This window comes from Hesperophylax consimilis, chromosome 26, assembly GCF_061612785.1.
Source record: "Hesperophylax consimilis isolate HC1 chromosome 26, BYU_Hcon_1.0, whole genome shotgun sequence".
Classification (NCBI taxonomy): domain Eukaryota; kingdom Metazoa; phylum Arthropoda; class Insecta; order Trichoptera; family Limnephilidae; genus Hesperophylax; species Hesperophylax consimilis.
In genome coordinates, this window is record NC_142861.1 from 7,875,922 (window position 1) to 7,948,010 (window position 72,089).

At 36.4% G+C, this 72,089-nt stretch overlaps 5 protein-coding genes across 9 annotated transcripts; 2 read left to right on the plus strand and 3 right to left on the minus strand.

Moving 5' to 3' along the window:
* Nucleotides 1-3,801: 3,801 nt before the first annotated feature.
* On the minus strand, nt 3,802-6,511 carry RpL30 (ribosomal protein L30). The gene is made up of 4 exons (XM_089647447.1): nt 6,447-6,511; nt 6,310-6,355; nt 5,587-5,732; nt 3,802-4,043 (listed from the first exon to the last, which is right to left on the minus strand). Exons 2-4 carry the CDS (start codon nt 6,328-6,330, stop codon nt 3,851-3,853), a joined length of 360 nt encoding a protein of 119 aa, XP_089503573.1. The 5' UTR covers nt 6,331-6,355; nt 6,447-6,511; the 3' UTR covers nt 3,802-3,850.
* A 576-nt stretch (nt 6,512-7,087) lies between these two features.
* On the plus strand, nt 7,088-8,726 carry mRpS14 (mitochondrial ribosomal protein S14). Its single transcript, XM_089647043.1, has 3 exons — nt 7,088-7,191; nt 7,318-7,541; nt 8,523-8,726. Exons 1-3 carry the CDS (start codon nt 7,126-7,128, stop codon nt 8,641-8,643), a joined length of 411 nt encoding a protein of 136 aa, XP_089503169.1. The 5' UTR covers nt 7,088-7,125; the 3' UTR covers nt 8,644-8,726.
* Nucleotides 8,727-20,421: 11,695 nt separating this feature from the next.
* Nucleotides 20,422-22,210, minus strand: RpLP1 (Ribosomal protein LP1). Of its 2 annotated transcripts, XM_089647464.1 has the most exons (3): nt 22,044-22,210; nt 21,584-21,833; nt 20,422-20,519 (listed from the first exon to the last, which is right to left on the minus strand). In XM_089647464.1, exons 1-3 carry the CDS (start codon nt 22,113-22,115, stop codon nt 20,506-20,508), a joined length of 336 nt encoding a protein of 111 aa, XP_089503590.1. In that variant the 5' UTR covers nt 22,116-22,210; the 3' UTR covers nt 20,422-20,505. The 2 variants fall into 2 exon arrangements, with proteins under 2 accessions (XP_089503590.1, XP_089503591.1); XM_089647465.1 differs by lacking the exon at nt 20,422-20,519 and having other exon boundaries at nt 21,579-21,833.
* A 316-nt stretch (nt 22,211-22,526) lies between these two features.
* MBD-R2 (PHD finger protein MBD-R2) lies at nt 22,527-55,233 on the plus strand. 4 transcript variants are annotated; one of them, XM_089647050.1, is made up of 16 exons: nt 22,527-22,644; nt 22,827-23,062; nt 23,301-24,329; nt 25,212-25,341; nt 27,930-28,108; nt 28,590-28,994; nt 29,797-30,142; nt 31,178-31,688; nt 31,899-32,007; nt 32,405-33,448; nt 35,211-35,271; nt 39,956-40,046; nt 41,372-41,616; nt 48,751-49,193; nt 50,846-50,971; nt 51,141-55,233. In XM_089647050.1, the coding sequence occupies exons 2-16, from the start codon at nt 22,828-22,830 to the stop codon at nt 51,269-51,271; spliced, it is 5,085 nt and encodes a 1,694-aa protein (XP_089503176.1). In that variant the 5' UTR covers nt 22,527-22,644; nt 22,827; the 3' UTR covers nt 51,272-55,233. The 4 variants fall into 4 exon arrangements, with proteins under 4 accessions (XP_089503176.1, XP_089503178.1, XP_089503180.1 ...); XM_089647052.1 differs by having other exon boundaries at nt 27,936-28,108; XM_089647054.1 differs by having other exon boundaries at nt 27,948-28,108.
* A 1,600-nt stretch (nt 55,234-56,833) lies between these two features.
* Nucleotides 56,834-63,154, minus strand: Prosbeta1 (proteasome beta1 subunit). The gene is made up of 4 exons (XM_089647507.1): nt 63,040-63,154; nt 60,603-60,845; nt 59,238-59,378; nt 56,834-58,033 (listed from the first exon to the last, which is right to left on the minus strand). The coding sequence occupies exons 2-4, from the start codon at nt 60,838-60,840 to the stop codon at nt 57,756-57,758; spliced, it is 657 nt and encodes a 218-aa protein (XP_089503633.1). The 5' UTR covers nt 60,841-60,845; nt 63,040-63,154; the 3' UTR covers nt 56,834-57,755.
* Between the last annotated feature and the right edge of the window lie 8,935 nt (nt 63,155-72,089).

Consider the following 72,089-nt stretch of genomic DNA (forward strand, 5'->3'; position numbering starts at 1 on the left):
CTATATCCAGAAAGAGTAAGCGTAGAAATTAAGTAATTTTAATTTATTTCAAGATGCGTTCATTTGAAGATATATCTAATTCATTTGTAACTGGAAATGCCGAGTAAGTTTGTTTTGTATTGACCATTGAATAATGATACACAGGAGCCCCTGAAAAAAATAATTTCCCTAAGAGCCTGTGCCATCTGTGAGGATGCTGTGTGGATGGTCCTTTGAGGAAAGGGGGGGAGTTAAATCGTGTCTCGAAGAGTTCCGTGTTGTAGAAGGGAGGAAATACAGAGACCAGCAAAAAATTCCACAATCGAATCGTTGAACTCGAGAACGAGTCGTAGAATCGACCCGTTCTCTTGGGGCAAATGTCGACCGTACATGTCGTCGTTATAGCGTACAATTCGATATCAATAATAGTTAGAATCACAATTGATATTTTCATGTGGGTGGTGTAGTTCAGCAATAATCTCTATTTAATAAATTCGTTTTTTGGTAAATAACAAAAATCAAGAAATATTAAAAATTATTAAAATATATATAATTTCACACACTATTATTTTGAATATTAAAAAAATTGTTCTCTTTTCAGGTCCAAAGTCAACTTGATGTTACCAAAAGAGATTTTTGGAATATGGTCCGGTGAGAATAACCATCTCAAAGTAGAAATGATTCAACGAGAGGTTGAATTGGAAGAAAACTATGGTTTACAAACTCAAAGTTTTTATATGGAATATGTATTGCCTGAGTTTGTAGACCCTCGCCACAAAGAATTTACAAATCATAAAACACAAAACATTTGAACTGTCATCAACAGTTAAATCTGAAAGTTCAAATAAAAAGAGTAAACCTACGAAATCAATTTCCAAGCGACTGATTGTATTATAACATTTGAAAAGATGTAAAGCTAATGTATTTAAATAAACAAATGTTCCTAAAACAGTCACACTAATAGGTACAACTAAAGAATTGAAAAAAAAATCATAATTTTAACTCACTCCAAACACGACGTCTAATTTTTGATCAAATCTTATTGTTTAAAATCCTAAATAATGGTCTGGACTCACCAGAACTTACCAATTTAATAAATCTTCATATTCCGTCTAGATCAACCCGACAATCTGATTTATTTTATCTACCCTCGTGTAGAACAAACATTCGAAGAAATTCCCCAATTCCTCGTATATGTGCACAATATAATACAAAATTTTACAGCATTGACATTTTTGGTAATAACCTAAAGAAATATCGATATGAAGTAATGCGTACGATCGATTATTAATATGAGAGTATGGAATGTATCGGGAGCATCTCCTATCCTCTTCCTATTTTTCTCTTCCTCTCCCCTTCCTTTAACACCAAATTAATTTTAAGATATTAAAACTTCATTTCCAATGAACTTTAGAATAAGAAACTTCTGTGGCTTGACTTCAGTTAACTTGTATATTTTTTTTTTTTTTTTTTTTTTATTAAGGAGAAAAAACAGATACAGATATCAATTGACAAAAATATATACGAAACATCAACTAGAGAATTCACCTGCATCCAAACTATTTCTCACGAATTAACAAATATCTATCATCGTATATTATGTAAAAGCTGTTTGTTTCTTACAAATAAATAAATAAAACTAAAACTCCATTCTATCAATATCAGTAACAATGATGTATTGGGTATGTGCGTGTGCTGGGAGATACTGGTGATAAATCTTGCCGCAGCGATGAAAACGGATTGCAATTTTCTTAATTTGGTATCTGAGGAGACTTAAATTGCATTGCAATAATCGCATGGGAAGACCGTGGACGAGAATTTGTAGTATATAGCGCGATGTATACGCATTACGCGACGTTAAATGAGCTGCACAAGATATGTATATTCTTGGTATGCCTTATTTCGTGACGAATACAGGCAAGAAAAAAAAAAAAAAAAAAAAAACAAACAAACAAACAAACCAACGAAACAAAACAAAAAACGAATACAGGTAATAGGCAATTAAATCGCTTGGCAAACAGAGTCAAGAAACGCTCGATTTCATGCGCAAAAGTAGTTTTTATTTATTTTGTAAACAATGTTATAAGATTAAAATAGAAAATAAAACATTTTTTAACTTATTTCCACTTGTTAAATAAGTTAAACAAGTGGAAATAAGTTAAAAAATGTTTTATTTTCTATTTTAATACTATATAAATCCACCACGTATAACAGTGTAATAAATAAACTCATAATGTTATAAGAACGCAAAAAAGTTAATCAAGGGAAACTGTCACAGATAATCATTTTTTTTAAAGTTGTTTCATTTATGTGTTCATACATTTTTATTCAATAAATACATTTTTTTAAAGTTTACATTTTTATTTTATATTTGTAAATAAAATTTTATTTGAATTCTACTCAAGGGAAACGATAGGAAAAGCATCAATTTATATAAAGCATATTTTTTGGTATTCACAATGTAAACCTAATTCGTTGTAAAGATTAATGGAAAATCACTATTTAGCATTAAGCTTCGCCTTAAGTCCGAGTTCTGTTGATTTTATTTCCGAGTAGAGCCGATTTTCCGTCAGCACATATACGTCGTGATGGGTTAAAGATATGGTATATTGTAGTTCACAATGTTATAATGCAAACAAATTAGATAACTCTTTTTTAATTATTGTATTGTTTAAATGAATAAATAAATAATTACAAAAGTCTTCTGTTTTACAAGTCCTTAGGAGGTTAAACCCTGTTGATATAAAAAAACATAAAACAATATAAATTATGTTTATAATAGGTATTTATTATAAGTACACATCGCACCCGGGGAATAACAATAGCACAACTCAAAATTCAACTTTTTTCTTTTTTCAGTTTGAATATTTCGGTTCAGGACGGGTTGTTACGGAGAATATGAACAATTATTCAAATTTCAAAGTTAATTTTCAAGTTCTGTGAAAGATTTTTCAAGTTCTGTTTTTATTTCAGTTCTATCAAGCAACTAGCCTATAATGATATAATAACAGAACTTAAATAGGACTTTCACAGAACCCGAAAATGAACGTTGAAATTTGATGAATTCTTCAAATTATCCGAAACATAAGGACGGGTTGTTTCGGAGAATTTGAACAATTCATCAAATTTCAACGTTCATTTTCGGGTTCTGTGAAAGACTTATTCAAGTTCTGTTTTTATATCATTGTAGGCTAGTTGCTTGACAAAACTGAAATAAAAACAGAACTTGAAAAAGTCTTTCACAGAACCCGAAAATGAACGTTGAAATTTGATGAATTGTTCAGATTCTCCGAAACAACCCGTCCTTAGTGTATTAAATCAGTTTATCAACAAATCAAAAAACATTCTATGAAATTTGGAAAATCATTATGCAAGTTCATTACATATTTGAGTTTTTAAAATTTCTCCCATTTAGAAAGTATTAGAGACAAATTTAAATTTTGTGCCATTATTATCCCGGAAATCTTTTTAAATTTTCGACTTGTGCCCCAAAGAATTATTATGAATCAGTCATAATCCTGTTTGGACGAAAGTAATTTTTAAACTTTAAACTGTGTTTTAATAGGTACTTTCAACAAATAAAACATAAAAAACAAAAAAATATTTCTTCTGCCTCTTAGACTGCCGCGGAATATCATTTCTTTGTATGGGATCTGTCACTTTGACAGATGACAGCCGTGTGTTAACAGCACTCCGTAAATCGTTCTGACCCCCTGGCCTGGCTAGCAGATCACGGCGCATATCATCGCCACACCCACACTTTAACAAATCATCTTTTTATAAAAAACTTGGCGGTAACAAGGTATTAAATAAAAACAGGTATTGGTCTTTAATTTTTTATTTCCTTATAAAATACACAATCTGGTGCTCCTCACTTCTCTCCGGCGGGCAGGGCCTGCTTGTCGGGCAGCGTCCTGGTGATGTCAGAGTCTCCGGGGTCGGTGATGGACATGGTGCACACGCGGTAGTACTTTCCGCAGGCTGTTCCCAGCTCAATGTTGTTGCCTGTGTAGTGGTGGACTCCGGTACGGGCAAGCATGGCGTAGTACTCAATCTCCGACTTCCTAGAATGTTAAGAGATCATTGGTGTTGGTACTGTTGCATCACGGAAAGTCTATCTATGCTTCATGATCTGCAGTACAATAAACATCAGAAACATGCCAGGGTTTCTCTATTGGAAACAAAACACATTTAAAATTTTTTATGTATTTGGTGAGAATCAAAAGGGAATTTAATAAAAGGAGTGCAACCATTGGGTGCCTGTTTTTTAACGTTTATGGATAAAGTAAAGATATTTCTTCATGGATACATAATGCATTCAACTACAAGTCAACGTAATAATGAATAAGTTACATTTTAAGCCCGGATTGAGTACCATTTGACCTATACATTCTGCAAAATGTTTATTGAATCTTGGGTGCCATTGGATCACACATATGCGAGCCAAGCTATGGGCTTGACTTACCAAATGAAATTGCGAGCGTCAGCCGCGGGTAATAAATTAAAATAATTTTCCCGTAGACATATTCCAGAATAATTTTTTCAATGGTATGAAAATAATCAAATCTACATTAATAAAATAGAAAGTTAAACATAAAAACTTACTCATTTTGTTTGCACACGGCACAAAGTCACACACGGTCGAAGCGACTACTCCATAGATTTCCCATTTAAAAAATAAATAAGTAACCTTTACAAAGCGTAAGGTTCAGAAATCATACTTCTTAGTCGAGCGACTCCATATGGTTCCATTGCGTACTCAGTACTTATCATACCAGTTACTTTACGACATCGCGCATTGTGTCCGGGCAGGTGTGGGAAGGAGATTGGGAAAAGAAATTTTATAATGCAGACAAATAACTATATATGCGTTAAACTAATTGACATAAGTTAGTTCCTAACGTACGCAACTCGCACATTAGCCTTTACAACGCTGACCATTTCAATGAAATCCATTCCATCATGCACCAAATGTTGACATAATGTGTTTTAATGAAACTTTTATCACATATGCGACATCCGCATATGGGGATAACCGCTGATTGATCACCACATGTGGCAGAGGCACGACAAGGTTAAGATGTTACTTTAACTTTTTATGTGAAACTAATAAAATGCATCTCGCAAAAAGGACTTAATTTAAAAAAAATTGAATCAAACTCCATTAATCCTTAACATTTGAACAGCTAGCAATGTTTAATAATGCAAAGTATTATTTAAAGGTGAGACGGGGAGAGTGTACAGCTTGACAAACTTAGCTTTGCAGGCAGTGGTGTACCAGTCTACATTTTGCAAATAAGAAATTCAATGGCTTTTAAAAACAGTTTTTTGGTTACTTTGTGGAACACGTAAGTAACCTAGAACAACTGAATTCCCATAGATTTTTAACTACTGCTTTTGCTATACATATATTGAGTTCTTGATTAAGGCAAAAACAGATCATTAATTTACATTAAAAAGTATATACTAAATAAGAAATACTTTAAGACTTTGTTGATTGATTATTAAGGATTGGAAAGGATAAAGGACAGCCATTTTGGACGCAGTGCGACAATGCCACGAATTGATTAAACCATTGTTGGGAATTCTACTTCTCGGTAGTCTCACCTTAGTGGGGGAGTGTTGTTGGCGATGATGACCAGCTTAGCCTTGCCCTGGCGGAGGGTCTTCAGGGTCTGCTTGTAGCCCAGGAAGTACTTGCCGGATTTGATGACCATAGCAAGACGGGAGTTGATGGACTCCTTATCCTTTTTCTGGAAATAAAAAATAAAATGCGTTTAGAACAATTTTGAAATACAAAACATTGTCAAGATTTAAATAGGGGGTTAGGTTGCAATAAGCATTAATCAATGACAAAGTGTTTTTTTTGACTTATAGAAATACAGCAATCACAAGGTGATAATGACAATAGAGACACCTGTTTACAACGTACTTTGAGGTTATTTACCATATTTTTTTACAAGTGACAGCTAAATAGTCTCCAGATAGGCCGTCTCGCGTAGATTTAACAATGATATCATCACAAGTAAAATATTGAGAATCTGTTCTATATTTACATCCAAAATGAATGATAAAAAACCTTGGACGCAAGGATCAATCCTTGAAAAATTGCTATTATTAGTAGGGCATGTGCCGAATTTCCCTGAAGGAGAACATTACTCGATTACTAGATGTCAATCTTACATTTGACAGCATACTTTGTTCATAATTGCACAAATTATATATTCTACGTTATTTGTGGCAGGTGGGAAATAATTATTCTAACATAACCTAAGTTGACAACCGTGAACACGTGGAAACGTTGGAAGGATTATTAAAGCATTTTATTACCTCTTTCTTGGGGGCAACCATTGTGGCGAAGGTTTGTTGTCTTCTTCTGAAATAAAATAAATAAAAAAGTAAGTACTTTTATCCTTTAAAACACTAGAATTTTAATAATTCAACGGAGAAAAGCGATCAGGACTCACGGTCAGAAAGGCGGAAATACAAAAGAAAGATGGTCGGCGGAATTCCACCGGAGATTGCCAGCTTCTGAAAAAACGTTTAAAAATATATATTCCCCATATTTATTTTAAAGTAAGGTAGGTACCTAAATAAATACGAATTTGTGAAAACTGAGATAATAGAAAAATGTAATACTTTTGGTGAAAATACAGAAAAAAATTAAAATACTGTGTGTTAGATCATAATGCGAAATAAGTGTTTCAGTTTCCGAAAATTAAAAAAGATTTATACCTGTGACAAACTACGCTGTAAACACGCTATATTATCGTAGCTTGGCCTATTTCAAAATATTACTCGCCATACATTCCCATTTGTAGTGCATGGCAAGCGAAATACTAAAATAGGCAAAGCTATGATGCGTATACCGTAATGTGTAGCATATTTTATAATTATTACTATACACGCCAAACAGTTTCGATGCTTATCGTTCTTTCGTGCGAGTAAAAATAAAATTACTAATTCTGAAAATAATTCATTGATCACAACAGCTCATAATCAGTTTTGTTGGAATATTACAAACGTTGTAAATAAATACTGTTTCCTTTTCATATTAGGGAAATACATTTTAATTCAGCGGCTACACTAATTTATTATTAGCGACTGGCAACACTAAATTCACCTGTCAAACTGTCAACCATAAAAATGGCGAGCCTAGCGACCGGAATTACAAAATTAATTTTGGGCTCTACGCAGCTCCCTAGTTATGGTGTAAGTCTTCCTTTCAAACTGCTACATGTTTTTTCACTATTTTATTTTCGTTGTATACCGTTTTTATTTTCACTCAAAATTATGACTTTTCGAATAGTTTTATTTATAACCTGTTCAACCATTTAGTTTCAGCAAGTCCGCAACAAATGGGTAGGATGGATGATGATTCGAGACGTTAAACGGAGAAGACTGAATGCAGAATTCTACAATGATAGATTAAGAGTGAATTCATTAAGGAAGAATACCATTTTACCCATCGAATTGAGAGAGATCGCTGATAAACAAATTGCAGAATTTCCTCTGAACTCTACACCTCTTAGGATCAACAGAAGATGTGTCTTAACATCAAGGTACTGCCAAAACTGATCCCTAATATGTATCTTATTATAATATTGAATCTGCGACCAGCCGATGCAAATAAGTGATAAAATATTTGTCCAATTAAATAAATAGGAGTTATAGCAAAATATCAAAGAACACTTAATATCTTGAAAAACAGTTGGGGGGGTAAACTTCGGTTTATGGGCGAAATTCCTAAAAAATAAAACTAGTTATTTTTATACTAACTTTGGGCCGGGGAATCCGAATCTGGAAGAATTAGGTTGCGGCAAGCAATATTAACTGAATTACACGACTTTAAAATTTCGACGCACAAACAATTTAACTGGCCATTTTGAACGCTTTCTGACAATAAAACTAGTTATCTTTATACATCTTTATACTAACTTTGGGCCGGGGAATCCGAATCCGAAAGAATTAGGTTGGGGCAAGCAATATAAGCTGAAATACACGACTTAAAAATTTTAGATGCAAACAATATACAACGCCATTTTCGATGCGCATTTGACAATAAATCCCTACTATTCTACGACACTATTATTGTCTAGTGTAAGCCCGGAAATGGGAACAATAGGATTCTAATAAAAATGGATATTACCGCTTACATATTGCGCTTCATTGACCATGGTTTTAAAAATCGTGTAAATAAAGGCCGTCTAAAAACAGAATTGTTGTCAGAAATGATCTGAGATTTTCACTGCCAAAAGTATGATCATAATTGATTTTTGGAATATTATGCCATGTTGCTCTTTCATTTAGCCAACTTTTTAGACCCTTCACCACAATTTACACATCTACCCTGACGATGGACACTGCAAGGCTGTCTAAAACGATGGCTAAAGGAGGAGGCAGCACAACACGGCGTAATACTTAAAAATCAATCACCATAAGAAGTGACTATTTTATTCTGTCCGTTTATGCAATGGTAATAAAGGGAAGAAAATTATAATTGTATTCTATTGTAATGTATTCTTTTTTTTATTTAATTTCAGACCCCGCGGTATAATCCAGCCCTGGAGGATGAGTCGCATCGCTTGGAGGCACCTCGCAGACTATAACAAACTCAGCGGGGTGCAGAGGGCCATGTGGGGCTTCACCGTTCACAACAAATAACCATATATAGTATACAGCACTTTCAACCAACCAACCCATTGTTACTTCATTAGATAAGTTAATAAATATTACATATTTATAATATTGTAAAAAAGTTTTTATTTTAACGTTTCATCTTCCATAATGCATTCACTTATTTTTATTTTAACGTTTCATCTTCCATAATGCATTCATTTATTTTTATTTTAACGTTACATCTTCCATAATGCATTCACTTATTTTTATTTTAACGTTTCATCTTCCGTAATGCATTCACTTATTTTTATTTTAACGTTTCATCTTCCATAATGCATTTACTCATTTTTATTTTAACGTTTCATCTTTCATAATGCATTCACTTATTTTTATTTTAACGTTTCATCTTCCGTAATGAATTCACTTATTTTTATTTTAACGTTTCATCTTCCATAATGCATTTACTCATTTTTATTTTAACGTTTCATCTTCCATAATGCATTCACTTATTTTTTAAAGAGGTAAAAAACACTCCCAGGGTATCTAGCATGGTTGCTGTGGCTCAGTCTGCCTGTGCAGATATAGAAACATTAGCGCAAGTTGCTTTTACGTCTAACAGATGGCGATGTTTTAAAAAAAAATCATGTTTTCACCTGTCACAGATGCAGAGGCGGCTCTAGGGATCCAGGCATGGTAAGTCATTTAAAAAAAAAAAGTGTGACTAATCTTTATTTGATACTGTGAAAAATGCCCATACATTATTATCTGTATCAATCTGTCTGTGACTCTAAATACATTATGGAAATAACTACACAATCCATGTACTTTCGGCAAATTATTTTTATTATGTTTAAATTTTTTGCTGCATTCAGTCCTCCATTAACGGAGTTACCTGCATTTACCCTTCTTTCAATATCTCTATCAGCCTTCCCATCTCTTGTAAACATACTTCCTAAATACACAAACTCATCCACCTTGTATCAGACGCAAGTCCTTTACATTGACTGCAAATAGGGAGGTGCTGGGTCTTCTAGTCGGGGAGCTGCTTTATGTTCAGGGCCAGTTCCGGTTGCTGTGATGTCGTATATCCAAGTAGAGAGCAGTCGGTAGTCCAAGGAAGCGCAAGGACAGAAGTCAAAGGCGGTTGTAATGGTTCCAGCGGGAGAAGCAGTCCAGAGTGAAGCGGTCAGAGTAGATGTCGGAAGAGAGAGACTTGAGATCGCTTTTCGCGCGGTATATAAAGGAATCGCGGGAGCGCACTCAGACCGGTGTGCGCGCGTCAGGGCCGCCCCATATTAACGAGGTCCATTTTGTGCAGCTTCGTGTGTTTTCACATGACTTTAATAGTCAATATTAAAATAATTTATTCAATACTTTACGCCGCTTCATCTCATGAAAACTGCTTTTCCCTAGCATTTTTAATGTTTTTATAATAAATTGTACAATATGAATCAGTGGGTCCTCAGACCGACATTGGTGTGAGGAAATCCTTATAACTACTTAATATTAATGTTTACATATTTCAATCTTACTTTACAACATAGACGTGAGTCCAGCCTTTCAACCTGTATATTTTTGTTTAGCATTACTGTGGCGAGACTCAAGCAAATCTAACATTAATTTGCGCAATTATATATAAACAGAAAAATATTTCTAGTTGTTTCGTGCTTTGCGGTGATTGGCTGACGGTCGCCGCTCAGTGTTTGGCCTGGCTTCGCCTGGGCAAAGGAGAGGGGATGCGACGTAAATACTGTGTCCGCGGCGTGCCTCGTGCTCAGTGCCCGCCGGCCGGGGAGGGGATACCATGTAAATACTGTGTCCAGGCGCGGGTTGTGCTCAGTACTCGCCTGCTGGGGAGGGGATATGTAAATACTAGCTTTCTTATCCTTCCATGGTCAGAAAGCTGCCTTGCGGCCTTTGGGTAGCATTGCGTAATGCGTTCGATACACACCTGCTCCAAGTATTCTTCATTCACAATTATATTGCACACTGTTTTCCTACTCTCTCTTTCAAACACCATTACTTTAGACTTACTTACATTTATCATTATTAATAATAACCACAGACATATGAATATACAGGGTGTATCGGCACTAACCCGACAAACTTTAACCAGCTATTCCTTAGCACATTTGGAGTAAAAAATGTTATGGGCACTTTGCTGTCCGGTAGCATTTTTTTTTCAATTAAAAACAAAAAAAATTAAAATTTCCACACTACATCACTGTCATTGGCATTGCGTTTCGTGTTAAACAGCTGTTATAAGCAAGTATGTCAAAAAGCGTCTTCGCTCATTCGCACACACTAAATAATAATAGTTAAAAATGAGACGAATGGTGCCGTGCTATTTCGTTGTGACTGTAAACGTGCGCCAATATAGGTACACACGTGCATTATTCAACGGAATTCGAATAAAATATTTGCCAGATGGGTTTTCAAACTTTGTCAAAGGATAAAACAGTGGTGACATGTGGTGAAAATATGAATAATAAAATTTTTATTAAAAAAAAACGTTACCGGACAGCAAAGTGCACATAAGATTTTTTACTCCAAATATGCTAAGGAATAGCTGGTTAAAGTTTGTCGGGTACGTGCCGATACACCCTGTATAGAGTAGAAATTAAAGGTGAGGGGTAAAATCAACTGTTGAAGAACGAAGGGGGTAAAGCTGACTGTGATTCGTCAATAAATCAATCTGACAGTATATAGGCATCTCGCATTATAATATCACCATTTAGTTCTTAAAAGTAAAATCTGCTTTTGAATGAATAGACATTTTTACATGGGAGCGCGAATTACTCTCCACGTTATGAACAAAACGTCAGTTGCGAAATAGTACTAAACGCCCGGCACTATCTACCTACAACCATCAGTTCCAGTACAAACGAGCAAACATGCCGTTAATAAATGACATACTCTCAGAATTCAACTGGAACTACCTATACACGATATCGGATGCAAATGACGCAGTCAAGTACTTAAACAATGTTTTATTCAGTGTTTTTGAAATTTGTATCCCTACTAGAAAATATGTATGTAAAAATGTTAATTATCCAGCGTGGTTCTCTAAAACAATTATAGATAAATTAAAAAGCAAAGAATCGCATCGAAGAAGGTACAAACTGCGTGGGGATCACTCAGATTACTTGTTATTTTCTGCGATGCGATCCGAGCTTAAAAAAGATATTGCAATTGCAAAACGCCAATATTTAGAAAAAGTTCAGTTTGGGATCAAAGATGATGTTAAATATTTTTGGGATTTTATTAAATCTCAAAAAGCAAATCCTCATACCCAAATAAACTTAAGCGACGGAACGGCGACTATTTCCGATCCCGAAATAGTTAGCCAAAAATTTGCTGACTATTTCAAATCAGTGTACAGCCAGACAGCCCCTCTACTAAATCTAGACTTTACTCGAACAGAGGAGCCCTGGAATATCGGAAAAATCAGTCTTGGGCTAACCTGTGCAGAGGAAGTAGATGCCTGTACTCGGACTTTAAAGCTCGATAAGGCGGCAGGCCCAGACGGAATACCCCCTAATACAATTGCTTATATCTCAAATCATAAGTCATCCACTGAGTTATATATATAATCTAAGCATTTCTACTGGTTGTTTCCCCCATTCCTGGAAACTCACGCGTGTGAGCCCAATTTTCAAAGCTGGAGACAAGGCTGATATTAAGAATTACAGACCTGTTGCCATTCTGTCAACTATACCCAAAATATTTGAAAAGATTATTTATAAGAAATTGCATCACCAAATTATGCCGTTTCTAGGAGAAAACCAACACGGTTTCACGCCGAGAAAATCCACGGTATCAAATTTGTTAACATTTTCGCGATTGGTGGCCGTCGGACTGGACTCGAGACACCAAACCGATGTAGTGTATACGGATTTTGCCAAGGCTTTTGATCGAGTTGATCATGATATTTTATTACTTAAAATGTTTAAACTTGGCTTCGATCAACTGACACTTATCTTCTTCGCGTCATATCTAAAATCCAGAAGACAATATGTATCAATAAATGGACAGGAATCTAAACAATTCCCCGCCTTGTCAGGTATTCCCCAAGGGTCAAACCTTGGTCCTCTGTTGTTCCTAATACTTATAGACGACATCCAGGTTTGTGTAAAATATAGCAGATGTCTTTTATTTGCGGATGATCTCAAACTTTTGATGGAAATAATATTTTACGAAGACTGCTTAAAAATGCAATCTGACCTTGATGCTATAGCAGAATGGTCAGATAAAAACAAACTAGAATTTAATATAAAAAAATGCGTTTCAATGACATATACCCGCTCTCAGAAGCCCGTAGTTTTTAATTACACCATTAAAGAGAAAAAATTATGCCGAGTCAATAGCTATAAAGATCTCGGTATCGTCTTTGATCCCAAACTAACATTCTCGGACCACATATCACGACTTACTACAGCATGCTACAAACTCCTGGGATTTATCACCAGAACATGTAAACAATTTCACGACCCAGATGCAATGATAGCCATGTTTGATGGCATCATACGAAGTAAGCTGGAGTATGCTAGTGGTGTGTGGACTCCGCACCAAACTAAGTATATTAATATGCTGGAACAAATCCAGAAAAAAATTCCTCAGGTATGTCTATATGCGGATGCGTGGAACTTATCCAAGGTTCATGCACCATGTGGACTTACTTGAGGCAACAAATAGATTTAGCTTGGAAACTAGACGTCATGCAAATCTTGCAATACTTAGTTTTAATATAATCCATAGCTATATTGATAGCCCGTTCCTCTTGGAATGCTATGGTTTATACGTGCCCGAAAACTTCAGCCGTAGTCGTCGACACGACTTATTCAAAATACCATACGGTAGAACAGATATTCTAGCACAACATAGCATGACAAGAGGAATGGTGCTATTGAATGAAATCTCAGAAGCACTAGATATATATAATTCTTCTTTAAATAGCCTAAAGTTTTTTTTGTATAATAATTATCTTCATAGGTGTTAAGATTGTCAAATTGAGAATTGTACAGTAATTGGATAATCTATCTGTTGTGCAATAAATAAAAAAATAAAAAAATTGCGAAGTCCAAATTCGGCAAAAAAAAAATTCTTCTATTTTCAGAGTCGAATATTTTGTTTACGTATTTAGTTTTATAAGTGTTCATAATTTACTTCCCAGTAACAACGATGCGCACACTTGGGAATCGCTACATTCGACCAATGTTGGAGGGTTGTCACAACCGCTATGTTCGTATTAATAATAAAATATTGAAATCTTTAAGAAAGAAAAGTAAAACAACTAAAAAAACAAATGAAATTATATACACAGTTTTTACCAGCGATTCCTAAGAGTATTTGGAGTAAAAATTTGGACATCATTTTGCCTTCCGATGACATTTTTTCAATTAAAAACAAAAAACATGATTTTCTATCACACATCGCCACTCTGTATAACCTAGCGCATTTGGATCGAATCACCGATGCAATGTTGTATACAAATGCCCTTCTTGAATGAACCGAGTTTTTATACGGACATAACTATTTATTCATATTGAGTATATACAATAAGGAAGTTGAGTCCATTTTTTTTATTTTTTTTTATCAATGTTCGCATTCAAACTTAAATACTGGTATTTTTTTTTTTTTTTAAAGTTTGTTTTCATAGTTAAATTAATTCTCAAAGTTTAAATTTTATTAAGCCCGCCAAAACGAGCGGAATCCGAGCGGTAACAGGCGGGGTGTAGTGTGACGTCATTAGAACTGTGAAAACCACGTCGCTTAAGCATTATGTATGGAAAAAATTTTAATTCTTCAACAAGGAATTCCAGTAATTTTTTTACCAATGTTAACCGTCTATTATAATTGATGTTATTAAAAAAAAAAGAAAATTGATTAAGATTTCATAGTTAAATTAATATTTTAAGTTAGAATATTTGCTTTTCACGCCCGGTACGATACTTGTACGGTATTGCCGTCGCTACTTGTTGACGTTCCCCGCGCGAATTCAGGACCACCGCGCAGAAAAGTAGAGACCAAAAGTAAAATAACGGTTTACAGCCCAGTTCACTGTGAGACTTTTCTGAGCGGCCGGCGGCCTGAAGTGTATCACATGCTATGTGACATGTATAATAATAAAAACATCTAAGTTATGCAATAAACAACATATTATTATAAAGCACTATACGAATATGTATCTTTAGAAATCCATTTCATATAATAATAATAACAAATACGTACATATATTTGACAAACCCAAATAAACCTTTGGCCTATACACCTCTCTCATCTAAACCGACCATCTCTCATGTAATAGAAAGAGATGCACCATAGGTGTTCCGTTGTACGTACAAGTCACGACACATGTGACGACAGAATTCTTTCGACCAATCGTGGAGCGTATACAGTCTATTGCTATTGAATGCTTTTTCAAGAACGTTTAACTAATTCTAAGAATAATAATATAGAAATATATTTATATATTTAGAATCGATATTTTTTGATCTACATGCAACATATTTTTTATAAGTCAAAATATTTTTCACTCAACTTCCTTATTGCAAACAAAAAATTCATCTTAATATTGTAAAGAATACCTTGCAAAAAGCGTATTTTAATAAAATACGCATTTAACCTTAAGGGCCTTCCTTACTAGCGATCTCAATCGTTGTATGAAGAATCATGAATTGTCAGATTCAAACGACAATCTAAGTTATTAATCGTCAAAATATCGATAATGTAGCCACGCTAGGCTATCATAAATACATTTTTCTGTCGAGATATATGTTTTTACTAACAATTTATTTTCGTTAAATACTATATAATGAACATCGAAGAATTCTCCTACTCATTCGGCTCTATGAGGTGGCCGTGAATGCACGCTTTCTACGGTCCGTCGTGTCAATATTTTTTCAAAGTTCGAAATTCCGCGTAATTATTACACTTCCATGAGACGTTTCAACAATATTCCACTCTATGCGTTGCGCGTAGGGACTATAATAGTGTGTCGCCTTTTTTTATGTTTCATCTGTGCGTTTCCGTCGAAGCTGTGTAGTGTCAAATAGTATTATTAAGAATCAATTTATTGTTAACATTTTTTTGGGTTTCTAGGTAATAAACAATTTAATATTATTAAGAATTAATATATTGTTAACATTTTTTCGGGTTTCTAGGTAATAAACAATTTCATATTATTAAGAATTAATTTATTGTTAACTTTTTTTCGGGTTTCTAATAAATATAGTAATAAACAATTTGATGTTTTTAAAATATAAAAGTATATAAAATATTCCAGCACTTACAATAAAATAAAAGAAGCACATCGTATAAAAATGTTTCAGTCGAAAAGATCGAATGCCGAAATCACTTACTTCGAAATTATTGCAAAAAACTTAAATCACTGTTAGAAGTATCCCTTAGCATTGAGGAAGATTGTGTCAAGCCGTATTTTACGCCTGAGAACGGCTGTACGTTGTGCAATAACGTACCGGAAGACTTTGAATTAGGAAAAATAAAACAGTTTATTTGGATATATTGAATGGTCCAAAACATGTATTTGGAGACCACTCACTATGCAAGGAACGGGCATACTTTTGCAAACGGGATACTGGCGACACTAATTACGTACCCAATATGACTTCGAGCTTGATAATGTCAAGAAACGCTTTTACAATTTTTGCATGCTACCCGAATTAATTGATCCTCGACACAATCGCTGCATGCCTATTAGAAATCCTGAGTATTTAGAAAAGTGCATAATAGCGAAAAGAAACAAAGTAAAATTGGTTTCAGCTAAAACCAAAACATGTAAAAAGGAATTGTTTCGAAGAAATCAATAACATTTTATTTCATTGAAGTGTCTTCAGAAGAAATTTCATTTATATTCCCAATGTATGTAGTCCACATTTTTAGAAATAGGGAAAAGGAGGGTTGGAAAGTTTCTGGCTATTCAGATCTAGTCACTAAACAACTAAAGAAACAAACTACCTTAAAAAAATGAAAATTAATAGTATTATTACTTCAATAGAAGAGAGTCTAAATATAATTACTAATCATATAAATTACTTCTTCAGTGACATTGGTCCAAGCTTCGCTAGTAATTTGTGCAGTGCTAATAAAACTATTGAGATGTGTCTGGTGAATGATTTTAAATCTGAACTTCACGTTACAGGGGACAATTTTTATTTTAAACCAACTAGCATTTCTGAAGTCACAAATGTGATAAATGATTTAAAAATGTCTTTCTCGTGCGGTATTGATTCTTTAAGTGTTATGGTGTATAAAATGCATGTATCCGAATTAGCTTGTCTCATATCTCACCTTGTAAATACAGGAGTTTTCCAATAAGAGGTGTAATTTTGATATTTAATCGTAAAATATCAATGGTTTCGTTGCTTGTGTGGCACGTAGCGCCGTCTTGTTGAAAGTAAACGTTGTCCAGATTAATACCATCCGATTCCGGCCATAAAACATCATTAATTTTTTTTCAGTAGCGCAGTCCATTCACTGTTGTCCATTCTGTTGCTACAGCCACATTTTCAAAAAATTAAGGTCCAATGACTCCGCCGGACCATAAACCGCACCAAACAGTCACACGTTGAGTGTAAAGAGGCTTTTTAACAATAACTCTTGGGTTTTTCGAGCCTCAGATGCGACGATTTTGCGTGTTGACGAAGCCACCGAGGTGGAAATGGGCCTCATCACTCAAAATGATTTGCATTTGATTCACTCAAGTGAATTTTAATAAGTTCAATGCGTTGTTGAAGCGTGTATCGTTCCATTTTATTAATGGCGTTGTTTCTACTTGTCAAATGTCAAAAAATGACAGCTTCAAAAGTAACATCTACCGAAATAGCGGGCTATTCAAAATAACACCTCTTATTGGAAAACACTGTATTAGCTTCGAGGATAAAATATGGGATGTGCAAGGTGCTTTCATGAGTGGAAGGGGGTGCATGGACCAGATCTTCTCATTGCGTATGCTCACTGAGAAGTTTCTGGCAAAAAACCAGAAACTTTTCTGTGCCTTTGTAGATTTACAAAAAGCATACGACCGAGTCGACAGGAAAAAGCTATGGAAGGTGTTGTCCAAGTATGGAGTGAATACGAATCTGATTCAGGCAATTGCGTCTCTGTATGAGGGAAGCGTTGCATGTGTTAGGGTAAACGGTGGTTTTACGGGGTGGTTTGATATCACAAAAGGTGTTAAACAAGGCTGCGTAATGTCACCGTGGTTATTCAATCTATACATGGATAATTGTATGCAAGAATTGAAAGAGGTGGGATTGGGCGCGAATTTGAATAATTTTAAAGTATGTTGCCTGTTGTATGCTGATGATGCGGTGCTGATTGCTAATAGTATAGATGATCTACAGTCTCTCGTGTCTAGGATGAACGAAGTATGCATGAAGAATGAGTTAATGATGAATGTAAGTAAGTCTAAAGTAATGGTGTTTGAAAGAGAGAGTACGAAAACAGTGTGCAATATAATTGTGAATGGGGAATACTTGGAGCAGGTGGATGAGTTTGTGTATTTAGGAAGTATGTTTACGAGAGATGGGAAGGCTGACAGAGATATCGAAAGAAGGGTAAATGCAGGTAATTCCGTTAATGGAGGACTAAACGCCGTAGGCGCTAACAAAAAATTGTCCAAAGAAGCGAAGTTAGCAGTCCACAACGGAGTGCTGGTACCTACCTTGATGTATGGAAGTGAGGCATGGAACTGGCAAAGAAAGGATGAAAGTAGATTAAATGCTGTTGAAATGAGATCCCTGAGGCGTATGTGTGGTAAAACCATGTTTGATCGTGTGAGGAATGTGGAGATCCGCAAAGAGTGCAAGGCTGATGTAAGCGTAATGAGTAAGATTAAGAAAGGGACGCTTAGATGGTTTGGGCATGTAGAGCGAATGAGCGAAGATAGGAGTGTAAGGAGGATATATGATGCAAATGTGAATGGTAGCAGAAGTCGGGGACGCCCGAGGAAGACATGGCACGATCAAGTGAATCAGATACTCGAGTCGGGCCATGTCAAGAGTCAGAATAATAGAAGAGTATGTATGAGACGATGTATGAATGTGAATGAGGCAAGGAGTGTGTGCCAAGACCGAGTTGTTTGGCGGTCCGTCCTCTCTGCCTACCCCTGCGGGGAAACGGCGTGATGGTTAGTTAGTTAGTTAGTTAGTTAGCTTCGAGAGTGGGATGTTCCCTTCTCATTGTAAGAAAGCTAAAGTAATTCCCCTTTTTAAATATGGAGATCGTCTAGATGTTAATAATTACAGACCTATATTCTTACTCAATACTCTTTCAAAAGTAATAGAGAGATTAGCTATGTCGAGATTGGTATCATTCTTAGAAACATATAATATACTCTCTAGCAATCAGTTTGGTTTCAGAGAGAATACAGGAACAAGTGATGTAGTGTTGAGGGTATTGTCCAAAGTCAAAGTCAAACATGAATACAATGTCCTGAAGGAGCTTGCAGAACTAGAAAGCATTACCATAGAAAAGTGTGGTCTTTTCATACATGAAGAGTATCCGTATATGGGTGCGACACCAGATGGAATTTCTTCTGAATACACCATGATTGAAATTAAATGTCCTTTCGCAGCACGCAGCATGCTCATATAAGAAGCAGTAAAATCCAAAAAAATTATGTTAGCAAAAATGGAGAAATTCTGGTAAATACATCTCACGATTGGTTTTACCAGGTTCAGGGCCAATTACATGTAACAAAAAAAGCTATTTGTATGTTTGTTGTATGGACTGAACTCGGATAAAAATCGAAAAAATTTTACGGGATGACGAATTTCGGCAGACTAATATGGTTGAACAGCTGAATCGCTTTTACAATTTTTGCATGCTACCCGAATTAATTGATCCTGGACATAATCGCTGCATGCCTATTATAAATCCTGAGTAATTCAAAGTGCATAATACCGAAAAGAAGTAAAGTAAAATTGGTTTCAGTTAAAACCAAAACATGTAAGAATTTTTAAGAAGATCAATAACATTTTCATTGAAGTGTCCTGAAAAGAAATTTCATTTATATTCCTTATGTATGTGGTCTACATTTTTAGAGATAGGGAAGATGGGGGGTTGGAAAGTTCCAGGCTATTCAGATCTAGTCACTAAACATATCTACGCCGTTCTCAAGCAACTTTCAATCCTGAATTATGGTCTCTCACCAGGGTGATACTGAACGTATCTTCCACTTTTGAACGAGGTACAGATTCATTATATGTAACTATATAAAATTTATTTTAATTCTATAATATGACATACTTATATAAATTAAATTAAATTTGTTTTGTCCTCGCCGGCTTTTGAACCCGTGACCTCAAATTAAACTATACAATTTAGTATTAACAGTGCCCCGCCGCACTGCGAAACCAGGCTGGAACAAAGGGAAGCCTTTTGTAACTCTTTATAATTGTATTTATCAAAAAAAAAATCCAAATAAAAAGTTATATTAAATGTTGTTACTGAGAACCTCCTCCATGAATCAAGCTATTGTAATATTGCATTACATTCTAAAATATATTTTAACATAATTTTCATAATCACAATATCTTTAATTAATAATAATTTGTTTTGCTCTGTGCGTGTCTTGTGTTGAATGGAACGCACCGGCCAGCTGCCAGGTGCAGCGAGTTAGATATTCGAATTCGCGCTAGAAACATTTAGTAGCGAGGGCCGTTAAAGATTTACTCAAAACCATTTCAATCATATCTGAAACAGCGTGCATTTAATAAGGATGGCTGAGCAAGCAGGCCGCAGAGCCAAACCCATTTCTAGGTACTGTGGATAAGTGAATATAATGCAGAATAAAAGAGGTTTGCTGTGTTTGGAATTTTTTGTATTTAGTACATTATAACTGTACAAAAATGTATAAAAATTTCAAGCAGTTTCAGTACTTGTTTAGTCGAAGAGACCTGAAACAAAGGAAAAGAAAAAATTAGTACAATCATAATAAATAAAACAACACTGGATAATGGAGTCAATAAATGGTAAAAACATGTCTTTCAATCCCCGAGGTGGGTAAAAATAACAAAACCATCAAAAAATTAATATTGAAAATTTTATTTGAAATAACACTACACTCTTCTACAAAATTAACTTTTATTCCTTGGAATTTTCATGGGCAAGTAACATTCTAAAACTGGAAAATTTGAACCGAAATATTGTGATGTCATGTTTGCCTAACTATATCCACCAATGAGAAACTCTGAAAATCTAAGGAAAGTTTTTCATTGGTGTATAGTATAATAATAAGTAGGCTCCGGATGAGAATTTTAGTGTCTATATATTGGCATATCTATGGTTTTTTAGGACAAATTTGTTTCATAAAAAAAAGTCAGAAGTTATCAATCTATGAAAGTTGATTTAAGTTCCAGGCGCCAACTTGCTAAGGAGCTGATAATATCTAATACAGCGCCCTTTAAGTTTTTACTAGAGCCAAGCACCATTTGACTCAGGGACGGCCCTGTAAACCGTTATGTATTTTTAGGCCAGCAACCTGTTGACGGCCGGAGCGTAAAACGGAAAAATAATAGTGGAACCTAAAGTTTTATTAGCCCAAACGATGGTGATTTTGTTTTTCATTCATTTTTCGAAGCATTAAGGTCAAAATTGCATCACAATTTGTTCTAATAAGGATCATATTAGAATGCTCGCATGTTCTCCAGTCTTCTACTGTGTCTCTCGTCTGCGGGCGCTCTGTGATTGGTAGTAGTAGGTAAAAGTTTACCTATAATTCTATACACTAACATTTTAAATGAACTTATACTTTTACATTTTAGACACTTGTAACGACAAAACAGACATTTTTACAAAAAGTAATCAGTTGTTTTTAATTGAAACCGAAAAGTGGTTGGTTTTTAGACAAGAAAATGTGAAGTGACAGTAAGTTGTCGATTGAATTGTGAAATTGGTACGAAGTCTGTTTATAAATTTGCAATGTAGCAGAATTAGAGTTAATTAAGGAACTGGTACTAACCGAAGCCCATGTCGTCGTCAGACTCCTCAGCTTCGGATTCCTTCTTCTCCTCCTTGGCGGCTGCCGCAGCGGGGGCGGCAGCGGCGGCGGGTCCGGCAGCTGCGGCAGGCCCGGCGGCTCCAACTCCTGAACCGATGTTGGTGATCAGATCCTTAACGTTCACTCCTTCGAGGGCCTTGGCGAAGAGACCTGGCCAGTATGGCTCGATGGTGACGTTAGCCGCCTTCAGGATGGTTGAGATTTTTTCACCCTAAAAAAATTACACAACTATAAGTAAAAACGTAAAAATAAGAAGCAATATAAGTGCGATAATAGTTTCTCGATGTATTTGGATAGGTTTCAAATGAGATGGTAACAGGATGCATGAAGTTTTTCACGATTTTGCATCTTCATTAGGTTATGTTTTGACGCTCCTGTCATGTCACATTTTTAAAATAAGTGTAAATTAATAAATACTTACAGTGACGGCGACGTCATCATCAACCAAGATGAGTGCGGAGTACACGCAAGCTAATTCGGCCTTGTTAGTCATTTTGAATGAGTTTTTGATTAAATTTGTGCAAGTTGCCGCACGGCCTTAGCTCTGAGAGAACAAGCACACGCAAATGGTGAACCGGAAAGAGTCGAAATTCACTTTGGCCAGTTTGACGTTTCGTTTGTATCCGGCAAATGGTGGATGAGTGATTTTTTTATGCGGACTGTAGCAGTATTTATTAAAATATTCTATTTCCTTTGTCAGAAAATTACATTTATAAGTTTATAGATAGATTTAAATGATTAATATATTTCTGTGTATTCATTTTAAAGAATAAATGTATTAGTTTCGTCATATAAACATTTTTATTTTATAAATTGAGTAGGTACTTTGAAAAAGATTTCCAATTTATTTATTTTTGTCGTTGAATATTTAGAAAAACAAATTATCTTATTTATGAAATAATCTATGGACGTCGTAAAAGCTTGTTATTGAATTTTACCAGAAAATCGCTTTTTCGGTTAAAAAATGTTTTGAATACTGTATTTCAACACGAAACACATTAAGTGTATAAATAAAACATCAAGTAATATATGAATTTACAATTTTCTTGCTATTTCATCGTTTTTCGTCAAGCTTAACCTATTGTCATCGTTCAGACGATCGTTTGTATCCTGTGGATTATCATAATATATATAGCCATAAATGTACCTATTCTTGTTTTGATTTGATTCATCAGATTTTATTTTCATAATGTATTTATTCTAGAATGAACACAAAGAACTGCTGTGTTGACAGCTGTACTTCATCGAGCATCAGGGAACAAGATAAGGGAGTCACATTCCATAGATTGCCCAAGAACTCCGCACTAAAGAGCAAATGGATAAGGCAGGCAAGAGTTAACCTCGAAGATAACAAAAACAAATGGAATTATATTTGTTCCAGGCATTTTAGAAAGATCGACTTTGAGGCCTACAAAGCCTCTAAGTTTGCCCTCAAATTAGGTAAGTTTGGGGCTAATGCAACATAATATTAGAGTTCTTTGTTATGCAATCGAAAATATGATGTATTAAAAAGAATCATTGTTTACTTTATGAATGTTTTACCATGTCAAACATGTTCCAGTATTCAGTTTTGATACTAGATAATGAAAAAACAACTATATAGCTAATACTAAAATATTGTAAAATTGTCTCATTCCTACCTACCTTTAGTGTAAATGCTTTTATTTATATTTTGTAGATGCAATTCCTACCATATTTCCATGGGGGATCACGCCTCTCGAAGATTTGATAAAAATATTTCCCGCAGAAGATTCATGCCACCTTCCTCCAATCCGCCATTCTTCGGATATGGAAATTAAGAGCGACGGGGAAACCAAAAGCTGCTCATCAAAAGATTCCGAGGAAGATAATAAATCGGAATCAGAAATTCCCACAGGGTCTTCAATGGAGAAGAGCGAGGATATAGGTGACAGTGCAGATGTAGAGTATGAGGGCGAAGACGAGGAAGATAAACAAGATGAATTTGTCGTATCTCCTGACAAAGATGAAAACACCATTGACGATATTGAAACAAACGCAATGGAAGATCAATCTGCATGTAGCGTGTCGACTGAATCTGCTTCAGAGATCATCGAGGAAGAAATTGTTCCAGTGATAGTACCAGTGAAAAAGAAACGTGGAAGACGTAGTAACCGAGAGATTCTTCTGGCTAAGCTCGCCGCAGATCAAGAGAAAGTTTTACTTGACAAAGAGCGGGGAGTTGAAGAAGTTCCAGCATTGCCAGAGAAGAGAATCAAGTTCCCCGGTAGAAAGAGCTTGATTGAGGTTGAAACTGAACCCAGAGTCATCCCGGGAGCTAAGAGAGGACCCAAACCCAAAGGAAGAAGAACCCTAACACCTAAAAGTGCTAAGAAACAACTCAATGCCGTGAAACAAGAGTCGTTTGAAGTCGCCAACGACCCTGATTTGTTCCCAGATCTTACGATAGATGAATCTGGTGGGAATTTAAAAGTGAAGCCGTCGGCAGTTTCAGATGTAAGGTCAAATGGTGGTTTGATTTCTGACGCAGCTAGAGAGCTGGTTCCTTTAAAGGTGGACAAGTTGAACTCTTCACCGATGTTGAAGGCACTTATAGAGAAGAAGACTCCGATGACCAAGTTAAAGCCGAGTTTCATGCAAGCTAGTGGCAGTGATGGGGAGACTAAACCGTATGAAAGTCCCAAGTATTCAATGACGGAGAAAAGTGCTTCTGGAGGGACTGAGAAAGGTAAATTTGCCCTGTATTTATTGAAATATTTTAGTGGTTAATGTTTATTATTTTGACACTCCAAAACAGAGTGGTACGCTTCTTGGCTCTGACCCCAGAGTTCCCGGTTTTAATTCCTGGTATGATCAATCAAAATTATTGACTAGATCTAAATTACCATGTACTTCCCAACCTTATACCGACTCTTGAAATGTCCCGATGAAGTATTGTCAAGTGTCTACGGCTTCGACCATTCATCTGCGTGATATATTATGACCAAATCTTCTAAACTTCCTTTTCTTTTCACAATTAATTCTTTTCATATCCTCTTTCCTCCCATAATTTTTATTTATATATTTTTTTTAATTAATTCGATACACGAGGACCTGCGGAAAATAATTTCCCCCAGAGCCTAGGTCATTCATCTTTGGGGATACTGTGTGTAGGGTCTTTTTGAAGAGAGTAAGGAGAGAAGTGTACATGTTGTAATAAGAGATCCATGTTGTAGGAGGGATGAAACACGGAGGCCGGCAAATAATTCCACAGCCTAGCTGTTGAACTCATGAATGAATCGTAGAAAATACCTGTTAATAATAATATTTGGCTGATTTATGTTATGCCATTTTGTGAAAAATCGCCTCAATAGTACTGTTCTCATGTGACAAATGTCAACTGTGTAAAATGTTAACCACGCTTTTGACGTATTTGCCGATTGGGCATCAGTGCCGAGGGAATCAATGACGCCAGTTCCTCGGAGCGTCTTACATTGAAATTGTTGTATTTTTTCCCTTCCACATGACAAAAGCAGATACCGGCAGTTATACGGGCTCTTTTACCTCTGTTCGTGTTTGAGCAATTTGTAAGATTTACTTAACATAATACTTTTGTTTTCATTATTTAAAGTAGGAGTGATGGTCCCCGGGGCTCGAGTGGAAGCCAAAGACTTCAGCGAGCAGTGGTATGCTGCCAGGATCATGGAAGTCGACCACGAGGAGTTGGAGGTTCTTATCCACTATGATAACTGGTCACAGAGGTAATTATATAAAAAAAAATAAAGTTTTAATAGGTTAGTTAATATTATTCACAGAGCAAAAAAGACAAGGTATGCCCTAATGCAAAATCCGGATATTATCATTCCAACAACTGGAGGCAAACCACACCATGTCTTAAATGAACCATAATATGATTTGTACTTTGACCTCCAAATAATGCACATTGAAAAAACAAGACACTGCGCAGAAAAGTCAAGTTCGCTCAAGTAAGGTAACGGTTTGCAGGGCAGTTCATTGTGGGACGCGACGCGCTAGGCGTTCTCTCATATTTCACCTGCTCGTTTTTACTGCAGTGAGTAAATTATAAAAGTGTCGTAACTAAATACTGTATCAAAATATTCAATTTTGGACACAAACCCAACCTTTGTTTGTCCGATTTGGGATTCTCAATTACGTGTATTACACAGTGAGCAATTTGCGCGCCATTAGATTTAAAAAGTAAACAATCAAAGCAAAAGTACCTATACATTCATTTTTATGCACCCGCAAAACCACTGACAAAAATTTTTCATTTTAAAATATCGTTTTTAACCTCTTTATTTTTCTCTCTTGTAACATAATCTAATTGTCACTTTATTTGAATACGTTTGTCATGATTCCATGAATTGTTTATGATTTCTTTCAATACAATATCCACAGAATTTGACATTTTAAATTATTCTATGCAAATTACATCAACAATGACATAATTTTGCAAACTAATATTCAAGTTCTAGATGGTTATCGTTTATCACACAAAAAACTTTCGACTGACATTTTTTCACATCCGCCTCTAATACATTAATAATCCTAGGTTGTAGATATCTCTATCTCATTGTGGTCATGTCCGAAAACACCAGATACTAAGCATATGTCAGACATGATAGTGTTTACCTCCTTTGTCTCTAAAGAGAAAGAAAGGAGATTGGTTTGGGACAAAATTTAAAGTGACCCACGGTAGGACATGCAATAGTTTGTCATTTGGATGCTAGATGGCACTAGAACGAATCGAAAAAACATATGAATCTGCACGAATAAAAACTAAATTAATAATCGGGTAGTTCGTTAAATCCTTTTTTTTTATATTAATACTATTGCAGCATATTATTGGGAGATCATTGCCCAAATGACCTTCTAAGAAGAGCCGCCACTGGTTTCATTAATTGACCAATCACCGAAAGGGACGCCCACTCCACCTTCGCGCTCTGCGCCCTTGGTTTGTTCCCCTCGCCCTTTTGGGCCGGTCTATCTTTTCTCTGGCCTGTGATATTATTGCAGTAAACACATTTAGATATAGATTTTTAACCACTCAGAACATTAGAACGTCAAAAGACGTAAATATGATAATAGCGGTCAAGACATTAGAACGTCTTTTCACGTAAACGTGCGAGATTTTACAAAAATCGATTTATTTCCATCACTAGTATACGGATTGCAATGATTTAAAAAACAGAGTATCGATAATGAATAACGCTACGCGTCTGTATTCAAGAATATCTATGGAACGTAGAGGTGCATTATCTAAGCCGATTGGATCTGTCATCTTGTTCGTTCATAATTTATTGCGTTTCTAAATAATTTATTAAAAATATTTTAGTTTGGACGGTTAATATTTTGAGGTGACTAATAGTTTTTAATTATATTTCTTCAATATATAAAGTGTTATTTCTTTATGATATTCAGAAAAAAGTACATTTTTCACGGCTTCCAAATAATGGCAAGCGATTTTTACATATTTTTACATATTCCAACCTGGAACCGCTGTAACATTCCATTTCAAACTAACCATCTCTATTTCTGTGCTGCGAGAACGAGACTCGAGATGTCTGTCTACACAATTTGTACATCTATGGTCTGTCAACAAGGCGACTGCACAACAATCTACCTATAGCATTTTTTCTATGTTTAAAAGTACCCATTGAAATATCAGGTATTTTTGACCCAATCACTTCGCCAGTGGGTCGTGTAAAGTGATGGATCAACCCTACTACATTACCAAGGACCATCATACCCCCTTACCTAACTATCATGACAATATTCAATGGCCTCCTGTTTATATTATAACTTGCACCATCAACCAGTAGCAACTCCTGACTTTTTGGTGTGCTAGAGTGCCAAGATTGAAAAAAAAAACGGCATTATTGATGTTGTAGTGAATTATCTTAAAATCCATTTTCTGTGTGAAAAAATCATGCAAAAAGGCAGGTGTCCTGCGCACAAAATGTTTTTTTTTTTTTTAATTTACACAAAACTTTTTTTTTCATCGGCCATGGAAAAACTTCAATGTTATGTGTAAATTTTTCGAAAAAAAACATTTTGTGCGCAAGAAACCCGCCTGTATTCAATCATAGCACTCTAAAAATTCACGAGTTGCCACTGCCAGCCTTTGTTATCATTTAGTCGCATCCCTATTCAGTGACAGCCTCTGCTCCAAAACCATATTATATTAAAGTAGGTGGTCAGCCACTTAGCAGTACTCATTACCAAGTAACATTATGCCTCCTAAACTAACTCATGACCCTAGCTAGATAATGCACCCCCCCCACCCGTGTTATATTGTATCTTGTCATTCAGTCACGCCCCTATTCAGTGACAGCCTCTGCTCCAGATATGACGAGTGGATCAGCATGTCGAGCCCGCGGCTGCGGGTGCTAGACCCCCCTTGCGGGCCCCCGGCCGCCCCGTCCTACGGGGAGGGTGAGCGCTGCCTCGCACGCTGGTCGGACAACAGGCGCTTCGCTGCCACGGTGCAGAAGGTTCTGCCAGACGGTAACTTAAAACTACCTTGTTATATACTAGAAGGGAAGCTAACAGAATGATACCAACTGTGATATATGAACTGGTAGAGAAAGGATGAAAGTAGACTGAATGCTGTAGAAATGAGATACCTGAGACCATCTTAAAAATATAGAGATTCGGAAAGATGCAAAGCTGATATAAATGTTGTGGATAAAGAAAGAAATGCTTAGATGATTCGGGCATGTAGAGCAGATGAAGGAAGAAAGGAATGTGTGAAGAATATATGACGCAACAGCGAATGGTAGAAGTCAGGGATCCCCGAAAAAGACCATCAAGTAAATCAAATACTTGAGTCTGAATAACCAAAGAATATGTAAGATTGTGAATGAAGCAATTAGTGGGTGCTAAGACATCCTCCGATGGTTTAAAATTTTGGCATATAAGTTTTTCTTTGTATGTTTTAAAACCTGCTTTGTTTACTTGCTCAATTACAATTCGAATATTATTCCAGGGAAATACCAAGTGAAATTCGACGATGGCTTTATCCGCACCCTGAAATGGGCCAACCTCGCCAAGGCCGACACTGTCTCTCCCCTCTCCTCGGCCAGCATCACCAGCACACCATCCAGTAGCCAGGCCGTCCCCTTAACCCCCCTCACACCCATCCCCTACCGCGCCAAGATGCCAGCGCCCACCCTGCCCGCGGCACCCACCTCCCTCCCCCCGCCTGTTCACAACCACCTATTCGACCCTAGTCGGGATCACCTGGGAAGTAAGGAGGAGAGGAGGGATATGAAACGGAAGCTGGTGGTTAAGGACTTGTTTCAAAAGGATAGCAGGCACACGGGAAGGAGCAAAGTGGAATCTGATAAGAGATTCAAAAAGTTCAGAAGACGAGCTCCGGGTAAAGTTAAATGTAAGTTGCTTGTTAATTTACCTTTAAAATTTAAAAACTAACCTCTACTGTATATGTACCATGTTGTTACTGTTGTAAAACTATATTTTTTGATTTTTTCGACTCCGTGTCTCATTTCATGCCTTATGCTATGATAATAAACATACATCGTTACAAACAAACATCGAGAAATATATATACATAATATGTATCTACCTATATAACATAGTACAGGGTTTTCCAATAAGAGGTGTTATTTTGAATAGCCCGCTATTTCGGTAGATGTTACTTTTGAAGCTGTCATTTTTTGACATTTGACAAGTAGAAACTACGCCATTAATAAAAATGGAACGACACACGCTTCAACAACGCATTGAAATTATTAAAATTCACTTGAGTGAATCAAATGCAAATCATCTTGAGTGATGAGGCCCATTTCCACCTCGGTGGTTTCGTCAACAAGCAAAATTGTCACATCTGGGGCTCGGAAAACCCAAGAGTTATTGTTGAAAAGCCTCTCTATCCTCAACATGTGACTGTTTGGTGCGGTTTATGGTCCGGCGGAGTCGTTGGACCTTACTTTTTCGAAAATGAGGTTGGAGCAACGGTTACGGTGAATGGATTGCGCTATCGAGAGATGATTAATGATTTTTTATGGCCGGAATTGGATGGTATTGATCTGGACAACGTTTACTTTCAACAAGACGGCGCTACGTGCCACACAAGCAATGAAACCATTGATCTTTTACGATTGAATATCAAAATAACACCTCTTATTGGAAAACCCTGTCTATTCTATATAATATTAATAAATTTTTTTCAGCCGAACCCGTTCCAGCCCCGGCCACCGTTCTCGCACCTTCGCACACCGCCCCGCCCGAAAAGCTGGACTCATTCAGCACCGACCTGTCGCAGCTCATGGCTGACGAATGGTCCTGCCACTGGATGGATGGCCGGCCCATCGGCACCACGGCCCCGCTGCCCGCCGAGAGGGGCGATCGCGGAGGTCGACCCTCATTGGCGGGGACCAATGAGGAAGCCAAGGGCCTCCGCCTCGAGAGAATGAGCGTGCAGGTGCAGGATCACAGACTACCCGAGGGGTGGAGCAAATTCCTCACCAGGCGGTGCGTGGGCAACTCGAGGGGGAAGTGGGACGTCGTGCTGGTGTGGTGAGTTCAGATTTATAATATATGTAAAGAAAATATTGTAACATATAACTATATGTTAATACATTACTAGTTATGTTAGAGGGATATGCATAGTTGCGAACAGAAATGCTTTCAGAATGAGTTTGTATATTTGGGAAGTGTATATACGAGAGATGGAGAGTCTGATAGGGATATTGAAAGAGCGATAGATTCAGGAAACTAATGGAGGACTGAACACAATTGGCACTACAAATATTTTTCTCAAAGGAACGAAGCCAGCAGTTCACAACCCTGATATATTGAATTAAATGATGGAAGTTTGGAGGATTGTGATTATCGCCAATTTAAATGGGCTCTTGGCTGAATGATTCTGTGGTTCTCCAATCCGCAGAATCCAAGGTTGCGTGATTACTCTCGGTGTGCAAAAATGAGAATTCGAATATCTTTATAATACGTTGAAATTTGATGAATTGTTCAAATACTCCGAAACAACCCGTCCTTACACTGCATGCTTCATTATGATTAATTAATAGAGATTGCTGGTGTGTTATCCTCTCTGCCTACCCCCGCGTAGAAACGTTAATGATAAGTTATTTTTTAGTTTCTTATAAAGAAAATATTACAACAGAAGCGGTTTCACAATGTCAAATCGTATTATAGATGTGGAGATCCTAAATGATAGAAAGAAATAGATCTTTTGGTAGTTTAAATGCGTAGAGAGGGCACACAAGAATGTGTGACGTGCATGAGTTATGTGAAGAAGATGGCACATTCAAGTGAATCAAATACTTGATGAGTTGGGTCATGCCAAGAATCGGAACAAGTATGTATGAATGTGGATGATGTTGTATGGTGTTCCGTCCGCTCTGACTACCCTCACAGGGATTTGCGAAGATTATGAAACGCATTTTAAAGATTACACTTTGGTGGGTATGTATGTAGAGTGTGCATAGTATGATGCATGATTTGAAAGAAGCAAACAGTGCGTATTAAGAAAGAGGTGAAATCCTGCACAAAAACTGCAGACAATTCATTTTTCAATGTCTTCTTTTCTAGTCCAACTGGGCGACGATACCGCAGCCGCATCGAAGTCCGCGCCCATTTAGCGGAGCCCGAAGGCGCCGGCCTCGAGGCGTACGCCCACTGCCTCCAAGACTTCAGCGTTCATCGCAAGTTGGCACGCCGCCTCGGCTGGGACCACACCTCCCTTAAAACAGACAATTCCGTCATAGCCACCACTGGCGTTACCACTGCCGCACCCAAACGAACCAACTCCCCCGCAAACCGCATCAAAAAACGAATCGCTTCGCCGGCGTTGAAGTCAGAACCGGGTTCGCCGAGACTCAAAATCAAAATTAAAAAAGATTTGGATTCGCCACTGGGCTCGCCGAAGCACAAGGCGGAATTGATAACTTCGCCAGTTGTGAAGTTGAATAAGGAGCAGGAGAGGGTGGCTTCGCCAGTCACGAAGGTCAGCAGGATGGCTTCGCCAGCTTTGAAGACCAATGAGCAAGCCAGGGTCAGTTCACCAGCTTTTAAGATCAAGATGGATGGTGATCCTATCAAGGTATTAACTCATTCTTATATCAATTTTTATAAAAGCGGAATTGAAAACCTCTTCAATACCTTTATTTTCTTGATATGTCTTGAATATCATCATTGGCGCTACAAGTATAATAAGAGAAAAATAAATTCTTTCATTCTTGCAATGTGCCAGCAAAACTATCCCAGTTTGATTAATTTGCTATTGACTGATCATAATGTTTTATTGCTTAAGGTGGAATCTCCTGAACCTAAGATAGAAGTCCCAATTCCGACAGTGGTACCTCCTGCAGATCCTGAAGTTCCATCACCACCAACTCATCCACCTCTCGAAGATGGCTTCAGTAAGTACAAATCAAAATATGTTCATTATCTAATAATTTCAATGCAAAATCTTAACATAATGTTATCTCTTTTGATTGCACTGCAGATGAAGATGGCCGGCATAGCCCCTCTTAGCACTCAGGCCGTAGGTTCACTGCGCTGTGTCTCATGTTTCACCTTATTCTTTTGACAGCAGTCCAGTCTCTTTATTGATGCCCTTCAATAAAGGTTTTCATTCACCACAATATGGTATTCAAGTCCCCAGGTATCTGAGCCTGCTTCTCACTGAAACATGAATTGATGTTTCCACATCCTCTTCACGTTTCCCACGGCTATTCCTCAGTATGCATCTAACTTGATACCAACTGCAGGCAATTTACCAATAGTTCAAATCAAATATATCTTTTCGTATTCCAGTTTACGTTGGATCATTGAAAGTCCAAGTGATTGACAACCTGCTCCGCTGTCCCAAAGAGGGCTGCTTTAAAAACTTCCGAAAGGACAACTTCCTCCAGATGCACATCAAGCACTATCACAGCGATCTGCTCAGCTTCCTCGGGGAGACGATCAAAGTGGCCGATCTCGCCTATGCCAGAACCATCGCGGAAGACGTAGTCCCTGTTAAACCTGCCGCAGACAAACCTCACAAGCCCAAAGAAAGGAAATCCTTACCTGTGGCAAACGTTACACCTAAGACTGAGCCTATTCCTATCATCAAGGAAGAAGTTGTGCATTTACCTGCAGAGTGTCTAAGTCCTGAGCCTCCGCCAGCTTTGAAGCCATTTTCTTCTTTAGAAGTGTTGGATAAGAGCCCCAAATTGAGAACCTTGCTGGAGAGTAAGCCTGAAATCAAAACTGAAGCTAAACAAGATCAACAGGACCTCGAAGACTACATGACCACCTTCAAAATAAAAAATGATAATACTATCATCAAGCCGGATATCACAACACCGCGACCGGTGAAATCTGAAACCCTGAAACGCCTGCTCAAACGACAACCGGAAAAAGAATTAACCAAGTGCCGTGTTAAGAGCATCATCTCGCAGATTGCTGCGGAGCAGGGCCAACGATCGAGAAGCCAATCACCTAATTCAGCGAAGGCGCCGCCGAGTGTTGAATTCAAAACGGAACATGCGGAACCGATTGTTCCAAAGTTGGAGACGGACATCTTCCCGACGCCTCACAAGTCCAAGAAGAAGAGTAAAAAGCGCCACTCCGAAAGTGCCGACTTTCAACTCATCAAGAAGAAGAAGAAGAAGCCAGCGCAGAATTTGGACATTTGGACGGCTTTCACGGATGAGATGGACGAGACAAGGTCCAGCTTTGGGAGCCCCTCAGCTGCTGCTGCTCAGGCCGCAGTTGCCCCTCCGGCACCCGTCGTCGTGAGTGACCCCGCCGGCATCAGTGATCCTATTGTAGAGGTCAAGGAGGAAATTAATTCAAACACATTTGTCACTGACAGTAAGTAAATCATTTTAAATATTAAATAGGTCAGTTGGTAGTCCCTTGGTGCGCGTTCAACTTGAATAGAGAAATAGTCTCTTAAAAACTTCTCGAATTAAAGTCATACAAGTGCGCTCACAGATTCCACTGACTCGTTAAAATTATGGACTACTATCTTAGTATGGCGGGTGAAATGGAGCATCATTTTATTAACTTATTGAAATTAAATTCTTACTATGCAAATTGTAGAAAAAAGTAATTTTGCCAAATTTAACCTTTCCCTAACTGTGCTAAAAAAATCCACACGTTCCGGTGCTGTGTAGTCAATACACATCTCAAAATAACCAATTTAATATGGGAAAAATATAAATATTAATAGCTAATCGCTTATGTTTATTATATTTTATATCAAAAGTGATAATAATTGTAATTTAATTGCTGAAAACATGAAAAAACCATCGGCAGATGCTAAAAAAACGTGCGAGGGGTCCACATCTAACGACAGTCCGCGACCGACTGGCTGGCGGCTGGCACACACACAGCTATGCAGTCGTAGGTATCGATGGTCTAAATCAAAATACAACTGCGGACATGTGGATTTCTCATTTCCTCGCATACTCTTCGCGTAACAGTGTCACACTGCATTGCATTGGTGTAATTGTTCCCGATTTTTAACAAAAATCTCTGATTTTTAATTGAATTTGAAAACTATGTAAAATATTATTTTTTAATTCAGTGCATAAATGAATAACAGAGTAATACCTAAAATCTCAACCCAGAATTTATTATATTTATAGAGTTATTAAAGTTATTAGAAGCAAGTGTAGTAAATACACACCACAGATAAGGAAAAGTTAACCGAACACAGGATTTGAGCATGCTGAAAATTGTCAGTAAATTTCATCAAAATGGATTCAAAGGTATTCTTATTTTGAAATAAATTCATCCCATTGGCACTGTGAAATTAATAAAATAGAATCAAGAATTTTTTTGTAATTATGAAGTAGCACGCTATTTGTTGTACGGGCCGCATGCATTACAGCCTGGAAACTTTGGGATTTGCGAAGAAAACCTGCCGACTTTCCCACAGCTCCAAGAACTGTCCGGTCGGCTCATTACTTACACTATCAGCCGCAACAACTGCGACTTGCGATTGCAATAATTGCTTCGCTGGACTACGTGCGTCGCACACCGGCCGTCTGAGACCGACTTATGTCTCGGGTCTCGCGTACCACCGGCTGTCTATATCTTCATGACTCTGCCCGCACGGCATCGACCTCCAACCTAATGCTGCGACACACTTGATTTCACCGCCGTTCATCACCACCCACAGTGTCGAGCATCTCCCTTCACAACCAACTGACTATAACATCACTGAGCCCAGATCCACGTCCCGAAGTGATGTGATCTACGTCATATGTAAACTGACAACATACAATAATGCTTACAATAAATAAATACTCCATTATTCACATCAACTTTAATTTATCTCTCTAGCTGCCGATGATATGTATTTTTTTATAATCATAAGAAGTTCATCTTGATAGGCTATCAGGGGAATTGATAAAAAATACTATAGAAAACCAGATAATATTGGGGATTTTTAAACATATGTTTTTATGGCCACACCTAATCAAGGTTAGTCATACATTTTTAATTTCACAGTAACTACTGTCAAATTTATTGGTACCTTAATTTTATTCAAATTGTTTTTCTTTTGACATGTTCCAAACTCAATTAGTTTGAATGTAAATCTAAACAGTTTGTTTTTTTTTTGCAGCTGGTGAAAAAATAAAGATTGTCCACATGAAGAGGGAAGAGATCATTAATTGCCACTGCGGGTGAGCTTTTATTATTAATTTTGATCAATGAATGAATTATTATATTTCTGCCATTTTGTTAAAGTTGCGTGCAATGGTTTGCCCATTCATCTTGTCGAATTCAGCTGCACGCTTAATATACAAAAAAATTATAAACAGCACCTGGTTTCAACTTAATTACTACAAGAAATAACCGTTTATGTGGTGAGAGATGGTAAAAGATGCATTAAAGTTCCATTTTTCTCAATCAAAGTTGGGTTTGAAGGTTAGGAAATATGCACAAACTGTTAAAATAACCCAAACTCAACACTAAATATATATTTTGTGCATGCTTGTAGCTTCCTCTTAAGTTGAAATCTAGTGTTGTTTTTTAAAGGAATCTTTGCATGCAGTGGAATCCGACAAGTTTACCGTTTGTTCAACATAACCGTGTTAGACAAAAATAGTTGAATTGTCATGGTTTACAATTTGACACATTTCTATCGTCCGGTACATTAGTCAGAATAAACTAAACCAAACGGTTTTGAGATAATGGGAAAAGCAAAATTACTACGCAACTGTGTTAAACCATCTCAATGCGTGCCATAAAATAACACCGGGAGGCATTTTGTAACGTTACTTAGCGACCCAGACAACATCAAGATTTTGTTAATTCTTTACAAGTTTATCAGCAGTGTAAATTGTTTGAATGAATTTATGAGTAATCTGAGTGTTTAACCAGCTGATAAGGGTACACTTGTAGATACAGTAGCATATTTAACTAAAATTTAATGTTTTTTTTACATGTCGATGTGATTTATACAGACTTCGAAAAAGCATTTGATAAAGTCGTCCATGATATTTTACTAATAAAATTGAGTGACATCAGATTCTCTCAGGATTTTCTCGCTTTCGTAGCTAGCTACTTGCACAATCGTCGTCAGTATGTCAGTTACGGACACCAGTTCTCTCACGAATACAAAACTAACTCCGGGATTCTCCAGGGATCGAATCTAGGACCCCTCCTCTTTCTTTTATTCTTTAATGATATAGGCAAGACCATTAACCGCTCAAAATATCTCCTCTTTGCTGACGATATCAAACTTTTCAGAGCTATCAAAAGTTGTATCGATTCCATTCATCTGCAGAATGATCTTGATTCTCTTGTCAAATGGTCGGAATTAAATAAATTACCCTTCAGCATCCAGAAATGCAGTGTAGTTACATTTACAAGATCTAAAGATACATTTCTATTCCCATATCACATTAATAAAAATATATTAACACGCAAAAACGAGATTCGTGACCTTGGGGTGATCTTCGAAGCAAATCTCTCTTTCAAATCCCACATATCTGACATTGTCTCCCGCGCCAACAAAATGCTTGGATTTGTTCTTCGTAATGCGAGATCATTTACTAATGGAATTACAATACGGAGAACATATGAAGCACTTGTCCGCAGCATCCTGGAACACAGCTCCATTATTTGGGCCCCTTCTGAACAAAACCATGTCTTAGAAATAGAAAAAGTACAAAAAAGGTTTATGCGTTACTTGAATATGGGGGAATATACATACTATCCATTCCTGTATCCATCCTTGTTCTTAACAGAAATGCTCGATTTCAATACATTAGAAGCCCGCAGAAAAATATTTTTAGGCAAACACTTTAAGTTAATCTCTGGTACAATACACAATCCGCCTATGTTGAAAGAGGTTAACTTTTATGTCCCTAACAATCATACTCGAGGGAGATCCCATGCACTCCTATATGCTCCAAAAGCGAGGACTTCTGCCTATCAGAACGCGCCAATAAACAGAGCGACTCAACTGCTTAACGATTCTGCATTAGCCATCGACATTTTCAATGTCACCTACAGACAATTCAGTAACTATCTTTTAACACATGTCACAAAATAGTAAAACTGCCTCTGTAAACTTTTTAATTTGTAATCTTCTCCATGATATATTGGTGTATAACCGTTTTATGGAGAACATGAAAAAATAAATAAATAATAAATGATAAACTGAGCGATTGAAATACAGTGAAAACAGGTTTGTTCAACCAATTATAAAGAACATTTAACAAACATTTTTATATGAAATCAACGAGTTCCGTAATTCCGGTAAAACAGATATCTAGATCGATCAAAATTTCAGTCTGTTTGGCTACATAGATCCGTCTGTATGCGGACGCATGGAACTTATCCGAAGAAATGTATGTAAATTACCCATAAGATTTCCAACTGCTCTCTACCATCTGATGCCAGTGGGGTCGCATTTATGGAAAACGCAATGCCTTGGAGATTGTTTGTAATTTAGTAAATAAATCATGTCGAATATTTATCGTGATGACAAGTTTTGTAAAGAAACACACGTTAGTGTAATATTGGTGATATCCGTGCGATGCCTTATATACGTATTCTGTGCTAAGCTCAAACTTCTTGTGCAAATTGGGTTCAACCGGTTTCTTAGATAAATAGCACTTGGTTTCAACTTACTTACTACAAGCAATAACCATTAATGTGGTAGGAGATGGTAAAAGATGCAATAAAGTTCCATTGTTTTCTCAATCAAAGTTAAGTTATCGGGTTAGGAAATACGCGCAAATTATTAAAATAACCTAAACCAAACCCTAAAAACCTATTTTGTGCATGTGCAACTTAAACCTCCGACTTAACACATTGTAGTCGGGCGCTTCAAACAATAGACTCTAGCCTATAGCAGGTGTTTTTCGCGATTAGCGCAAAAATATATCGCTTCAGCTAATCTTCACCAGAATGGGCAGACAAATTATAAGACATTTTTGAAGGGTAAAAGAAAATATCAATTAAATAAATTCCACTAAAAAAACACGTCTGTTTTGTAACTCTGTATATCATAACTAAAGCACGTGTATATTAGCGCCACTCTATCTTCACAAGTAACGAGTGCCGGGAATACATCCAATTGCTAAACAATTTTTGTGTTATCTCTCATTCAGGAAATGATTATTGTAATAACATCCTCGGGATTATGTCATAAGAGTAAAGGTCCAATGAATTTATAAGACGTCATAAAAATATAATAGGTACTCATATTCCCAGTACAACTAATAAACAATCTTTGAAATTTAACACGATAAAATTGCCTAATTATTGCAAGAGTATGTGTATACATAAAAGAAACAACGGTTTATCTTTTTTTTGTTGTATGTGTGTGTAGTTTGTAATGTCTTCAAGCGTTTAGATTAAATAGTCACGGGAAATAATAATAATAATTTTACTTCCTCGCCTTTGAAGTGGAGCCGGCGTAAAGGGTATTTTTACCCGTCCCGCCGATAAGCACCAGTCGGCCGCGCGGGTAAAAATACCATTCCCGCTCATAGTGTGTTAAGAGGAAGCTACAAGCCAAAAATGTGTATATTCTTGGTAAACCTTATATTGTAGGTAATAGGCATTAAAATCGCTTGACAAACGGAGTCTAGAAACGTTCGATCTCAAGCACAAAACGGGTTTTTATTTATTTTGTAAATAATTTTATAAGAAAGCAAATAAGTTAATCAAGTAAAACTGTCACAGATAATCTTGGCTATAATACAGTATTTTTTTTAAGTTGTTTCCATTACGCGTTCATACATTTCTATTGAAAAAAAAAAAATTTTATTAGTTAAAATTTATTTGTTTTATTGAGTAATTTATTTTTTTTATTTGTATTCTACTACGAAACGGTACGAAAACCTTTAATTTATCTTAAGCATATTTTTTGGTATTCATAATTCACACCAATTTGTTATAAAGATTGATCAAAATGGTGATTTGGCATTAAGCTTCGCCTTAAATACTTGTAAACATTAGTTATTTAAGTTAACCTTCCAGCGGGCGCGTTGAGAAATTTCCCTTGAGCGGGCGCTTGTCGTAAATTTTACGTCATCAAGTTTTCTCCATGTAAGTGGTGTTTTCTTTATACAAACGTAAGGGAATTTCTTTAAGGATATGAAAAATCATAATAGGCAGTACTTTAAAAAAATATATTTGACTTTCTTAAAAAAAACGAAGTAACACTCTAAACATGTTAATATTTCAAAACAAAATATTTTATCGACCTATTTAGTCAGAATCAATATCCTCATCCTTACAATTGTTACAAACCACCTCAACTGAAGAATGGTTCTTGCATGTAAAGGACTGGCAACGGCAACACTTCATTGATGCGGAGGATCTTTTCTTATCCAGTGCACATAACCGACAAACACCGCATTTTGGAAAGCTTCTGTTTTATTCTTCTGTTATCGGTTCAACTGCCCTACCGTAATTCACTTTGAGAAAAGCATTTATATCTTGCGGTAAATGTTTGACATTTGATTTGACTCTAGCATAGCTCGAAGCTCGATGCTTACAACTAAGTCGCAAGAGTGGGGGAAGTGATAAGGCGCGTTTGTCGTAAATTTTACGACAGCGTGCCCGCTGGAAGGTTAAATCAAGTGTTATTTTTTTAAAAAGCCTTTTCGTGCAGCGGAATTCGACAAGATTACCGAATATTTTCTTAATCAGCTTTTTTTTCATTAAAAAAAAAGTGTGCAATATGCTTTCCAAATATGGAGTCCATATTTTGCGAAAGATATAGATTAAAGAGAAGTATTTGAGAGATTCTGTATACGTCTTTGACGTGCGTCCCACGGCAAAGTATATATATATATATTTAGATTCCAAGAGCCGTTGGATTAATCAATGGATATTTGTTTACAGCTTTGGTGAGGAGGACGGCCTTATGATTCAGTGCGAGCTCTGCTTGTGTTGGCAGCACGCCCTCTGCCACAACATCGAGAAGGAATCAGACGTGAGTATAACATGGTCTTTTGTAAATCATTAAAAGTAAATACTGTCTGCAAAAGGGAGCTATCCTGGAAGCTTGCCGACTGTTGCAAAGCTACTACCAAACTGTACGGACTATCATAGCGGCTATGCAATTAAAATTTGCGGCCTTACTAAACGCAATTTAAATTTTACTTGACCGACAAACAATCGCTTATGAATGGTAAATGGTTGTTTATTAGTTGTGTAAAATTTACAAAACTTTTATCAGGAAGGCTGATAGATGAAATTTGCAGTAGTATGGATGAACAACCTTGACGACACTGTTGTGTGCGCAGTTTCATACTAAGAATGGTTCATAACCCATCTCCTTGTTTCTATTATCTATGGTCAAGAAAATAAATGGCAAGTTCATCTTATTATTGATTTTGGTAGCCACCTCTGCTCTGGAGCATCTGATACAAAAAAACCTGTTTAATTAACCTCTCAGACAAAGACATTTATTTACTATGTGTTCCTTTGAGAACTGTCAAAACATGATAATTTTTGTGTTATTTACGAGTTTTGCTAAAAGCTTCATAACTCACGTTTTGGGAAACGTAGCCTCATTCTAAAAAATGTTTTGGAAAGATTATGAAATCCACTATCGCATTGTGTTGTTATACGTAAATATTTGCGTTTCTAAATATACATTTTATGAAAACGTCAAAAATATGTAAGAATCGCTTACCATTATTTCAAAGCCGTGAAAAATGTACTTTTTTCTGAGTATCATAAAGAAATAACACTTTATATATTCTAGAAATATAATTAAAAACTATTAGTCACCTCAAAATATTAACCGTCCAAACTAAAATATTTTTAATAAATTATTTAGAAACGCAATAAATTATGAACGAACAAGATGACAGATTCAATCGGCTTAGATAATGCACTTCTACGTTCCATAGTATTCTTGAATACAGACGCGTAGCGTTATTCATTATCGATACTCTGTTTTTTAAATCATGGCAATCCGTATACTAGTGATGGAAATAAATCGATTTTTGTAAAATCTCGCGCGTTTACGTGAAAAGACGTTCTAATGTCTTGACCGCTATTATCATACTTACGTCTTTTGACGTTCTAATGTTCTGAGTGGTTAAAAAAGTTTGATGCTTCTTAACCTTTTCAGGCATATGAATTAACATTGGCTGCATAAAAAATATTTGATCATTGATAATTGTAACAAAAAAGAACATAATAAAATAATTGGTGAGGTTTGGTTTGTTGCTTGTTCTTTTTCTCCACTTTTCTTCAATGTTACATTTTGTCACGGAACCATTTAACTAATACCACCATACACTTTAGGTCCCCGATAAGTATGTGTGCCGCATCTGCCTGCATCCCCCGAGGGGGCGACGCTCCCAGCGCCACCTCAACAACCAGGACTGGCTGTACGAGGGGCGTCTGACGCGCTGTGGTCTGCCTGCCCTCGACCCTGCTGCTGACCTGCGCCGGGCAGCCTCCCTGCGCCGCAGCCACCAGCTCGCTGGCAACCTGCTGCACGCGGCCAGCCTGCTCAACTCGCTGCGGTGCAAGATTGAGGTGTCGCAGTAAGTGTCTTATCTGAACCCTTGTACCACGGGTGCCGAAAACAATGTTGATTATCTATTAGTCAGCGAAATTAAAGCATTTCTGATTTTTATTTCCTCGGGCTGCAAATTGATTCTTAAAATTTTATTTAAAAGTCCTTTGCACTACCAATACTACTGGGGGTGTGCGTTAGAGATGCGTATTATGAAGAGTGCTTCCTTTTAAAAGAACTCGAGTTCTAGAGGTGGTTTCCGAATTCTTGGATACAAACTGGGCGCTGTGCAGAGATGTGCTTTATTTCAAATGGAAATGCACAATGGGTATTTTCCATTTTGCATTTTAAATGCTTTTCTGAAAACCATTTTGCATTTTGCATTTTAAATGCTTTTCTCAATGTATTTTCCATTTTAAAAGCTTTTTTGCAACATTCTTCCTACTATCTCCACTCATCTTTTTTTCATAAGCCCCAAATATCAGTCGGTCCTCAACCTCGCACTGGGAGATAATTTATATTTGTCAAGTTGCTCCCTGGTAGGAGCCCTGCCAATTGAGTGATACCATTACAAAAAATACTGAACATGGGGCCATGACGCTGTAATATTAAATGTTAGATAGCAGTTTCTATGTGTTTACGTTGGCAAGTCCCCAAGATCAAACCAGATTCCAGAAGGCCCAAGTCAATCGTGGTGAAGCTCCCGAGCGTGAGGGCAAGGGATGAAGTCCTGGCTGCAGTCGTCAGCTACAACAAGAAAAACATGAACTCCAAGCTAAACTCAACACATCTAGGCATCGACGGCATCAAATCACCGGTATACGTCAGCGAACACCTCACACCAGCAAACAAGGCCCTGCATGCAGCCACGAGGATTAAAGCGAAAGAAGCTAATTATAAATTCGTGTGGATCCGTAATGGTAAAATACTTGTACGTAAAGATGAAAACTCAGCGCATGTAGTGGTGATTCGCAACCAGGACTCGTTAGCTTCGCTTGCCTGATTCCTACCGTATTTTGTTTAATTTCAATTGGTATATTATCTGTGAATTATGTATACTGACATGGACAACCTAAGAATTTATTACCAGAATTGCAGGGGTTTAAGAACTAAACTTAATGAAGTTTATCTAGAAATACTTAATAACAATTTTGATATTATTATTCTAACTGAAACATGGTTGAACGACTCTATATCTGATGCAGAAATTTTTGGCTCGCGTTATAATGTTTTCAGAAGGGACCGTAACAGTTCTTCTAACCATAAAAGTGACGGAGGGGGTGTATTGATAGCCGTTTTACAAGAGTACCAAACTAACCGCTGCAAGCATTGGGAAAGTACCTTGGAAGACGTATGGGTGACTATCAAATTCAGCCAGAACAAATTAACGAGATGTCTCTATATCTGTGCTATTTATATACCCCCCCCGTTGCTTGTTGATAAATTTGAATACCTTTTTGAAAAAATTAGCAATGTTATGGAAGGCGTTGGTGAATCGAATTTGTTAATTATAGGAGATTTCAACCTGGCAGGTATTCGTTGGACCCGCAATGAGCCTAACCAGACTCATTTCTTATCTCCAGAAAATTATAATAATGACATCGGCAACCATCTTGTGAACTTTCTTGCCCTAAATAACCTCAATCAATTCAATGACATTGTGAACAGTAACGGTAGAATCTTAGATCTCGTTTTATCCAATTCACATGAACTACAAGTCAGGCAAAGTACCGATATCTTAAGTCGCATTGATGTACATCACCCACCCTTAGAGATTGATTATAGTTTTGATTTCAAATTAACAAAAATGCTAAAAAATAAAACCTTACTTAAATATGATTTTAATAAAAATGATTACATTCAATTCAATAAGGAATTACAAGAACTAGATTGGGCATTACTTTTACCTGAATTCATGTTGGTAGACAATATGGTTTCTATATTTTACACTCATCTGAATCGTATAATTGAGAAATGCGTAACCAAAATTGTAAATTGTAATAAGCAGTATCACCACTGGTACTCACCAGACTTAGTTAAACTTATTAAGGAAAAAAATAAATTTCGAATTCTCTATAAAAAATATAAAAATCCTCGTGATAGAAATTCTTACGAACTCTTACGCACCCGTTGTTCCAAACTCATTAGTAATTGCTACTTTAAATATATTCAACAAATCGAATCGTGTCTGGTTAATAGGGTGTCCCAGGACATAAGGGAGAATTTTTTTTTCATGAATTTAAATATGCATACCCTCTTATTTTATTCCATTTGATCCCAATAACTCATATAATAAATATTATTTTGATTAAACACCGGCAACCCGTGCCGACTTGATGCCGAACATATGGTACAGAGTTAATATGGAAGAATTTTCAACTTTCATTTTTGTCGGATAAATAAAATTTAAAAATGCACAAATTTTCAATTATGTAGTATTTTATATTTAAAAATGGTTTATTGATTAAATTTTTTTTTCATCGTTTGTTTTTTACAGTCAGGATAAATCTTCCGGTGTTCCTGAACGCATCGTAAGAAAAATTATTTTTGTTCCTCTTCGACCGTGAGATTAAGCCATGAAAATCTTGCATAAACTTAACAGTTCTTTCAGCTGTATCATTCACTACCCTCAGCGGCGACACCTTCTTTCTGACTTCTTGATACGAAGCATTATTTGACCACATCGTAGGGAATTCGTTAAGAAAACTGGCATCTGTTTTCAGACGATCAAACAAATACTTGCTCTTGACTGAAATGAAGTCGTAAATATTTTTCTCTGAACCAAAAGTCACTAAATTATGATATGAACAAAAACCTCAATACAAAACATAATTTAAACTACTTAATAAACTTACCATACAATTTACCATCAAGATCTTCCTTCGATGGGATGTAACGTTTGTCATGGGTTGATAAATTATTTTTTTTTGATATTTCGAGCATTTTTATTTTAGTTGTTGAATCCACATCGTCGTCAAACAGCAATAAAATAGATCCTTCATCGGTCAAATACCATAACTGCTTACTGAACAGAAATAAAGCTGCCATTGAGATGTTTTCATCAATTTTTTCTTAAGTCTTCATCGATTTCAAAAAGCAAAAGTCCTGGTAAGGTGCTTTAACTACTATAATACATTGTAACTATGGTTTGACATAGGATGTTACTATGAACAGGCAAACGTCTAAAAGTGCCGCCTTATCCTTACCGGTAATTTTAAATTGCGCACAAATTAATGATATTTTCAAGGAATAAAGCGCTTTTGCCATCCATCGAGCACCTGGAGGCCGAATCTTAAATTTTCTCGCTGTATCTCCTCCTAAAACTATCACACAGAGCTCTAAAAACTCTCAATAGTCATCTCCAAGTATTTTTGTTGTCAGTGCAGTATGGTAAAAGTCAAGCAAATCATCGATTTCGGAAGCGGTTAGGTGCAATGTGAGATTTTCTCTGTAGCACTGAATTTTATCGGGATCAACATTTTTACAGTTATCTCGAAACTTTTTGAAGAGTGGTAGGTATGTCAGGGCTTGTAGTCACTTGACTGATTTTTACTTCAAACACAGCTTTTAATACCGACTATAGCTATATTTGGTATATATTGACAGTTAAATTCACTTTCCGGATATTGTACAACAAAACTTCAAGAACTTGTCCATTAGATGGCAGTTTAGAACCCGATATTTGGTGTTTTACGACTCCTATTAACAATATAATTTTTTTAGAAGTGGGTAAATCTAACAAAATCTTGCCTAAACGAGTGATTTTCGTTTACTAACAAAATAGCAAGTTACTACAAGCTCTTCAACACGTTTGCTCGCTGGCGTCTTAATGTACAAGTACTGACATCTTTCGAGGCAAGTCGGCACGGGTTGCAGTTGTCCAAAGTAAACGAAAAAAAATTTATAAGTGTTTTGTCATTATTAAAACAAAATTAGAGGGTATGCGTTCAAAAATAACAACTTTAATTTTTTTGGGACACCCTACTGGTTAATCATAATAGCGTTAAAACTTTTTGGAGATTTATCAAACAAAAGAAAAAAAATAACAGTACTATCCCCCAAAATATGACGTATGGAGAAAAAAAGTCATCCAATGGCGAGGAAAGCAGTGAACTATTTGCCCAACACTTTTCATCAGTATATGAGAAAGATAACGTAAGAGGCAACGAAGAGACTCAACCTCATCCCGTTTCAATAGATGAATCAAACGGCGTTCTGCACACAGTAAATATTAGTGTGCACGATGTAAAAATAGCAATGCTTAACCTCGACCAGAGCAAAGGTCCGGGTCCCGACAAAATTCCACCTATCCTGATTAAAAAGTGTGCACACAGTCTCGCACTCCCTCTGACTATCATTTACAGGAAATCGTTGTCTTCATCCGTTTTCCCAACAAGATGGAAACAAGCAAATATTGTACCTATACCTAAAAGTGGCGACCTTCACGACGTCACAAACTATAGACCCATCTCCATTCTCTGTTCATTTGCTAAAATTTTCGAAAAAATAATTTGTCCAAGTCTGAATTATCATCTCAAAAATCTTATTACTCCAAAACAGCATGGATTTCTCTCCCAGAAATCAACATCCTCCAATTTACTTTGCTATGTCACTACCTTAACCGAAGCTGTCGATAAAGGTCAACAGATAGACAGCATCTACACTGACTTTAGCAAGGCCTTTGATAAGGTAAATCACAGATTATTAATACATAAACTAAAACGCATGGGTGTTCATGGTACCTTGCTAAACTGGTTTCACTCCTATCTAACTGACCGTGAACAAAGAGTAGTATTTGATGGTTATGAGTCAAGAGGATTAGAAGTGCCGTCTGGAGTACCTCAAGGGTCCCATTTGGGCCCGATCTTGTTCCTTGTTTTTATTAATGACTTGTGCGATGTTATTTTGGATTCTAAAATTTTATTGTTCGCCGATGATTGTAAGATTTTTAAAATTATCCACACATTACTTGATTCAATACTCCTTCAAAATGATATCAACAGAGTTTCTAAATGGTGCACTGACAATAGAATGTTTCTGAATTCTTTAAAATGTGTCCACATAACTTTTACACGTAAACGCAACTCAATCTCAACTCAATATTTTATCGACGGTACTAAACTCCAGGAAGTCACAACCATTCGGGACCTAGGCGTAATATTTGATAAAAAACTAACTTTCACACCTCATATCGACAGCATTATTTCTAGATCCCTAAAAATGCTAGGATTTATCAAACGAAATACTAAACATTTTCAGAATCCCAAATCAAAAATAACGCTATACAATTCCTTCACCCGCAACGTGTTGGAGTACGCAAGTTCTATATGGAGTCCAACCTACAAAGTTCATATTCAGCGAATAGAGCGGGTTCAAAAACATTTTATGTACCACCTAGCGTATTGTGATAAGCGAGCTCGATCACTTCCTCACTACACCGATAGACTAAATTTCTACAATGTACGCACCCTTGAACAGAGAAGACTAAATATTGATTTAAATTTCCTTTTCAAAATTATTAATGCTCTAATAAACTGCCCCTTTTTACTCTATCAAATTATGTTCAACGTTCCTAGAATTGGTTCCCGACTCATACATTATATTCCGTTACATATTAAAAAATATAAAACTAAGCTGGGGTATGACTCACCTTTACCAAGAATGTGCCGTTATTTTAACGAGACATATAAAAGTCATCCCATTGATTTGTCAATGTCATCACTGGCCACCTTCAAATCAAACGTAAACAAGACTTAAAGCTACCTATCGTGTTGATCTATGAAATAATTACTGTTGCTGTTATGAAATGTATATTTAAGTGTATGTATTTGTGTATACATGTATGCATGTAGGTGCATACATTATTCTTTACTTATAGCTTTGTGTTCATCAATGTTGTGTTTGTCTGTAATTAGTGATAGTATCAACCAAGTTTAATTAGTGTAATTGAATTTCGAGAGCTTTGATATGAATCACTGTTGACAAACCAAGAAAAAAAAAAAAAAAAAAAAAAAAAAACATTAGTCCAGCACAAATTTTTTGTGGTTTCATAATCTGTAGTCGCGGTGTTTTTGGATTTACCATAATTTAATATGTTTGTTCTACATTGATGTCCATTATTAAATGACAAAATTGTTTAAAAATTCTATAATTATTTGACCTGAGAAACCATTTTGCATTTTCAATGCATTTTGAAAATAGGTATTTTGCATTTTGCATTTGAAATGCTTTTCTAAAAACCATTTTGCATTTTCAAATGGAAAAGTTTTGACTCATTTCCATTTTGCATTTCAAATGGTTTTGGGTACCCATTTTGCACATCTCTGGCCACTGTGGCAGGTGAACATCACTGAAAATGATTTTTTTTTACAGTCACTTAAATAATTTGTTGCTAGTAAAGAATTCTAAGTCTGTGGTCAGTCTATATTAAGTAATTAACTCATCGGTACCTAAAAAGAAACCCACAATCGCATATAACTCCAATATTATTGAACAAAACTTTCACTCACCGTAAACTTGTAAACAGAATCATCCGCTATAATATATGCAAAAGCTGATGTGTCACCACTCACCGAGAACTCGAGAGGATGCGAGGGGATGCGGGTGCTGGGGAGCTACACTGCCGAGCGCTGGGTACATATAAAGATGCATTCGGGTTCCGAGTTTTCTGGGAGTAGTTGATTTGAAAAAGGAGTTTGCATCACCGCATCAATTAATAACCCTCGGTCGTCAATTGGTAAAGCTCTCGACTAGCAATCCGGAGTTTGCGGGTTCAAATCCCGGTGCACGCAACCAAATCTTATTGGATTAATTTGTGTTATTTTACAATTTATTCCTTAAAAATAATATAATAGTGTATTTGTGGCATATTCCAGAGTGGAAGATACTCTCAGTATTGCCCTGGTGTAAGACCACCATTCAGAATTGAAACATTGCTTGAAATGACTTTAGCCGTGTTTGGTGACCAGATCTGAATAGCCTGGTGCTTCTCCACTCCTTTTCTTCTTCCCCATCGCCTTCCCCACCCCACTACCTTCAGCCTCGCAACATACCCCAATTGAGGATGCCATAGTGTCACTGGCTCCAGGTGGTTTGTAGCGGTTCATCTCCTTGGCTCTAACATTCTTCTATCCTATCAATTGTCAATATTTATCATTTGCAGGAAGAAAGACCATCCAAAGCTGTACCTCTGGTCCAAACCTTGGGATGTGGACACAACACCCAATGAAGAATTTGTTCCACAACCCCAAGAGAATGGAAAAGACCACACTGTGAAGCTGGAAAACCAAGCGTTCCAAGAAGACCCTCACAGTGACTATCCGTCCGCAGACCCATATTCAGACATTACCATTGACCAGATCAAACTGGAGGAAGTAGGAGAGACTCTGGAGGTATCGGAGGTGAACGATCTCGATGATATGGACGATGGAGTGCCCAAGTGTGACAACGAGGTGGAACTGTGTACTAGTGAAGACCACGGTTCCGGAACTCATGATGGCACAGGGGCGCAGCTCTTGTCCTCGATGCTGTCAAGCCCTGGTGGTACCCCGCTGAATCTACCCATCACCAATTCGGATCTGGATAACATGGCAAAGACAGTTCAAGGTTTGCATATTTTTATTTTATTTCAAAGGGTAGATCTGATGATACCTCCTTTTTCATTAATTTCAGAAGGAATGAAAAATGCCTCCATAATTTGTTTTATGATGATAATAGGTATTTAAAAATTGATTGAACGAATTTGTTCTTATTACTTGCAACTAGTGATGTATAAATTCCCGGGAATTTATTTCTGGGGAATTAGCATACAAAGCATACAATCCTTTGTGTGTTAGTGGATCGTCTCTCTCTAGCTGTGTAATCCAGGAAACAATCGGTCGCAGAACATCGGCTAATGATGTCACTCTTGTCCAGTAAACATCATCGTCCAACAGGCTGTTCTTCATATCACGAGGTAAAGATGAGGCAGCTTCGTTTACTGCAAATGTTTGCAGGCTTACTTTACATGCTAACACTCAATAAAGCATCCAAGAGAAGTGTAGAAACCACTTTATTAAAAATAAAATAAATTCCCCGTTTTCGGGAATTTATTTCAGGTCGGGGAATATTCCTGTTCCCGGGTCTACATCACTACTTACAACTAACCAAAGGAACTGATTTATTTGCATTGGTTCATAGTAGCGATGAGTCATTCGTGAATGAGTCACACAATTGAACTAGCTCTTTTTGATGAGCTGTATTCGTACGACTCCCGGCAAACCGTACCATGGCTCAATTTAACGGTTACTCTTTTTAATCAGGAGATATTTTAGAAAAATAGTGCCACTAAAATTATCCAAGTATTACGTATCCAGAAACGTGAGCGACGTCGGACAGTGCGAAATCTGGACTTAGACATATGTACCTACACTTACTAACTACCTAGCATCTTATTTATCTTGTGATTCGAGCGGGGTACTGGTATGAAGAGTCTTACAATCATTCATACGCTGGGAGCTGTATCGGGGGAGCCACATTTAGTGAGCACAGTATTCTCGTTGCTCATACGCTCACGGTTCCCGTTCAATTGAGCCGTCATTCAATTAAGTCGACTCTTTGAGCCGTATGAAAATATTCAGCTGGTATCGTGGCTCCCGCTATAACTAAGCCCAAAGCTATTAACGAAATTTGCATCAATAATTCATTGTATGTAATTGATGATATCAGTAATTACATACAAATATTATTCGACGCTATGCAGTCTGAATGCATGTCTGATGCAACTGAATATGATGACTTGGTTTGGTAGTCTTGGTGCCAAATAAATAAAAAGGTATATTTTTTGGTAAACTAATGTTTTAAGACAAGATTTTTTTATGCATAGCACAAAGAGTAACAATTATTTTTAGAGATTTTTTTGGAGATTTTTCATTGTGGATGAGTGTTTCAGGCTAATATTTATTGCTTATAAAAATAAATAAAAAGGTGTATAGTTTGTGAATGATCAGGCTAATATATACGTAATTTGGAGTGGTCTTTCGGCCATGTACCTTCCTACTAGACGTCTTTGCGGATTTTCCTATCCAATATGTCGCACCTAGCGGCAAGCGATTCTACCTGTGGCAAGTAAAACAATATACGCAGATGTTGTCGTTTTAAATAACGAAAGCATAATTGTTGTCAACGGCCAATAGCTATCAGTACAATATCTATACAGTTTTGATCTGATGGGACAGAAGTATACTTTACAATAATTCCCGTTGTGTTGTTTGTTTTAGTGTCGGCCCCACAACCCGAGGCCGCCATAGACCCTGCGGAGTGCAGAATGAGGCTGCTGCAGCACGTGGAGAGAACGCAGGCCCTGCTGGATGCCCGGCTGGACTCCATCGAGGCTCAGATTGCCGGTATTTACATTACATCATCCTAAAATCATGCTAATTCTATCCTCCACTCATGTCAACTACACATAATTCTGTTTTTACACACGGGAATAATGTTTCACAGAATACCGTGTAAAAAATATAGTACCTCACCCCTCAGGCTAATTTTTGGACATATGTATGATCTTTGCAGAACTGGAATCCCAGGATCCGTCACTGGCAGACGACGAGAGCCCCGAGCACTACCCCCGCACCAAGCAGACTATCCAGATGCTGCTCCGAGACCTCAACACCATGGAGGAGCTGGGCATGATCACCAACTAACCTTAAGCCACACTACCAACCAACCAGTCCATGCAAATACACCCTCATTATTAGCGTTGTGCAGTCAGTCCACACAACGCACATGAACCATTCCCAACTAGCAAATAAATAATTAAAACAGCGTAGCCATAAAATAATAGACCTGCCCATGAGGTAAAGGGGAACAAGCCAAGTTGTACTTTTAGGTGATTTGTAAATAAATGAATCAGTATACAGTCAACTCGCATTGTCCTATCAGTATTTAGTATTTGAAAATGTATTCCTTTTTACAATGGCGCGCAAATTGCCAGCTTCGTAAAAACCTTAACCGCAAATCCCAAATGGGTTAAATAAAAGTTCGGCCTTGTTTCCAAAATTGAATATTTTGTTACACTATTTAGTTGGACACTTTTACAAATGTGTAATTTACTCACCTCACTCATTTTTGCGTCGTCACACAATTCGATTTGTAGACGAAAATGAACATTCAGTCCCATCATGGACCGCTCTGCAAACCGTTACCTCAGTGAATTTAACTTTTCTTTGGCGGTCAATGTACGACCGATGTCGTCGTTTATTCAAAGATTTCTCTAATCCTCCTGGTTCCAATTATATTGTCACGTGGTTTGCCTCCAGCTGTTTATCATACTTGCTAGTTGGGTTAACGGCTCGTGCGCTAGCCTCTCTGTGTTTGGACAACTATACGACGGCCGTTGATGCGTTTATTAGAAAATCAAAGAGAATTATTTTTATTTTGTGATTAGTTTTCGGTGATAATATTATTAATACCAATGTAAGAAATATCCTTCAAGCATAAAAACTGCAAATGGTACAAACGGATTATTTTACAGGAGAGCGTAATACCATGGTGTAAACAGAGGAGATGAGCCATGAACCAGAATTTGTATCAACATCGTTCACCCTTGCTACTGCTAATCGCATCTATGTGCAGCAGCTTTGTTTCTATCTACACATCAAATGCGTAACTCTCATTGGTGCGTTTGATGGTGGTAGCTCGGTGACAGTCCACAAGCTTTCATGCCATATCTCCCTTTGTTTCTAATAACTGAATACCTTTCATCCTACATACGTGTTAAGGTTTTAAATTATGAATATTTCTCATGCAAACTGTAAATGAATAGCTACTTATTTTGTTGTCAATTTGAGCAAGTTTGAATAATAAATGTTTTAAAAGATTCGTTGAATATACTGAGAATGAAAAAATGAAATACATTTGCAGTTTTTATGCCAAGGTTTTCGACTCGTACCAATCTTGGTTTATATAAATATACCTTCATAAACAATTAATTTTATTTAGAGAATCTCATTACTCATTATGCTTCATTTTTTAAATAGAAATAAAAACACGGAGTTCACAATGCTCAATTTCTCAAATCAAAACTGAGCGATTATGCTAAGTAAAAATGTACACTGAACGAAGATTCAGTCGGCCAATGTTTCCAATTTTTTTCTTAGCCGCAGATAAGATGGACAGAAGACCACTGTGATTATGGTTTCTTCTTCTGGTACCCTTTCCCACCGGAATTTGGCCATCAGGGCCATCTTTATCTGGAAACAACTCTGTGGTAAACAACTGCAGTAGTACCAGTCGCGTAAGTTTCGTCAGTGCGTCATCTATCTCTACAAAGTATTCCATCAATATTTACCGCTTTTGATTATAAGTTGTGTTGTGAATGTTGAAGATGTGTTCAGTGTTGAAAGTAAACCATGTAATATTTTATAATAGATTTATTACAGGAAGTAAGTTCAAGTAATCGCGGCGCGAAAGGAGTATCAAAACATAGCGCGTAGTAAACTGACTGAGTACTTTCCCGCTGTCGCTTATATAAGGTGCCAATACAATTCAAGTTGCACCTAAGAACGTTCCCGAACATTCTGGTTGCTATGGCTACAAACATTGCCACCCGTAACGCTGAGCAACAACCGAAATTTCCAGTATGTTCTATGAAGGCCCGGTACCTTAGTGCTTGGCACTATGTACTACTTGACACCGTCGACTCGAGTAGTGGCGTACCGCTACAGTTGAATATTTTTATGTTTGTCACAATTACTATTATTTAGAATCGCAAAAACCAAATCATCATTGATTGATATTTCAGCTTTTGAACAAACTGTGATCAGCAGAAGAGGACAACTGTCTTGTTGTTAAGCTTGCCAGTTTATTACAATTTGATAGAAAGCTGACAATGACCATTTGATGACAATGTTACATTTGAATTTCTGCTAAACAACCGGGCCTTAGTTCTGACAACGATGACTTTTTTTTTTGCAATTCTAAATAATAATTATCGTGACAAACAAAAGAAAATTCAACTTATAATCAAATGAGGTAAATATTGATTGAATGAATCATGAATGGCCATTTGACGAATTTCAAAAGTTCTGTTATTATATCATTGTGGGCCGGTTGTTTTACTGAAGTGAAAATTTAAAATTTAGTCTTTATTTAATTTCTGAAACAACCGGCCCTAAGAGTCACCATAATAATTGTCAAAATAGTTATATTAACTTTAAGTATGATGATGACACCGAGATTGTATGGTTAAAAAAAATGTAACTTTTGAAATTCAGCAATTGGTCATACAAATTCTGTATAATACAGGGTTTTCCAATAAGAGGTGTTATTTTGAATAGCCCGCTATTTCGGTAGATGTTACTTTTGAAGCTGTCATTTTTTGACATTTGACAAGTAAAAACTACGCCATTAATAAAAATGGAACAATACACGCTTCAACAACGCATTGAAATTATTAAAATTCACTTGAGTGAATCAAATGCAAATCATCTTGAGTGATGAGGCCCATTTCCACCTCGGTGGCTTCGTCAACAAGCAAAATTGTCGCATCTCGGGCTCGGAAAACCCAAGAGTTATTGTTGAAAAGCCTCTTTATCCTCAACGTGTGACTGTTTGATGCGGTTTATGGTCCGGCGGAGTCATTGGACCTTATTTTTTCGAAAATGAGGCTGGAGCAACGGTTACGGTGAATGGATTGCGCTATCGAGAGATGATTAATGATTTTTTATAGCCGGAATTGGATGGTATTGATCTGGACAACGTTTACTTTCAACAAGACGGCGCTACGTGCCATACAAGCAACGAAACCATTGATCTTTTACGATTGAATATCAAAATAACACCTCTTATTAGAAAACCCTGTAGTTATAATACGTCTAAATTCTGACATTTCCCATACATTCATTCTGATGGCGGTATACTACACTAGCGCCGCGAGTTGTGCGGCTTTGTTCCTATAATTTCAATTAGTTTCATACAATTTAACCTATTGGTTTCTTGTTGTATATTTTTAACCACCTGTACCGCCATGTACTGCTGTGCAGATAGAGAAACAATAGCATGCGTTGCTTTTACGTACAAAAAATGGCGAGGTTTTTAAAAAAATTATAAATAATAATGGCACTGTTTTTCAAAAAATCATGTTTTTACCTGTCACAGGTGACAGATATACAATATAGGTACATAAAAACACATGGGTATTCGAATGCAATGTTGATTGTTAATCGAACGCACATTTTTATTTATATAGATAAAACGTGACAGTTGACTGGTTAATCGATTTTATGCCATTCTACAATAGCGCCTCTAGTGACCAGAGTTGCCAGCAAATACAAGTAAATACTGCCAATATATTACTGGAGTTGGCGTTGTATTAATTTCTAGGGTATTTGGTGAAAGCGTACTTCTTTCAAGTATGTGTTGATTCTTTAAGACAGGGCATGAAGAAGTGACAAAATTAGTATTATTGTTCTATATTATGAATGTTAAAAATATCTAGTTTATTTACTTAAAGTAATGTTGTACATATTGTGATCATCCATTATACTTTATTCACCATTACATTTTAATTTTGTATTATCAAATTAGTGATTAAATGAAAAAAAATGCATTTGTGTATTTATAAGAGAGTAAGAATAAATTATATATGTATTCGATAAATATAAAACTAATAAAAGATGTAAAATAAAATAATAAAACTGTGTTTTGCATTACACCCTATTTCAATTGTAATTATCACATTACATCAAAACAATACCTCGTATCTCAACCACTTGTCAAAAGTGACTTTTTAGTGTATTCTGGTAGAAAATTTAGGGGGTATTTCTCCATCCTCGTGATAGCTTATCGATAGGATATATGTATATCTTTTAGATTTATTTAATATACTATTCGGTACTAGCGGCTGAATATCTGATAAGTTAGCCGAGTTTTCTACCTATTGTGAGTATTTATTTTTGTTTATTTATTAACACACTTCTGGGGGAAAGGTAGTTCTACCCTTTCGGTCAATTGATGCTTAACGCCGGGAAGAGTAGTTCTACCTTTTGAGTTGTATTGTGTCACGTTTATTGTGAGTCAGTGGAATTGCGCAGTTGCGAGATGACTGGGACTGATGAGGATGACACCAGGTGCAGACGACAATGACGGCGATGGTGTGGTCGAGGCGCGAGTCAGTGAGTTGACACCGCATTGGTGGAGACCAGACTCGTGGATGTGTTCAGCACTGGTGAAGACGTGGAGTCTTCCGGGTACTCCAGTGTGAACGAGTAGCCGAAGGTGCGATGAACTTGTCGGGAGATGCAGGCCAGGGACGATGCCGAGGCGCAGACCGGCGAAGTGGGTCTGGGCGCGTGAGGTCAGCGCTGGCCAGGAAAGATGGCCGGGGCCAGGGCGCTGATGTGATCCCGAGGAGTCCATAAATAATTGTAGTCCGTGCAGAGCCGGGTGTAGGTGAGTAGGTCCTGTAGCGGTGTGGTGAAGGAACGGGACGCGACGCGGGGGAACCGGCCATAGCGGCCGATCCGCAGTACGCAGCAAGCAGTCGCAGCGTTCGCTGGTTGGTCACTCGTAAAACTGCTATTTGATGACTGACTAAGTACATCTCAGCGCGCCTCATTACATAGCCGCCCGGGTGCATTCGAGAACATTTCATAACTGTAGGTAGAAACGCCGAACGCTCGCATTTTGTCTAGAGTGTTCCCGCTACAATGCGTTTTGTATTGGCGAGCGTTCTAGAATATTCTTGTAGCATTGCTACAGTATCACACAAGCCACCATTTTTGTTGTTCTTAGAAAAAGTAACTACTAATCCAATAGATATGCAAAAAAAAAATAAACCCATAAAAGTTTTTTTAGTACATAACACGTCTATTTTTATTTACCCTTCAGGTTTTTAAATATTTTTACCAACATCCCAACGACATGGTGAATTATCTTGGAATTTCGGAATGCTCTGTTGAAAGTTGCCGGTAAAAGAAATAATATTTTAGAAATTAGATTATATTATCTTTGAAATATTTGAATTTGAAAAAAAAATTGGTCTTTCTAAAAAATATTTTTTTACTATCAAACGTGAAAATGTTAACAACAAAACTTACCAGGACATCTTGTCTCGGAGCGTGCATAATTTCGAAAGAATTCGATATTTATAAAACATGTTCCTTTTGTGTAGGTAATAAGTAATAAAACTCACTTCACTTTTTATACCGTTTATACAATAAAAAAATATAAATAATATTTTTAACTTTAAACTGTCAATGAAAAAATGCCAAAATTCGTAATCATGCTCTTTGACAATTTAAAAAAAAATTATCCATATAATAATGTATAAATATTTGATACAAACTGTGAAAAATAATTATTTATCTTTCCAATGACGAACATATCACATATCTACGAAAGATAGAAATACTTAAATAATGTATTGACGCCCCGGTCAGATCTGTCCTTCAGAGGCTATAATTGAATATGATGTTTGTGGCTAGTAATGTCCTTCCGAGGCCTGAAGGGTTAATATATGGACTAACGACTGTGCCAAATCTCAATTGGGTAGGACTGACATTTAACTGCTGTTGTCATCCAATTCAGATATGCCTATAGGATGTCGGAAAGTGATTTAATTTCGACTAACTTAAAAATGGATAAATCAAAACATGTATTTAATGCTTGGACAAAACTATAATAACAGTCAAATAAAAGAGCATTAAATTTTGACACATAAATAATTTATTTTTTTTAGATAGTTTTTGTGTCCCATTTAAAATTAGTATTTTGTCGTGAGCAATATGTAATTAATTTTTAACTTATAGATGAGTTTGATGTCTCCGTGATGAAATAGTTATGATGCTTGATTTCGTATCTAGAGATTGCGTCTGTTACAAATTTCATAAAAATAAAATTAAAAAAGTTTTTTTTCTTAAAAAAGTTTATTATCCAATTATGTATACAATGATGGACCGCAATCATTCCAGAAATAATATTATTATTAACACAATTCCGCTAAAATAAACCAACAAATGCATCATTCAACACTAAGAATAACACATTTTTTCTTTTTTAAAGAAATACAAAGTTCCCAGGTTATCAACAACCAGAAAATATTTACCGGTCTAGTATAACATTGTTCAGCAATCGTTATTTTAGCCTGATGATTCACACCAGATTTGCATCGAATTAACAAAGAATTAATCAACCCTCGTAGAACTTGGGCAGTTGGTCTCCGAGAACGACGCGCCTCTCGATTCCGTCCTTTGTGATGACACCGAGGCGAACTACTCCGCCTGAGGAACCGTCGCGGCCCATGGCCAGAGCCAAGCAGCGCGTGGTGAACTCCACGGCCTCCTCCTTGCTCATGTCCTTCTTGTAGTGCGCGTCCACGTAACCGTAGATATAGGAGGAGCCCGAACCACCGATGGACACGCCCTGACGCACGCACATTCCTCCGATAGGGATGGAGTATACTTGACCTGAAAATGTTAAGTTTGATGTCAGAAACTTGGGAACCTTCCACATGCCAAGATGCAAAATTCCTCCATGTATAATTTTTAAATAGCGACTACATTCTTCCAAAACCTGAAAAAATAACTGAACTACTAACTTTATTATTATTCAAGAAAACAGATATTTTTTTTAAATATAGGCACTGGAACTATTCGCCATTATACGCACACAGTAACAGCCTTGTGGGTAATATGCGCCATCTCACTCGCTCGCACTATTACCAATATGTGAGCTGGTAAGGTAAGATGCAGATTGTTCATCCTTTCATCAAACTCTTGAGGGAAATCAGTTCCTTCAGGACCTTTGTCATCTTTGGGGAGGTTCTCTTTGAGGAAAGGAAGAAGTGAATCTGGGTCTTGAAGAGACCCACGTTGTATGCGGGAGGAAGCACAGAGGTTCTTCCTGGAAACTATCTTCTACTTCAAATTATATTTAGTGAAAAGTAGTGGAATTTGTTGAACACAATCTCAAGAAGGTTTGAAGTCTCTAAAACTCGAGAATATCTGATCTCGGCGAAAAGGGAGATGAACAACTGGTAAATTTTACAATAAATGGAAGCACCCTATCCTCAAAGACCTCATTGAAATGCTTGGAGTAAATATTCCAGACCGCCACAAGTATATTATCTGATATTTGATTTTGGTAGCCACCTCTGGATTGGAGCCCCAAAACTCTTCGTCTAATTAGTTAGGTGGTCTCAATTATTCAGAAATTGTGATCATAGATAATACAAACAAAGCGAGTTGACTATTTTTATGTGAATACTGCAAAAGAGTCCCAATTGCTCTTCACCAACCGGAGCCAGTGAGACTATGGCATCCCCAATCAGGATATGTTGTGAGGCTGCAGGGTATGGGGAGGGGAAGCACCTGGCCAAGCAGATCAGGTCACCAAACACGGAGAAAGCCATTTCAAAGGAAAGTTTCAATTCCGAATGGTAGTCTTAAACCATGATCTCTCACTCTGGAAATGGCGGCGTGCAGACTCTCACCGAGCTATGACCAAACTATCAAAGCGGCGGAGCTAATGAAAGTAATGCATTAAGTGTGTAGGCAGAAAGAAAGGCGGGGTACCGCTATGCGTAGATGCGATTTGCAGTAGTATAGGTGAAGGATGTTACATATTAATAATGGTTGAAGTCCCTTGTTTCTATGTATTATGTTATCTCACCTCCTAGATGGTTGTCCCAGCCAGCCACCAGAATGCCGGCCATCAGGGAGTCCCTGTAGTTGTAGCACAGGTTGGCAAACAACTTAGCGCCTGTGGTCACCAGTGGCTTATCTCCGATCTCCAACTCCATCTGATGAATGCCTGGAGGGAACAGACAAGATAATACATTACACAACACTGGCAGAATGACATCATTAACCTTGCATGAGTAACTACTAATATTCTCTATTTGTATAGGTTCTTCACATTTTATAGAGGTTGCAAGTAGATTCAAAGCATATTTGTGAGATCCTCTGGTAAAGGATGGTTCATAATATTTTCTCCTTGCTCAATAAATATACCTACTACTAATCAAATGGCATCTTTGAAACTGGTTTCTCTAGAATATTGCTCAAAACACGGCCATTACTACTACAATTTTTTTTTTTTTAAATTTACAAAAAAAACCATAAAAACTCTGCTTAGTCAGAAAATACACAAATATCGACCATTTCTAATTTGAACAGCTCATTTTTTTAAGAATTAAATGGCTGATACATGCATTAACTTCTCAGGCTTTTATATATTTTACTCCTAACAATGTGAATTTTCTTTTGGAATTTCAGAGTGCTTCTGAAGTATTTTAAATATATTGAAGTCGTTGTAAAGACAAATACCATTTCAGAAACTAGATAAAATAATCTTTCGGATGTTTGTATTTGAAATAAGCATTAATATTTTTAAATATGTACTTAATAAAATTTTGAAATCAAACACGAAAATGTTAACAAAAAATCTTACAGAAACATTTTGACTCGAAAAGTTCATAATTTTGAAAGAATTCGGTCTTTAGAAAGCACATTCCATTTGTATAGGGAATTAGTAAGAAAACTGTAATTTCACTCTTTACGCCGTATATACGATAAAACAATATAAATCATTTTTTTAACTTTCAACTGTCAATGAAAAAATCCCGCCAATTTGTAATTATACAAATTGAGAACTTTTAGGATTTTATCCATGGAATCAAGTATAAATATTTGAGACAAACTGAGAATAATAATTATTTCTTTTCCAATAACTTTCGCGCCGATAACTTTCAACTGTCAATGAATAAATGCCGCCAATTTGTAATTATACAAATTGAGAACTTTTAGGATTTTATCCATGGAATCAAGTATAAATATTTTAGACAAACTGAGAAGAATAATTATTTCTTTTCCAATGACAAATCACTCTAACGGAATATGATGTTTGTGGCTATTAATGTCCTTCTGAGATTTGAAGGGCCAATGATGAAAAAAGGAAAGATTAAGCATATTTATTTGCAAATTCAAATGCATATATGTTAATCCGATGCCCAGTAATATAGAAAATATTGTTTACCGAGTTGGTAGGACACAATGTCGGCCACAGCTTGCGTGTCAGCGGCGGAGCCCGAGCGGCAGCAGTAGATGTAGTCGGTGACTCGTGTGAGCTTGTCGGTGACGCGGTTGGCGATGTACACGCCGGTGGTGGTGCGAGAGTCCGCGCCGATGATCACGCCGTCCTTGAACTCCACCGCCATGATGGACGTGCCCGTGCTGTGCTCCGCATTCCAGTCATCGGATCCCGTGTTCACCATGATGCCTGCCAACAAATCGATAGTGACATTTAGGAGACTGGTAGATACTCTCAGTATCGCCCTAGTGAAAACCACCATTCATAAAACCAAACGTTGCTTGAAATGTTTGGTAACCAGATTCGAATAGCCAAGTACTTCCTCGCCTTTCTCTCCCCCATCTCCCACTACCCTCAGCCTCACAGCATACCCCGACCAGGGACGCCACAAGCCGAGTGGTTCCAGACGGTTGGGGGCCGTTCAAGTATTATGTAAGCACTATAGGGGGGCAGGGGGGTCTTTGCTTTGCTTATTTTTGATGACATGGGGGGGTGGGGGGGTCGAGATAGTGATTACATCAGCACTGCTCAGCAGTAGTTATTTTTTTTTACACATTGGCAACCCACACATTGTCTATGTTTGAAAACCGAATACATATTCGGGAATTCCCACCGTGTCAATAAAGTTTGTTTAAATGAATATTATGTGCATTAAAGTCCTCTATCCTTAGTCTATTTTATAAGTGCTGCTTATGAATCAATAAACAAGGGGGAAGAGGGGGTAAATAATTGTAATAAATCTGCTTACGTAATACTTGAACGGCCCCTTGGCAGCAGTCGGAACTCTTGTGCGATGGTATTCGCAAAAATTTTTTCTAAGAAGAAATTTTGATTTTTGGAGAAGGAAGATAAAGTTTGTAAGAGGAAAGGGTAGAATTAGACGTGGTTGAGATTTAAAAAATGGTAATAAGTATAATTTTACAGCACTAAACAAGCCAGGGGTGGTGCGTCTGGATCTTTTGCATTATCCTAAGGCGTGGGGGTGAAGTCCATACGAAAGCAATTTGAATTAGATTTAAAAAAATATTATTATTATTTGACCCCTAATGGGAGTGCCCCTGTCTATGCGGTTTAAAGGGGCTTGTTAAAAAGATAACTCTCATGAACAGTGCTGTCGTCTAAGTAACAATGAATTGGTGCACATTCAACGAGAATGTTGATGTGCAACAAAAATAGCATCAGTGACAGCACAGATCCTTGTGGCAACCCTGCATTGATTTGGTGCAATTTGAACCCTGGGTGAAATTTGAATTCGTATAAAGTAGCGCAATGATATTGCGTTTAAAACCCACTCAATTTGTCGTTTATATCTAAATAGGCCTTTATCGAGCATTGGATTAGGACAGGTAGGCCTAGCGACTTGAGGCGAATGACGAGCGACCGCAGCCATTGTAGAGTATTTGTGGAGGAAGCCAAACCTCCTAATAGTTATATAAATAACCTAAGACTAGGCGAAATGTAATGATGGAGAATTACTTTAGTTAGTTATATTACACTACCTGACGTGTACCCGGTGTTGCTGGGGGTTATCCTTAGGAGATAGACATATACCATTGCTGACTTTTTTGTAGGCCTTTTTAAGATATACAATTCCATGGTACATTATTTTGATGTATTTCATAAGGTTTAGCCAGCGTTAGCAATGTAAGCACCCGAAAATCTTTTTTTTACGACTTGATTACAAAACATTGACTTTTCTCTACTTTCTATAAGTGTAATATGCATATATTATTTATATAAACCTTCCGGAGAAAATTCTCTGTAAAACCCCTATCAAAATCCGTGACTTAGTTTAGAAGAACTAAGCGCACAAACAGACAGACGAGGATAGCGACTTTATTTTATACTATTTAGAGATACTTAGAATTGCTTGAGAAGAAATGGAAAAGAAACAAGTGTGCAAAACCAGATCAATAATGTATATAATTCACCTATATACATTTTAGCAAATAAACATATTAAATTGGTAATATTGGCCCGAAATAGATAAGCCCAGGTTTTTATAGAATTCTTGCAACTAATGGTGGAGCATCCACTAATATCATTTTAAGAAATATAGATATTTGTTGTACAAAACATTATTGTGAAAATTGATATTTTGAGAGTATACACAAAAAAATAACAGGGACAACCTGTCCACATTTGCAAATTGTACATGTTGCACACATTTTCAATAATGGGTAGAGTAAAATTGTTGGTTAAAGTAGATTAAAAATCATTTAGTAAAATACCGACAAACAAAACTATCAAAAAACTAAACCACTCAAATATGATAAATAAAACTCTGAAAGGTTATTCTACGGTTTTACCTGCTCTCCGTGTGATATAAGACATTAATATGTTTAAAATTTAAAGATATTTGATTTGTGCAATTCGTATTTACCTGTGTTCGGTGAGACGATTACAAAATACAAAATAAAACTATTTGCAGGTTAGTGAGTTTTTGTAAAGTCACCGAAGTCGCCGTTTGTTCCTGTCATTCTGACGTCGATAATGCAGATTTCTTTATTCCGATTTCGGTAATGCAGAACACTATTTTGCAGAATGCAGTTTATCACTGTCGATAAAGCAGATTGTTTTCATTTAATGTCGGTAATGGAGAAAACTTTTATTTGTTATCGAATAGCCGCGACTATCGCGACGCTCGTTATATTCTACGTGTTCATAGATGGCGTTAATTGATGTATTTTATAATACACTTTTTGCAAGTTATGCTTTACAATATTAGCTATTTCCACCCGTACATACGCAGTATAGATATGAATAAACAATTTTGTCCGTAAACAAAACTCGGTACAATATTTTGTATCGGTGATTCATTCCAATATTGAAAGCCTCTCTTGAAAATAACGAACAAAACTATTTATTCTTATTCATATTGTGTACATACGGGCGCAAACCAATAGTTTGTCCAAATATTTTAAAGCATAACTTTACATGTAGATTTCTTTCATGCTATGTCATTAAGGCGAAGCAATACGTAGTAACGCAAAATCATCTGTTTTTAGTTTGAAAATTTTGTCGCCTAGAAATGTTTCAGATGCTTTAATTAAATACTGCGAGTAGAATACATCCTGGCCTTTGAAATAATCGAGTATTTTTTAGATAAGTCTTTTTATAAGCCCAGAAAAAAAAATATAATGATTATTTTTATAAGCAATAATTGTTCGTCTGAAACACTCATCCACATTGAAAAAATCTCCTGATAAAAAATACATGACGCCAACGGGACTCGAACCCGTGTCCATTCGATTTCCGGTCGAAAGCTCTGACCACTGAGCTCTGGGGGCTTATTTCTTACCCGAGAAAATATTCAATATATGCTAGTGTTTCATTCAACAATTACTGCTTTTTACATTTTTTCACCTGAGAACAACCAACTTTATTTTTATATGAGAAAGGCATTGTAAGTGCTAAATCTCTCACTAGATGGCGTTGATACAAATTGTATACATTTTTTAGGTGAAATACTTGGACTTGTCAAATATTAATTTTTTTTTTTTGATAAATTAATGTTTTTTAAAGACAAGATTTTATTTATGCACAGCACAAAGGATAACAATTATTTTTATAAGCAATAATTGTTCGTCTGAAACACTCATCCACATTGAAAAAATCTCTATATAAAAATAAAGTTGGTTGTTCTCAGGTGAAAAAATGTAAAAAGCAGTAATTGTTGAATGAAACACTAGCATATATTGAATATTTTCTCGGGTAAGAAATAAGCCCCCATAGCTCAGTGGTCAGAGCTTTCGACCGGAAATCGAATGGACACGGGTTCGAGTCCCGTTGGCGTCATGTATTTTTTATCAGGAGATTTTCTCAATGTGGATGAGTGTTTCAGACGAACAATTATTGCTTATAAAAATAATTGTTATCCTTTGTGCTATGCATAAATAAAATCTTGTCTTTAAAAAACATTAATTTATCAAAAAAATAATAATTAAAAATATAATGCCTATGAAAACTGCTTTAAAATTCAAAATCTCCTACTGACGAACCCATTTTCGGTTATGGTTTTATTATATAATGTGGCGATTTAAGTTATTTATAAAATAATCGAAAAGCATTTAAATATTTGTCCCTTAACATCCACAAAATAAAATAAAAGGCACTTTTTGGCCATGTTTTTTTTCTTGCATAAATCAAAACAGATGGAGTGTGTTAAGCGGGAATTTGAGCCTTATCGCCATCTACGTAAGGTGTGTTATTGATAGAGGCTGGATTCAAAATATTACACGACGTAGTGCATCGCCTTAATGCTGTTTACTAAAGCAATCTGTTTTACCATCCAGTACATACTTATGGATAGTTTATGTTACTGTTCAAAAGTGTTCGCATCGTGAATGAATTCATAATCTGCTCTTTCATAGATGGCGGTAATATTATTATTTTACAAGTTTAGACCAAACAATTTATTCATATTGTGTACAGGCGCATTTTTATTTCATTTTGCACTGATCTTTTAGTTGCTGTTTTTATATTTGTAAATTCAGTACCTGCCTACATAAATGGTTTAAAATAAACAATATTCAAGACTTAAACCCTAATGAAACCACTCGCAAGAAGAGATCATTCTGGAATGCTATATGGTTTCTAAAATACGCTAAAGACCATAGATATTCAAAATGTTACACCAAGGAAAGGATTAACAAACCAAGTTATCTATATACATATATTTATTATTATTTTATTCTGAGAAAATATATTCTTTTAATATAAACATTCTAGCAATAACCTAAATGTGTTTTTCATGATTATGTAAATACGAAAATTTTCAATTTTTTGTCTTGGCAAGTCGAGTATCCTGTGATTTGTCACGGGTGAAAGTGGTTTATTTATGCAACTGGTTCAGACTGACAATTTTTTTCCGAAAATTTTCTCTATATGCTACGCTATCAATTTTGCTTTTTTCTAAAACATAATTTACAGAGCCATTTACTAAATAATCAAATAATTTTATTTTCATGTTTATCTTCTAAATCTACGCTTCATAGAGAGTACCTAAAGGTCTTGAGTTCGAGTCTCGGCCCAAACTCAATTTTTTCATTGTTTTTTGTGCCTTTTCTATTTCACAATCTTTAAATATAATTAATAATACCATAATAATTACTACCACAAAAATATGTTTAGCTCTTTTTGTGTGTTTATTTTTAACTCGCTGACGTGTGCCCTGCATTTACTGGGTGCATTTATAATAATATTATTGTAGGTATTGTAATAAGTATTTGTCTTTCTCGGAGGTCGTCGACATTCTCTTCCGAGTCATAAGTTCTTTTTACACCTTTCTTGGTTCATCACTTAGACTAATTTTATCACAAATAATTATTTGATTCCTGACTTCCTCGGGCATCCTCGACTTTTTCTTCTATTCACTTCATGTAGTATCATGAAATCTACATAGCTACTGTTAAAATGGTTCCATGATAACTCAACAAAGTGACAATTCAACATAATTTTAAAAAGTGATATAACCTAACCTAACCTACTTAACCCAGTTAATAAAGTTTTTGTTTCATCACTTTCCATGACTTTATATAACTCTTTAAAGATGTGATGAATTATCCGGTCACCGTTAAAATAACTACATTATGTGGACTTTAATTCGTAACCGTTTCTTATTCCATTCTAAAAACTCCTGTCACTAATAATAAAATACTTTCAAATTTTCTACGAAATTGGATGAATGGTGTAGGAACGCGCAATGGACAAACAATAGTCAAACGAATGTTTAATTTGATTCAACATCTGATTTCTATTTTTATCTATGACATAAAAAGCCTGTCCTCACCGATCTATTCCATAGATCAAAGAATAGATCAGATGAGAACCCGACATCAACGCGTAGAGGGATGAGGGAATATTTTTTAATAGTCCTAAATCCCAAAAAGGTCAAGCAATAAATAATAAGAAAGTCCTCCACAGACGCAGACGTGTCGATTATAAAATCACTCAAATTCGACGCATAACCTTATATCTCAAATGCCAAATCACTTCACAATAAAAATGAAATGGAAATTAAACTCCATTATGCTTATTCTTTCTTTGAGTTGGTCGCGTGACCGTTTGCCGATGATATTATGATGAATAAGTGAAGAAAGGGAGTCAATCAACTGTCGTGTCAGCCGACATAATGCACGAATGTGGAAGAAGCGACCTTTGCAAGTTGTTGACGGCAGCAGTCAAATTATTCCCGATAATAAGCATTTCAAATCCATGAAATAACGTGCGATAGAAGTCAGCTGTTCATTTTTTATGGCATGAGTCACAATATCTGATTTACATTGATTATTGCAGGAAGCCTTTTAAACATTTTAATAGTTTTTGAAAGTAGTTTCGATCTCAGACTAAATTCTTTATCCGAATGCTTTATCCCCAAACATTTAACGCGTTATTTAACAAATATTATTTTTGTTAGTAAGGTTATAGGCCAGTGCAATTAGCGATTCGCGATCGAAGTAATTCCGGTAGTCCCAATTTTTTTATATGTTATATAAACTGATCCCCTGATGTAAAATCTGAGTTTCCGACCTTGGCACACCTGTGCTCGCGCCGCCATTTTGAAAAAACTGGCCGAAATCGGGCCAAAATCTAGTTTTTCCCAAATATCTCATTTCCAATGCAAATTTTGGCAAAATTTTTTTAACAAATATAATAGAACATAAAATAACCTACAACTTTTGTAAAATCAAATTTCTTCTATCTCTAATAGATACCGAGGTAGAAAGTCGTAAAGGTGCGTATATTTTTGAAAAAAAAAGTTTTTTGCGCGACTAGGTTTGGTTTTTTATAAATACCTCGTTTCCAGTACAATTTTGTGAAAAATTTATTGATAATAATTTTGTAGAAAATAAAATTTCGTTAAAGAAATAGGTATATAATTTATATTTTTTATCTCTATTACGTATCCAAACTCTAATCCACCAAAACCAGGCCAAAAATTGAAACAGAGGTTAGGTGTTTTAAACTTGGCATTCCTCGATTTTATTTTTCTTTAACAATTATTGTTCTAAGAACATATACGTTGACAACAATCATCATGCCTGTGTCAGACCTATATATAATTATAGTAGATAGACTATTTCAGCATATCGGTCGCCATACATTCCCAATGGGAAGACCACTAAAATAGGCCAAGCCACTACATTTGTGCTCGCAGCTTGGTCTGACATGCCTATCAACGTAATCACAACATACATTTAAGATTATTAATACAATTAAGATGATAAGGTACATAAAAAAGATAAAAAAATGGTATTTTCGTAAAATTAACATTTATTGACATTCTTTTCTTTATTAGTTAAGTTATCAGCATAACAAAAAATAAAATTAATGGTAGATCAGTTTAGACAGAAGTAAGAGCCCTTGACTATAGTTTCTTACTTCTGGCCCTTAATAGCTTTTTCATCTGTCTTATCACCCAAATTTGTGGCGACTGGGTCGTCATATTCCTCGTCATCGTCATCAACAAAGGTTTCTACAGCATTCTCGCAGGAGTTGCCATTGCAATGAATGCAGAGTAGGGAACATTTCAAACCCGACTTTCTGCAGGTGCACTTTCCAGTGCAACCTTTTTTGCATTGACATGATATGAAGTTCAGCAAGGCCTGAGGTGCAGCTTCCTTCAACATTGTTACTGGAGTAAGTAACCCAACAGCATCCTTTTTCCACCCCCATTCAGTCGGATCTTTATCGTGACCAAGCCAAGTCTGCACTTGCAAGTATGTTCTTGAAGCGTGTTGCTGGACTGCATCTTTGGTGGGTGGTAGCCTGGATAAATTGAATTTGTTCTTTTTTACTCCTTTGACAAAAATGATGTACCTTAAATTTTCCAAATTTGATTTCTCGTTGCCGCCATACAAAAGTGCAAATAGTTGTTCGGCAGCCAAAGTGATTGTTTCTGTCTTTGCTTTTGGGTCTTGAAATACGCGAAAAAGTTCATTCACTGAGTGGTTATTGAGAAGAATATTACAAAATTTGTGTTTGCCTTGACCGAACGGAGCTCCAGTTGTATCACAACCACTTATGGCATGAAGGAATAAAATGTTTTCAACTATTTCAATGTGTTTAAAACATTTTTTCGAGTACAACGCGTTAGGTGATTTACCTTTTCCAACTTTTTGGTAATATACGTTGGGAGGTGAGAGAGCTGTGAGGAGTACCAGCAGATCAATATCCTGACCAACGATTATGACTACATCATGTTGAGATGACAACGAATTTGCTGTGTTCACTATGAGAACGTCAGCATCCTCTTCAGCTTGTACTGTCGTTATGTGGGATCGTGCAAATGAGGTTCTGAGTAGGGAAATAAAACGAGACTTGTTCTTCTCATTTCCCAGAAACTTTTCCTGTGTCACTTGTGGGTGCATGCTTTCAAAAAACAAAACTTCAGCAGAAGTTGTAACTCTGGCACGCCGTGCTCTTTCCACCCATTTAGTGCTTTTATTTTCCATAGAATCTGGGTATCCATCGAATACCACTCCTGCATTGGATCCATAATGATTTTGTACATACCTGATATATTTCTGGAAAATTACTGAAAAGGGTTAAGCACGACCCCATACAACTTTGTGCAGTAAATATCCTCCATCAATTACGTGTATTTTACTGCTTCCCAGTTCTGTATTATTTGGTAGAGGGTTGAATGATGAATAAAATATAGACTTCGTTCCTTTGCGCATGCCTTCCTCTGAGAAAAAAGACAATTGTACAGGAGAGAGTTCATATTGAAAATATTCTTTTAGTTCACTTTCAGACTTTTTGGCAATACACATACGATGGAATAGCATTAATGGATCTATTGCCATAGTCACACCCTGATTTTTGACACTGCTGGTCACCGCCGCAAGAGAAACTATCGCATCATTACGTTTTAAGTGTAGGTTTCCAAAGTTCTGGTTGATAACTTTAGACATAGCTAATTTCCCCATCTTTTAAGCCATGAGACAAGTGACTTTGCTATCCCCGATTGTGCCACTGCTCGATAATGACTCGATACCCTCACAAATGTTATGCAGATAAACAAATCCAGCAGTCCAAAGAAGGATGGAACTGTCTGTAATTCCCCGTCCTTGGGTCAAACCTCCAGATGTTTTCATCGATCTCATCAGAGTTTGTTCGATGGTCATGTCAGACCAAATCCCTGACCAAAATTTTAAATTATTAATACATTAGCTTTTTTTGAAATTTTATGTTCTACGTAATTGGTATCTATAAAATTTTCATGAAATTCCACTGGAAACGAGGTATTTATAAAAAACCAAACCTAGTCGCGCAAAAAACTTTTTTTTTCAAAAATATACGTACCTTTACGACTTTCTACCTCGGTACCTATTAGAGATAGAAGAAATTTGATTTTACAAAAGTTGTAGGTTATTTTATGTTCTATTATACTTGTAAAAAATTTTTGCCAAAATTTGCATTGGAAATGAGATATTTGGGAAAAACTAGATTTTGGCCCGATTTCGGCCAGTTTTTTCAAAATGGCGGCGCGAGCACAGGTGTGCCAAGGTCGGAAACTCAGATTTTACATCAGGGGATCAGTTTATATAACATATAAAAAAATTGGGACTACCGGAATTACTTCGATCGCGACCCCCTTTTTGGCGCTAATTGCACTGGCCTATTACATGTATAATATTATTAGATGTTAAACGCGATGATATTTATACATAAAATAAAATTAAAAAAAAACAACCTATTACCAAAATATTTTGTAAACAAAATTATATGCAACAAGGATATCCCTCCCTAAACACGAGTTATTCTCAATTAACGAGGTATTAATTAACAGTATGAAACATATATTATATATTTACCCTTATGCGGATCATTTCAAATAACTCAACACAGTGACAATTCAACACACTTTTAAAAAGTGATATAAAGTCATTAGAAACGATGAAATTTTTTTTAAACCTAACCTAACCTAACCTACTTAACCCAGTTAATAAAGTTTTTGTTTCATCACTTTCCATGACTTTATATAACTTTTTAAAGATGTGATGAATTATCACTTTGATGATTTATCCGGTCACCGGAATAGCATACTTGTTATACACTGTTATTGGACGGTTGGCATATATACTTTGTATAATTTTCTTAATGTTAACCCTCTGTCTGCTGTACCTACACTTACTGATGATCTTACTATTTAATATGTATTATTTGTTATCATTATGTCAGTAAAAATGTGTGTGTGAACGAAATTAACGAAATGACCGGTCGGCATTTTAGTATTTAAAAGTTGCGTCGAAGATACGCTTACTCACTTACACTAAAACGAATACGGAACGCTGTATGAGACGAACTACAATTTGTTGCCAAATTTGTTATTTTACTTTCTCCAAGGGCGCTGAAATTCTTCGGAAAATAATTGTATTTTTTGTAATTATAAATAATTTTCAATAATGTTTTTTAAAAAGGACATTCACAGACATAACACAAAATCGAAATGAAATTAGGCTACCAAAATAATGCAAGAATCAAAAGAAAATACCAACGAAGCTACCATCTTGAAACGCAAACGGAACGTACCTACAAACAAATTTACAGAGAGACTAAATGCAAAACAGTTGAGTTAAAACAGGACTTCGTTACGCTCAGTCAAATACTTATTATCAAATAATTATTTCTCCAATCCCCGCAAATCCTTCCTTAACAGGTATAAAAATAAACAAACGAAGAAAGCACATAAGGAATTATTATTCACAGTCATCCGACTGCCAAAAGGAAAAAAATGGCCACACCAAAAAAGAACAAAAAAAAGTATTCTATTCAAATATTTATTTTTTCCCAGCGAATTTCTCCCGTGTTTATTGTACCGAACCTTTCTCCGGATCTCTTTGTTCTCATGCGCTGAGAAAGTGACCCCTTTGACGGGGGGAATAAGGGTTGGATTCGAGCGAAGGCCTTTGCCAATCTACCCCAATCACATTATCCTTCTGTTCAATACGATTTCGTTGTTCGATACATATTCTAGTTGTTTTTTTCCTTCGCAATATGGGAAAGGTGTTTTTTGGCGTATTTATCAACGATAGGGTTACATGAGAATAATTTGTACAAAATTAAATTTCTTGGCGAAGAAGGTAATTCATAATGTACACCAATTCGTTATAAAGATAAATAAAAATAGTGATTTGACATTAAGCCTCTCCTTAAAGGGACTTTCAGTGTATTTTTCACTGTGGCTTTTTGTCAGATTATTGGTAACTCGTCTTTATAATTAACTAAACATCACATTTATTCAAAGAGAATGCACGAAAAAAACTTAATGATGTAAAATACTGTTAATTACTGTTAAAAACGGGACTGCAGGCTTTTAAAGAATGAATTGAAAGAGTTCAATTCACCACTAACACAATCATCAGGAACAAGATTACATGGAGATGAATGATGGAATTGCCGAACGTCACAGCGGTGCTGCCAAGG

Coding starts and splice junctions, on each gene's coding strand:
- RpL30 (XM_089647447.1), bottom strand. CDS start 6,330: ATGGTTGCCCCCAAGAAAGAG. Junction 5,733..6,309: donor TGGTTGCCCCCAAGAAAGAG/GTAATAAAATGC, acceptor TTTTATTTCCAG/AAAAAGGATAAGGAGTCCAT. Junction 4,044..5,586: donor AACAACACTCCCCCACTAAG/GTGAGACTACCG, acceptor TTAACATTCTAG/GAAGTCGGAGATTGAGTACT.
- MBD-R2 (XM_089647050.1), top strand. CDS start 22,828: ATGAACACAAAGAACTGCTGTGTTGACAGCTGTACTTCATCGAGCATC. Junction 23,063..23,300: donor TAAGTTTGCCCTCAAATTAG/GTAAGTTTGGGG, acceptor TATATTTTGTAG/ATGCAATTCCTACCATATTT. Junction 31,689..31,898: donor TGGATGGTGATCCTATCAAG/GTATTAACTCAT, acceptor TTATTGCTTAAG/GTGGAATCTCCTGAACCTAA.
- RpLP1 (XM_089647464.1), bottom strand. CDS start 22,115: ATGACTAACAAGGCCGAATTAGCTTGCGTGTACTCCGCACTCATCTTG. Junction 21,834..22,043: donor ATGATGACGTCGCCGTCACT/GTAAGTATTTAT, acceptor TAATTTTTTTAG/GGTGAAAAAATCTCAACCAT.
- mRpS14 (XM_089647043.1), top strand. CDS start 7,126: ATGGCGAGCCTAGCGACCGGAATTACAAAATTAATTTTGGGCTCTACG. Junction 7,192..7,317: donor CGCAGCTCCCTAGTTATGGT/GTAAGTCTTCCT, acceptor TCAACCATTTAG/TTTCAGCAAGTCCGCAACAA. Junction 7,542..8,522: donor AGATGTGTCTTAACATCAAG/GTACTGCCAAAA, acceptor ATTTAATTTCAG/ACCCCGCGGTATAATCCAGC.
- Prosbeta1 (XM_089647507.1), bottom strand. CDS start 60,840: ATGGTGAACACGGGATCCGATGACTGGAATGCGGAGCACAGCACGGGC. Junction 59,379..60,602: donor CATTGTGTCCTACCAACTCG/GTAAACAATATT, acceptor TGTTCCCTCCAG/GCATTCATCAGATGGAGTTG. Junction 58,034..59,237: donor CTGGGACAACCATCTAGGAG/GTGAGATAACAT, acceptor TAACATTTTCAG/GTCAAGTATACTCCATCCCT.